The sequence below is a fragment of the Oculina patagonica genome, chromosome 14 (assembly GCF_052425735.1).
Source record: "Oculina patagonica isolate OP01 chromosome 14, crgOcupat, whole genome shotgun sequence".
NCBI classification, from domain to species: domain Eukaryota; kingdom Metazoa; phylum Cnidaria; class Anthozoa; order Scleractinia; family Oculinidae; genus Oculina; species Oculina patagonica.
The window spans coordinates 20,474,611-20,545,627 of NC_135771.1; the positions used below are offsets into that span (position 1 = coordinate 20,474,611).

The window sequence follows — 71,017 nt, forward strand, 5'->3', positions numbered from 1 at the left end:
TTTTTGGGTGGGGGTGTGCCGCTAGGACTTTGAAACCATTTATAACCTATACCAGACCATGCTTAACTGATTGTACAACCCTATACTAGACTAGACACCAAAAATCCCTACCTTAGTTTTCCGGCAAATTTATACCCTATTCTAGACCAAAAGTCCTTGATTTTTATACCCGATCCAAGACTAAACTGCTTGAAAACCATACGCATATCTATAAAGCTCATATGTGGAAGTGTCCCCCCGGGTACTCATTTTACATTTTTTTCATTTTCAAAAGAACTGGCTGGCGTGTTCTTCTTAGCTTTTTGGGGCTGTTACTTCCATGTGTGAGCACAATTGTTTAACTTTCTTTCAGTCAACGCATCCAGATGTTAATTTGAAAAGAAATAAGTACCCTGTGCTTAAAGTAAGAGCCCTCGTTTAAGCTCTAAAAATAAATTAAAATAGGCAACCCGGGTGCTCAAATCAAAAACGAGTCATTGTTGCGGTGCAGCGAGGTCAGATGTCGGCAAATTTAAGCGCATTGAATTTTAACTTCGTCAAAATTTCTCACATTCTTGTCAGTATCTTTCTCAAGTAGCTGTTGACAATATAGAGCAGATTAAAAACACATTATAAATAGCTTATTTGTTGGATTAAAGTAACATTTGATCACGTGTAATATCTAGTTGGTTGACTGTCGAGCATTGCACCTTTGTAGCTTTGAGGACTTAATTTATTCCTAAATGCGTTTTTAAAGGGACTATGTCACGGCTAAGTTAATCTTATGTTATTAAATTTTGCCAAATATTCGCTATGAAACTAAATGTTTGCAAAGAAATTAATTCTTTGATACTAAATGACAAAACCATAGCTTCCTTGCAGCTAAATGTGTCTCCCGGGCGTCATAAATTAAAGTTACAAGCAGACATGATTAACTTTGAAAACTGTTCCGCCGGACCATATTTTAAAAGCCCACATCGCAATCCGTTTTAATCTTCGACACTTTTGGCCATCCGTACCTTTTTTTGCATTTGGTGTGTTATTTACATATTCCTTCACTGTTTTAAGAGGTTATTTTATACATTTAAACAAATTTGATGGTCATTTCCTATGCCTAAGTTTGGCTAAAATCCGTGACACGGTCCCTTTAAGAGCAATTTCTCGTTCTAGCAATGAATTCTCGTTTTAGTTTCCTCTCCAATAGCAGTCAATGTTAAGCAATGTTCGTCCTCACCTTGACTGACCGATCTTTCCTCTTCAAGCCAAGTGGCTCATAACGCCTATACACTCTAAGCAATGTTCAAATTGATAGTAAATAGCAAGATAAAGATCTACAAGTTCAAGCAAAAAATTGAATCGATGATCGTCGCACTTCCAAGTGGTGCCAATAAAATAGGCTTCCGAAATATTATGACGTTCTAAACTGCGCGCCGTATAAACGTTAACTTTTAGTTTAGGTCTCAACTGCGTTCCTGCAATCGCGTAATTTCATTTCAGTAGAAAAAACAATTAGAAGGCCTTACCTTTGTCTTATCCAGAGATAGACTCCTAAGAGTTAGCAGCGTTCAGATCAATAGACGCTTCCTTTACATAAAATCAAGGACGCAGGCTATTTATAAAGCCGGCAAGCGGCGAACCGTGTATCCTGCGCCAAGGCCGCGTTCGCTCTAAGCTGCAGGGAGCGATGAGAGGCGTCTAGCACAGTTTTCGCAGGCTTTGAAGCGTGACTCGTACGTGAATATCTCAAGCAAATTTTGTAGGCTGCGTGATGACGTCTGGTATTTCCTTGGTTATTTGAAACAATACACCGCCAGGCACGTATGGCGCTTAAAATGGACACGCGATCAAAACAAACACGAGCGCCTGTTTTCACGTGATAAAGTTTCAGATTTTTAATGCGCGCGTCTAAATGGCGCGCGTACGGGACCTTTATATACCTTTATGTTATGTTAGTGTAGACTTATCAGTTACGTTTGAAAAAGAGGAACTACGATTTTCATCAAGCAGATGGCAGAGAACGTATCAATAACTGTTTTCTTTATACATGAAATCAAGAGCGTATTTATTCGTGATAATGTCTAACACTAGCCAGCGGTAAACCGTGATACGTAGGCGAGTATTAAAACTCACGCAAATTTGGTATTAAGCCCCCGCAAACGAGGTGCAACATTGCTGCGGAAACTGATTGTTTTTCTAATTGTTCTCCGTTGCGCACACACCCAGTATTTATCGCGGAAGGAATTTACCTTTGTTTCCAACGAGTTGCGTGAGCAAACTTTGTTTACAAGAAGCAAAAAACAGGTTCTGAATTTTTCCACGTAGGCGCGCTAAGAAAACAATTTTGAGAAACATGTTTCCACGGCAGTGTTTTCGCCCAGGAAACAATTTTGGGATTGACGATACAATGTTACCACGACAATCCTGCCTCGTTTGTGGGGGCCTTTAAACAAGGGCAAAGACGTTAGCAATCTTGAAGTCACGAAAGTTATAGTTGTTTTTTTTTTTGCGTGTGGCAGTCAGTTTCCGATTTTTCTCAGAGTGAAAGTCCCTATGAAAGTGCAGTTTATGCAACAAATAATAGTAATATTAACATACGCACAAGTCACGCATGTAAATACATAGCATTTAAAGACTTTTCGTTAAATATTCGTCATGCTTTAACTTACTCATTTTCTCACTCAGAGAGTCAGTGTAAACTTAACTACAAAAACAAATAAATAAATAACATTTGTTTACCCTCGGTATTTAATTTAGCACAAGTGCTAGTGGGGCTGAACATTCAAACATTAGAAACAAATATTACAAATTAAACGTAACAAGGATAAAAATCCCAACTAGCTAGTTAGAAGGCGAACCATGGCCAGTTCGCTATTTCAAGTGTGGCCGAGGAGTTGGACTCGGGTCTACCCCGAAACAACACTAGCTAGTGTTCAGAAAGGGTCTTGAACTAAGAGTGTCTGTACCCCAATTCGGTAACTTGTATAGTAGGTTTATTGTCGACAAATACTGAACATCAAGCCACTCATTTTGATCGACATATTTACTCCGCCGTTATTTCGTTTAAAATTCGCTTTAATCGAAGATCCGCAATTTGTTGCGTGGCACATTTTAGACTTTTGCAATTACGATTTGAAGAAATAAGAATTCAGAGAATTTTTTCTGCGATATCAGATACAATGTCATGTTGGATGCTTTTAGTGCTGTGCAGTTCATCGATATGCATATAATCTGTGAAAAGCTGAATGTCTAAACATCGGTTTGACAACGCCTGCTGTGTAATGCAACTTAGCGAGAAGCGTTAATTCAAGGCGCGAATGTAACTAAAATCGGTACTTAAAATTAACATTTTTAAAGGTTCGAGTTGTCGGAGGTCAACTTTTCCCATGGAAGCCGAGAATGGGTTAAAAATAAATGAAGGAAAAACTTTTATTAAAGCGTCAAAGGTGATTCGCTTTGTAAAAACAAATATCAGGGAAACTTGAAATTAAAGCAATATCAAACAAGTTAAAACTACTTGTTTAAAAATGTTAAATATTTAAAACGACTAAAATTTTACAGGTTATACTAAGTTAACAAATAAGAATTAATTATCTATTTATTTCTATACTCAGTTAAAAGTACAAATTTACAAACGTAAAAACTATCTAAAAACCGTGTTTGCGGAGGGTTCGACAGTTCGAGTTATTGAGGATAAAACTATTTTAGTCTGCGATCGAGTCTAAAGCAGATCCAGGGAAACGACTTGTGCTTCGAGTTTCAAGCGGTTGAAGAATCAAGATCGCACTGTAATTTGTTAAAGTAAAAGGCGGCTTTAACCGTGATGACGGTACGTGATGTGCTTTAGCCGTGATGTGTACGCTGGCAAAACAAACATGAGCGCCTGTATTCACGTAATCACTCTAGGACCTCTGGAATAATGCGCCCGTTTTATAAACGTTAACTTGTTGCCGCCTGATATTAAGCTGCGCACAACAACGTACAAACAGTAGTGCGATTTTTAGTCATTAAAATTAGGAGCCCTCTTACCTGTCCTATGTGGGTATAGACTTGTCAGTACGCTGGAAGAAAAGGAATACAATTTTACACTTGACAGATGACAAAGATCAGATCAGATCAGTACATTATTTTTAGTCTTTTTAAGCCTCCTACCCTCGTCAGCGCAGGAGGTTAAGGTTTGTTTATTCGTGGTAATTCACAAAGCTAGCATGCAAGCGTTGAACCATGTCGTGCGTGAGTAAATTACTCACGCAACTTTAGCGCCAATATCGGAAAAACAAGCACCCGTCTGCTTTTTACGTAGTAGAGTCCCGATATAACTGTACCAAGTGCCTCGTTACTAGGAAAGTTTTCTCGTTGTAACGGGGGTTCGTTATATCGTGATTTACTCCATACATTTTGCTATACTGAAAAGTTAATTTGGCCGAACTGAAGTCCGGGACTTCGTTCTGAGGGGCTCCGTCAGTATCGGGGTTACGTTCCACTGTATAACTCCTAGAGTCGCGCGTTCCTTTTGAGACGTTAACTATCTTTAGTATAACGTACGTTTTTAAATTTTGTAAAAATAGGAGTTCCCGTCTTACCTGTGTCCTATGTAGGTTGGACTCCCCAGTTACACTTAAAGACAGCAAATGCGATTTACATCTGATGGATCCGGTAGCATTCAGTAGTCCTGAATTAGACACGAACGATCCTTTATACATGAGCGATCATGAAATTAAAGGCGTGTTTGTTTGTGGTACTTGAAAAGCCGGCAAAATACTAAATCGTGATGTGTACGTGAGAAGTCACGCACGTAAACTTGAGGCCAAAGACGGAAACGCTAGTTAAAAGACAAGCGGCTGGCGTTTCAATATTGAGTAAACTGTTTTTCACAAAAATTTCAAAAGCGATGAACCGTGAATAAATACGTGAGCGACTCACGCAAGTCTGGCATCACAAACAGGAAACGATAAACGCTTGTTTTCAACAATTTTAAACTGTTCAAATAAAATTTTACAAAAGTTTCAAATTGCTGCCATTTTAAGTCCTTAGATTCTTGATAAACCTTGCTTTAACAGTTTTAGGGTGGATATTGGCAATAATTATTCATAGCTAATAACAAATTTTTATTTGTTAATTTAGTGAGGGATTAATTGCGGCTTACTTGTGGTGCATGTTTTAGGGTCACGCATGGCTAATAGTCGTGTAATATGCTGCCGTTGTTTATATAGTTTCAAGTGTTTTTGAGTATAAAATAAGCAAACGTCTATCATGTTGCTCCTTAAGGGATTTAGTGTTAAGCTGCCTTAGAAATATCTGATTTATTTCAAGCCCATCACATTCCGACTATTACAGAGTCGATTAGATCAATTCTCGTGCCGAATGCCGAATTTCATGTTCTAATTTTGTGAAGTTCAAGGACATGTCGCCGGAAGCAGACTAATTTTAATTCATACATAAGTACTATCACCAAGAACTCTTGTTAAGACTCTAATCCCGAAGAATTGGTTTCTAATTTGAGAGGTCTGTTGACAGAAGGCTTCCGGCGACGACACTAGCGCGGCCCGCCTTGGGTCGTTTCGCGCCAATTTTATGTTCGACAAATCTACTGCTGCCTTAGAGTTCATTTTAATTTTATTCCACATTTTTTTTCGTCAATCGAACCATTCAACCGTTTCATATGTCCACAAAATTTACTTTTCGTGATCTGTCAAAATCCTTCTGATCTCTTCAAAGGAGCAATGTCACGATATTTTAAGTCATTTTTTGATTACTTTCAAATGGAACAATGATGGAAGGAAACCTCCAGATAATAGCTTTCTAACATAGAAAAACAACGAAGGAGTAATCAAGTTGCCAAAATAAACGAGGATGGTTTTGACTGACGACGATTACGACGGATTACGAACGACAAACTTGAAAAAGCTTGACAATTTTTTCAAGATGCACTGTCCGTGACATAGCTCCTTTAACTCAAGAGCTGTTGGCAGCTTTGAGCCGTCAACTACCTTTGAGGATTCGTCTTGCTTTACTAAATGCTTCGGCATTTTAGCGTATTTAGCACTTTCTGACGCTTTCAAAATTTATTTAGGGTCCGAAATTCTAAATGATGTTCAATTTGTTTCGTGTAGGATTACCACATAACCCATATTTCTTGATTTGGCACTGGTGGGTTCAGTGTTCGTATTTCGCTTTCCCACTTTTCCGGCTGGGTATTGCAAGCCCTATAAGTAGGGCTTTCCGAGTTGATCGGCAACTTTTCATATTTCGAGCAACTTGTCCCCTTTAAGGAACTTTTTTCCTTACGTCAATTCGAGCAACTTGTTGCATTTTGAGCAGTTTCTAGACCTATAAAGGTCTCCTAAGATTGTCCAAGTTTTGACCGAACGCCATACGAACGTTTCCGAAGATTTGCGAAGTTTGCCGAAGATTTTCATGGAAGATCCGAAAACGTTTCGACTTTCGACTCATTCCCCATTTAATAAAACATCACAAAACTAGTCAGCAAACATGACGTCATCGATATCACTTACTAAGTTAAAACTTCAGTATAAAAGTCCAAAAGATCGGAGACTTACACCAAATCATCAGCAATCAATAAACATGGATGGTTTTATGCCGAATGATTGAGATAAACAGACAAATTACATAATTGTTACTTACCAAAAATTCCTCGATTTGTTTTGTGGTCTTTGCAAGCTGGAGCTAAAACAAGATGTTACACGAGTCCATACCAAGTTTCAGCGTGTTTCCTTGGTACGACGTGAAACATTTAGGAGAGACACTCAATTGCAAGTACTTTTGCTTCCAAGGTTCCGTCGCTGTTCACAGTGCATAAATTATCAGTGGAGCAGAGAAGCCAACAAATCAAGATTAATCAGTGACATTGTCCGTGCAACGGCTCCGAGAGCGTTCTCGTGCATTCACACTGCATAAATTATGAGCGGAGCATTGAAGACAACAAAACATGCATAATCAGTGAGATTATCGGGTGCTGAACGGAGATTAAACTTGGGAAAAAAACACGTTCAAAAATGAGATTCACTGTTCACAGCTTCTGTATTATTTTACGCAAAAGCACGCGAGAGAAACAATAAGCGAAGCACGAGGGAGTAAGGATGAGCGAGAGTAAAAATGTTTTCTCGCACCCCACCCCCCCCCCCCCCCCATCGCCCCCATTTTTCGCCGGCGTCCATTTCTCTTGCGATTCTTTTCCGGCGTTCAACTATCCAAGAAAACACGAAAACAAAATGGGGGGGGGGGGGTGTGGTGTGAACAATCTAAAATTTGAAGGAAGGAACTAAGTGTGTTTTTCAACAATGCAGAATAATTAAAAATACCACGAGGGGTTTCCAAATTGCATAAAATTAAGTGCCCTGAACGAAAGGCAAATCGAGTTTTGAACAAGCAATTGAAAAAAAGAATTACGGAGCTCCGCTTTTAGTCTTGGCTTAATCTTTTTAATATCTTTATACTGTTTATACTCTGGTATAAGGGTAAAATTTTCACTCCCTGGCCGATATGGCGCAGATAGAAACCGAGCCCCAGGGGTCGATCAGTTATTCATGCAAGGGAGGAGATTGAACTTGCTATGATCATTGCCGGTTAGATAACAAAGACATAGATACGGAGTTTGCTACAGCAGAAAATGCAAAGATGCGAAAATTAGTCGACACGTACCTTGGCGTTCTCTGCTCAAGGCAGTCTGGGCTCCATCGTGAGCGGTGACGTCACCGAAAAACACCGATCCAGGAATTGCGCGGTCACCAAACAAATGAGAGAATGCCTAGAGGCTAGGCTGGTACCTAACGTCATATTTATTCTTTTTGCTTTGACATAGAAGATCCTTCCTATAAGAAAGAAATCCGGGAGAACGTCAGCTATTTTAAAATTTCTAATAAACACGGCCCGGCTTAAAAATTAATTCTGTGGAACGGCTGACCAAGGCCAATAAAACGACACCGGGAGAACGTCAGCTATTTTTAAATTTCTAATATTTACCCTAAAAATTTAAAACGATATTTGAAGCTTTTGACGTATATGCATTTCTGTGAACACAGCTATAATGGTATTCACTGTTGAAAACAGTCATTAATTTTTTTTGGAGAACGTTTCAGTTTTTGGCGCCAAACTTGCGTGAGTTATGTGTCACGCATCACGGTTCATAGCTTCCAGCTTTATAAATTATCGCGCATACGTTATCACGCAAATTTGCAATTATGTCCAAACGATAAAGGTAAGTTCTAAGTTTTTCGCTCGATTTTCTTTAAAAGTTGATAAAGTTAGTGTTCAGAAAGCCGCGCGCAATAATCTGAAGTGTTATAACATGTTAATGATGTTTTTGTTAAGTTTAATAACTTGTCGATACACAAAAATCAAACTAATGTTTTAAAAGGCGCTTAATAGATCTTCATCATTATCGACAATACATCCAACTTTACATCGATCAGATATATGATCAGTCATTCTGAAGGGTGAAAATGACAAATAGAATTCGTTGTTTTAACGAGACATTGTTTTAATAAAAAACAGTATAGGAATAAGGTAATGCTTTATCGATACAGTCTTCGATAGCCTATCGACTAGACATTACATAATGTTTCTCTGTAATCAAGTCGTAATTTAACTAACACTTCAGACTATTAACAATTCTTTTTAATCTTCTTGTTCTTATTGACACTTTCTTGAATAATCTATCGAAATCTATGAGAATGTAAGAAAGCTTTAGAAAGTTAATTCATGAAGCTTTGCCGATTACACTGGAGTCAATTTGTTCAACTGAAGCACGATTAAAACCGATTAACAAGTTATAGCTACAGTGGGGCCCTTATTGAATAATCTGCCCCACAAATTGAGCAATGCTGACTTTACTATACAGTTTAAACTAAAGAACAACTAAATCTAATTTTGCTTTCGAACAAATTAACAGGGTCATCGCCTACGAATTGGACATGCTCTTGTAAGGTATTATAAGAAACCCATTAACTCGTGACATTCCTACCATTAGTTTATGCAAATTTTGCATGTTTAAGTTTAGCTATGTTTCGCTCCATTTCCATCGGACTTATAACAAAATCGAGTGTGCTCAAATTGACCACTCGGGGTGTCTAATTATCCTTTAAACAATAGTCGAGATGATGCCTGGGTTATGGTTAAAGATCATGATCTATTACTTGACAGTTGCATAGATGACGTAACTGCGTAATGTGACTCGCGCACGTGATCAGTTCATAGTCCAAGTCATATCTTACCGTAATTTATTTTTTCAAAACTTGAGACCAAAATTTTTTTATCTCAGGTACAAATTGTTAATAAGAAACAAGCCACAAAAGTCGTTCACCTTGAGAGAGGGTCTCAATGGGGTTAACCGTTAGCTATAGCCGTAAAATGGCCAAAACTTTAGCCGTTAGGCGTAAAAAATGGAAAATTTTAACCGTTAGCCGTAAAATGTGTTAACCGTAAAAATCGGTCAGTGATTATAAATAACCCAAACTAGTTCACTTCATCGTCCCAAAAATGGTCCAAAGACCTAAAATACGTTTTTCAATAATGTAAATTGATTTTTAACTATTAAAAACAATGAAAATTAACTTTTAACTTCTGTTAACCGTAATGGAAATAAATTAACCGTTAGCCGTAAAAAGGCCAAAATTTTAACCGTTAACTGTAAAAGCCCCCACCCCATTGAGACCCTCTTGATGAGGGTTAAACAAGCCTGAAATAGCGACTGATTTGACGACACCGCGGGCTGATCCACAAAATGGTGGCTGAACGCTCGGCTTAAGGTTAATTGAGGGTAGTCCGGGCTGACTTGGTTACTGGGACGAATTTTGTCATCTATTCATATGGGAAATTTCAACCCAGTCGACCTTGATGAAATTCAACAAACAAAATTAAACCGAAATGGCATTATATAAAGTTGTGTCGTTCGCGACTATCGTAGCTTTGTCGACTCTTGTAGCCTGCTCTTGCAATTAAAAGCTAATTCGTATACTACTCAACCCCCCTCCGCCATGTTAGATTTTCTGACCTGTAATGTCCTGTAATGGTTGGAAGCAGAGCCTCCGTAAATCTGGAATTAAGGCATTTTCGAGCAATGTAACGTAAACTTGTCATAAGAGTGGAGGTTCCCTTTAAAAAACGTTTCTCTACTAAACAGTTGAACGCTTTATCCAGGTGACTCCTTCAAATCCTTTGCCTGATTTGTTTGAAATTTAGCAGCCATTAGACTACAATGGACACGAACATGAACGGCCCATTGTCTCCTGAGACACGTGATCATGATGATGATGACGAAATGCCTTTGGTTCCTTTAAGTCCTGACCTGCATCGGCGCCAGCGAGCCAAAGCATTGAGTCAGCTGTCTCTCCAATCACAAGCCAGCGACTACAATGCCGCAACAGATGGCGAGGATGACGATGAACCGGTAGGCATGGCAACAGTGTTTGATAAGTAAATAATCTCTCTCCATTTTCTTTGCAATGCCTTTGAATTTTAATTGTCCTAAAACAAATTGCCGAAAGAGTAAGATTGAACTCAACCTTTACACGCGTTTTAATCATGGGCTATCTGATCGTACATTTCGTACACTTCCCCATCTTATAAAAAGTTGCCTTTAATTTGCTTTTCCTTACGTTGGTATCTGGTAATTTATAAACATAAAATTTCATAGTAAGACACAAAATTATCTTTGTTATATGGCACAATAATCTTTTCAGAGAACAACTTGCTTACAAAAGTTCCTTCCTTCCTCTTTTCTATTCTTTTAGTAATTTGGTCGCTACATTTCTGTGATTCAAATTCTGATCATGTGCTGGTGAGCATGTACGAGCACTGTATGTATTTCGTATTCTTTTGTCCATAGGAAGAAAAACCAGGCAAATTGCATCAGGCGTGTTTGACTGGAAATGAGTTTGAAGTTAGGAACATATTGAGCAGAGAGCCTGGTAATGAGTTATCACTGTCTATTTAAAAAAAAAGAGTTTTGCTGCGTAGCACTCAATTGTTACAATAAGTGTTCAATAAAGTGTTCTTGGAGTGCAAAATAGTTTTTTTAAAAACAGACGTTTCGGGGAAACCCCTTCATCAGTGTAATTGTGATGTACGTACGTTAAATGTCTTGCGTGCGCGTCGTTTAAAAATAAACAGAGCGCGAGATTTAACGTACGATCAAGCGTTTCTTTTTAAGACATCACAATTACACTGATGAAGGGGTTTCCCCGAAACGTCTGTTTTTAAAAAAAAAACATTTTGCACTCCAAGAACACTTTATTGAACAATCACTGTCTATTTGCTTATTTTGGGAAAGGGGTGATGGTGGTGGTGGTGGAGAGGGGCAGACGGACCATCTGTGTAGTCCATTTTCTGCTGAACTCCCCATCCCATTTTTTACGAGGGCTAAATGTGGGTGTCACCCCAGGGGGGGATACTTGCAGTATACATGACGGGAAGTCTGTTTGATTGAATAGTCAGTATCGAGGTGCTAGGTCTTGTGCTTTTTGGGATAGAAAATTTTGATGCCAGGTATTTTTGGGGGTGTAAAATTTCAGGCTCATGTATTTTTTTGGGTTCGCAATGTGAAGCTCCGTCGGACCCCCCCCCCCCCCGTCATGTATATTGCAAGTACCCCCCTGGGGGTGTCACTCAATCAATAATTTATTTAATGCCCTTTAATATTGTGTTGAAGAGGTGGGTTGTATAATTTGTAGAATATGGTAATTGGCCATGGCAGATTTGCCACTTTCTTGTAATTTCGTGTTTGATTTAATGCGTCAGTTCGAGTACAAATAAAGTTAATGTATGTATGTACAAAGGTACGTACGTCCACTATTTTTGTTGCTGTTCTGATTTATTTTCGTTGATTTGTATGGAAAGGTGCTGGCATAGAATTCCATAACAATTAATATTTATTACTAACAATGTTTTTTGCTCAGATGTGGATCTCCTGGATAAGTCAGGAAGAACTCCAATCCACAATGCCATATTAGGGCGTCACGTGAAAATAATGGAAATGCTCTTGGAGACTGGGGCCGACACAACTCGACTTGATGAGAGCCAAGATGCGCCACTCCAAACCGCAGTTCGGACTGGGGACGAGAACCTTGTTAGAGTAGGTGTCATGACCCAGAAACAGTAAATACCCGATTCCCTCTATAGCGCGCGCCTGCAGGGAATCACGGTAGTTGTATTCATCAAACCATGCGCGAGACTCAGCAACGATGCACGTTGCCGAGTCTCGCGCATGGTTTGATGAATACAACTACCGTGATTCCCTGCAGGCGCGCGCTATAGAGGGAATCGGGTATTGAACTGTTAAACTTAAATTAAACAGTTAATATAACTGTATTTTTGTATGTTTCTATGCGACCGAAGGAGAAATACAGCTTGTTGTTGTTGTTGTTTACTTTTTTAAGTACAGTCGAACCATGCGGAAAAGCTCTTAATACGGACACCTCATTACTACGGAGAGTGTTATAATATCCGTAGTTTTTTACTGACGGCAGTTGCAGTATTGTAGTTTTGTCCTGTGACAGGGAAACTGATGGAATACAATTTTGTTTATTGTTAATTCACCATATTGTTTTTAATTCACTACAAGCTCTAAGTTTAAATAATCTTTAACATTTCAGAGTTTACTTGGGCGTGCTACAAGTGATGTAAACATCAGAGGACATAGTTCGCGGACCGCTCTTCACATCGCTGCCGATATGGACAAAGTATCCATCTGCAAATTATTGGTTAGTAACTCAAATTTATGTCAAAGGTAACAGCTTCTGTGTGTTATAAATTTTTGCATGGGCCTTGAAGAAACTGTGGTATAACTACAAAAAAGTAAATTAAAACAGTTCTTTACCTCATATGTGAAAATCTGATAAGAGAGTTTATAAAAATTGCTGTGAGTTAACACCAATGACCACATTTCCCCGGATGATGAGTCCCTTCTCTACTCTAAAAGCCCTTGTGACGCAAAAGCTATCAACATAGAGTTGGATTATTATTTAGGTCAGTCCGTAATACTAGACAATAGACACTTAATAACTGTAGCCAAGGGAAACAGTTCACTTTGATTCCCGAGAATCTCAATGTTTGAGATTCGAGAGGAACAAAATTAACTGATTTCCGGAGGGGATCAGTCCTTAAGTGTTCTGTTATATAGCAGGATGAACACTAAGAAAAATGGCGGTCGTCGGTTAACATTCGCGGCAACATTGCACTGTTAGCCGGCCTCTAGCGTCGAAGATTTTGCAATGTTGCCCGCTCAGAGACTTTTGGCGGGAAACAGTTTTTATTGTTAGATGTCATGTGACCACGAATTAGCCAATAAGAGCGCGCGCTGTTAAGAAAAAATGTCTTGCTATATAACAAATACTATTGTTCATACTGCAGTTGGATATGTACTTTTTTGTGTCAGATTGAACATGGAGCCTCTCCAGACTGCCGTGATGCCGAGAAAATGACTCCGTTGACGCGAGCTGTGGAAAAAGGAGCTAAGAACGCCGCGGTGTTCTTCTTCAAAGATGGTCAGCGGCTTGTAGTGTGATTTGAATTGTTTTGCATATGGCAGATATTCAGAAGACGCAATTAATAAATGTTTTCCGATATGTTTTGTCACTATACCAAGCAATTTTATGACAAAGTTTTAAACAAAGTTAACACAACATTAAGAAAGAGATAAAATTGGTCATTATAACTTCGAGGTACGGTAAATATCTTCCCGCCCGGTCCAACTACCCATTAAATATGCGACTGATGACACGATATTGTTTTTATTGGTAGTAATATCAAAGCAGAAAAATATGAAAGGCATACTTTATGATGTGGATTCCGAGTGCAGCACTCTGCTACATTTGGCGGTCGAAAGTGGTAGCTCTGAGGTAAGAAATCTTTCAAGATAATTAAATTTATAAATTCTCTATCGTAACTTTGAGAACCAGACTTGGTGCTTTCAATTTTTTTTTAGGTAGTACAACTTTGTCTGGACAATGGAGCTATTATTCGACACCCAAAGGTAACCAGGGCAATACTTACAAAATAATTTTGACATTTAACATAAATTTATAAATAGATAGTTTGATAATATAAATGATGTCATTGGACCACTGTCTGACTGACAGAAAACAGACAGACAGACAGACAGACAGACAGATAGACAGACTGACTGACTGACTGACTGACTGACTGACGGACGGACGGACGGACGGACGGACGGAGGGACGGACGGACGGACGGACGGACGGACTGACAGAATGGAAGACTGACAGAGAGACTGGCAGACAGATTGACTGGCCTTTTCAATGACAGATCGACGGCCGAGTGAGTTACTGACTCCCATGTGACTGACCGAGTCGTTAGCTGACTAACGGTCTGAAATTGGCGGGCGGGTAGACCGACGGACCGTGCGACAGACCGAGTTATTCATATGTACAGATTTCTCACTTCACTATATTTTCAATTGATTGTTTCAGGGAAGTGACAGAAGTACTGCATTCCATGCGGCGTGCACTCAAGGTTCTCTGGAAATAGTTCAACTCTTAGCTTCCAAAGATCCACACATTTGTCGAATTACTTTGATTGACAGGCAAGGTTCGACTCCTCTACACATGGCTGCATTTAACGATCATGCAGTTATTGTACGATATCTTTTGGAACAGGTAATACTGAAGACATAAAATTCCATTATAGGCCTACCGGTTGCTAATTATAACCAAGCAATATTCCGACCCTCATGCAACTTTTTCACGTTAACTGAAAAATGTCTCACAGAAAATTGAACTTCAAATAGAAATAGGCAATGAGTAAGGGCGCTTTCCATTAGTCAGAACTGCCGGCCGGTCCTGTGGTTTCAACTGTGAAATGGGCCTTTTCCACGAGATTTTTCCACAAATCCACCACAACAGTTTATAATATTTATACATTGATTGATTTGACAGGTCAAGTCTGATTAACAACGGAATTCTGTTCTCGAATATACTGGTCTGGCCCGCCAGTTCCGACTAATGGAAAGCGCCATAAATCTGAGGGTGGAGGAAAGATCAAGACAGTTAAATTTTAGTGTTAAGGCTGTTTCTTGCTCAGCTCATATCCAATCAGCTTTTTGCCGCTTATAAACCACTCTGGATATAAGCCCACCCTCCGCCACGGGATATAAGCTTCACTGGTTGAAAGAAAACTCCTGTCATCTTATTTGTTAAAGAATTCCTGATTGCTAAACCGAACACCGTATAACCTGGGCTTGTGAGTCCCACGAGATGAAACATCCAATAAAAGGGCTAACAATCTATCGCAAATTACATTAACTTAATCCATTCTGGATTTGTGTAATTTTTAGGGTGCCTCAGTTGACCCCCGTGACAAACTTCTCCGCACCCCTCTCTTCTTGGCAGCTGGGGAGGGTGCAACAGACTCTGTTCAGATGTTGATTGACGGCGGTGCTGACGTCACAATCAAAGATGTGGATTTGCGATCTTGCGTGCGAGTGGCCGTGGGACATACAGCCACTATGGAGGCGTTACTACAGGTACGAAACATGATTATTATTGTTAATTATTTAGACTGAAAATACCTGTCAAAATAATTTTACGCACCTATGTAATATCTGAAATGTCGACACTAGGCTAGCAGGTCGTCAGTCTTCTCTTTTGAACAATAGTTAGGCGCGGGGTATGATGGGAAGAAGGGACCTCGCCTTTTTTAAATTTTCACACGAGAAGAGGACTTGTGGCGAGTCAGATACTCGAAAGTCCTCGTGAAGCTAATTATGATAATTATGATAATCGTGTTTTTCTTTTCAGCAACGCGCAGCCTTCCGATTGATAACTGAAAAAGACATCACAGGGTTTGCCCCAGTCCACTATGCGGCCAAATATGGTCATCTTCAGGTAAGGGGTCTTATTTGAGAAAAATTCAAATTCAAGATTATGTTGTCGAAGAATAAACAGTCATTTACACTCTGTTAATATATGTTTATATGTTGGCATGTTTTAAACCAACAGAATATTTTAATGTTTATGGAAAGAAACAAAGCAGCCACCACTGTGACGTCACATGGTCTAGACACGGCTCTTCACGGCGCTGCCAGGTAACTCAAAAATAATTCAAAATGGCGTCCACACAAAACAGCCTGGGAAGAGTTACTTGACAATGTAACTTGTTAACGCCTTAACTTCATATATTCTACTCGCCCCAGTATATTTTTCCATGCGCTAAACTCAGTAATGCATTACAAACACTACCTTATAAAAAACACGTTGTTATTGCAAAGAATGTTTTAAGTTCCCGTAAGCTGAAAGCCCATGCATTTTCCGGCCTTATAATTGGGAAGTGGAGAGGATGAGGGAGGAGGAGGGGGGGGGGGGGGGGCACAGGCAAGAACCCGGAAATAAAGGGAACGGGAAGTCTACGGGACGCGGGAAAAGAGAGGGTGGGAAGTGGGATTTCCAAGATGGCGGGACCGGGAAACGAGATAAATTGAATAAGCATCATTGCTGCATAATATTATAATATAGATAAACGGGGAATAAACGATATGAGAAGAGGGAAGCTTAGAAAATAGACACTTTCTATCGTTCCTAGGGTATTAATGTTGGAACACATCGTTCATTCTTATTTCTGATCATAGAGAAACCTACTCACTCACAAGCAAGCTAACACATGGCTTTTAAATCGAAGTAATAACTTTGTAGTAAGCGCTGTAAAATCATTAAATTTAAATCACATGGAACCAAAGACAAACCGAGAAAAATTTGATGGCTTTGTTTTTTTTTCCTTCTTCAGATATGGCTGGCATGAAGTAGTTGAAGCGCTGTTGTCCGGTCGTAGTTCTATAAACCTGAAAGACAGTCAAGGAAAGACCGCCTTACACTTCGCATGCGTAAAAGGACATGACAGAGTCGTGGAACTTTTGCTCAACCTTGGTGCAACGGTGGAAAAGTAAGCTTAGAGATATACTAAGAACCCCACACTTTAAGATTCATGTATTTAATTGTGTACCGGAGGGATCCTTGTTCATACCCCCACCTCTAAGGGCTGGTTCTCATATAATCGCCCCGATCGTCTCTGTCGCCTCTGTCGCTTCAAAAAGTTTGCTTGCTCCAATCGCCTCAGACTTTGCAAACGACAGAAGCGACAGAGACGATCGGGGCGATCATATCAGAACTGGCCTTAAGGGACGAAATAAGACTAATTTGATAACTCGTGACTTGCTTACAGCTCTAAGCAAACTGGCGCTTCAAAAGTTTGTAAACTTGCCACTTATTTAGCTGCAAAGGCGATGCAAAATTTACTTGGTTCTTCATTGCTTACGCAGGCTCGAATTTTGGGTTTCTTACAAGGTTAGATTAAAATAAAATGCTTTCAAGTACAAAGAAAGAGGGTTGAATAGGCAAAGAGATATAACTATACTTGGGCAGGATAAAAGGAAAACTAAGGGACGGACCATTATTTTCTTGGAGGGGGGGGGATGAAAAATTTTCCTCTGCTAACTTTTTTTTTTAGTTTATGCACCTCTGCAAACATTTTTTTCGAAATTCTTACTATTTTTTGTTATACATATCGTGTTTGCAAACAATTTATTTTGTCTTTCCAGGCCCTGCAAACAATTTTTTTCAATATTTTTCATCCCCCCCCCTCCAAAAAAATAATGGTCCGTCCCTAAGAGGGTTTCAAGAAAGTTTCTCGCACTTTCAGCGATTTATGGATCAGTGCGTTACAAAAGACGGAAACCCTGATAGTGAAGATTACAGAGTAAGTTGATTTTTACCATACGTACATAGCAATTACTACAGTTTTGAGCTAAAGGTAAAGCATACGGCATCGTTCCTGAAAAGCAGGAGTTTTTTGTTATTTGTTTATTTATTTATTTGATTATTTATTTATTTACTTATTTATTCAAAATTGTGTTCGTAGCAAGTGTAAAATTAGGGCCTATATTTTTGATAAAATTACCCCCCCTCCCCCCGCCCCACTAAGCTAGACGACTAGCATCCCCAGCCATCCTGTCCCTTTCAAATGGTAGTCCCCCTCCCCCCTGGGCAAGTATGCAACAGACGCTTTTTAACAGTTTGACTGTTTTTTTCAGGTGATATACGATTTCACGATGATCCAAGGAGCTCAGAAACCTTCCCAGGATCCTTTGATGGTACTTAAGGTACTAGCATGCGAAAATGAGTTCCTACTGGTCAGCAGGAAGAATAGCAACCTCTGTCTGGTTCCGCTGTTTGATTGTCAGCCAACCAGATTTAAATGAAATTAAGTAACTCGCAGACATCGAAACTGGTACCAGTAAAAGGTCGTTATTATAAGAGTTAAGTTTTTATGAGTCAAATGAGTCATGAGTCAATTGGTGAAATCTTAAATGAAGTTATCAATTTGAAAATAGTGCTGCCCTTGAACAAATAAAAGCTAACAGCAAGCAAACCAGAGTGGAACTAAACGCTAGCAAACTAGAGTCGAACGTGGTTTAAAAGATATTACCTATTTAGTTTAAAAATCACCTGGACTCATTGATTCGTAACTCATGACTCATATAGACTCATTTGACTCATAAAACAGGGAACCTTCGTTATCATCAGGCGTATTTTCAAAAATGATCAAGCCTCTGTTGAAAGTGATACTAATCGTGAATGTTTTTATCTACTCTTATTACAGACCATGTTAAAGCATCGTCGAATTAACTGTTTGACTCATCCAGTATGCTTCGCCATCATGAACAAAAAATGGTAAGAGTAGTGTAGTGTAGGAATTTTGTGTTCTGGTCACGTGACTTACCAAATACGGTCATAACTATCAAAACTGAAGGCAACCTTCAACAGAACAAACATGGCCAAAAACTAAACCTAATATACTTACAGAGCACAAGATATGACGGTAAGAAGTCATCCATAGTAACCACTATGTAGTTAAGGGTATCTCCATCAAAAGACATTTTTACAAAAAAACTAATCATGAGATTTTACCTAAGGTTTACTGATACGGTTCTTTTAAAGTTCGAAATTCGTTTTCTTAGGCTCTGATAAGAAATTATTGTTGGTTTTACCACCAATAATAACTTTTAGTAGAAACTCAGCCGTGTTCTATTGAAAATCCGTGAATCTGATTGGTTCTCCCACTGTTTTCTATTCGCCGATAGAAAACAGTCGCGCGCACGTAGCTCTTTAAGCGGTAAATTTTCTTGATTTTTGTCTTCAAAGTGCACACTATTGTAGGCTTTGGACTATCCTTAAGAGTTTCTACTAAAACAATTAGACTACTCGCCCAGCGCACTTGTTTTTTATGAGCGAAAACTCGGGCTCCTAGTCTTATTGTTAAATATCTTAAGCTTTTAAAAAGAATAGAAAATAACGCAATAGGATTTATATGATTCTTGTACTTGACTTTTGTCCAACTAAAATTAATATTACTTGATTTTCTGATGGATTCCGTTTTAAATTGTTTTCCGTCCCTTCCCTCCCTCAGGCAGACTTTTGGATGGAAATCTTTGGTAGGCAACCTCGTTATGTATCTTTTCTTTATTTTGCCGCTGACTGGTCTTGCCATCTATACGCGGGCTGATGAGAGGTATCTTTGCGGTGTGAATGAAACCATACCCAGAAAGGTAACCAGTTATTGGTAATGGCTTAAAGTCTTATAATATTTCGATTCTCTAGTCTATCATCTTTGAACTAATTAACTTTCTAAAATGAAATAACATAACAAGTGGGTATTAAGGTATTAATGCAATATTTTGATTTTTTTTCTATTCGGAAACTTAAGGTATAGCTAGCATTCCTAAGATTCCCTAAGAAGGGCAAATTAGTCTCATAAAACTAGTCAACACCATCGTCACGCAAATTGGCCATAGTAATAGGGGGGGGGGGGGGGGTGGGGGTTGGGAGTCCCAAAGTCATTATAAAGAAAATGAGCAGTAATTGAATTTCTGGGATTTTGGTTGGAAATTGTGGACTGTTCCTTCACCTCACTTGCTACGAATCATTGGAAAATTTGGTTCCATTTGATTTGTAAATTTTTTTAGAACTGACAACTCTTTGGGATGGTTGTGAATTTGGGACGACTTTAAGAAATAGTCGTTCAAATTGTAGTAAGCACCTCTGTGAAAATTGAATGTCACGTTTTGTTTCCATTATTGGATAACAAAGTTAAAAAACTTGCTCACTCACAAGTTGGCATTTTTAAGAGTGAGCAAGTTTTTTAACGTTGTTATCCAATAATAAAAACAAAACTAAAGCTTAGCTAAACAGTATTAAAATACTGTTTAGCTAAGCTTTAGATGTAACTTTTCTTTAACATCATTCTTATTTATTTATAGGAATACATTTTCTTTGACGTTCCGTGCAAATTGAATTATGTGGTAAGATAACTTATGTCAGCAGTTTTAATTATGATAATTATGAGGAAAGCTGATAAATTATAAACAGGCTAAGTCGGATCTGCCTTAAGAACGCAACGATTTAAGGATACTTGATTTAGAAACTGGCCTTACCAATCTACTAATTATTGTGTATTTTTTGGCAGCCATCTCAGATTGTTCAATTTGCAGTTGGAATAATCACCCTATCTCACATGATAAAAGAATTGCTTCAGTTCAAAAAACAGGTTGGTTTTTACTCATTTGTAAACCATTTTTTTTTTCAAGTGAATATAACGATCATTACCCATGGCCAGGAAAATAACCTCTCCTTAAGAAGCTACACTGGCTATCTATCCCTTATTGTATAATTTATAATGTATAAAATTATTTTACTGGTCTACAAAGCTCTCCTTAAGCTTGAAGCAGCACCTTGTTACATCAGTCTTACTTAATTATCACCTACACCTCTCAATGAAGAACGTGTAAACGCAAGACGAATATCAGGGCCTGTTTACAAGCAGGTACGGTAACCCTAGTGCTAGGGTTACCCTAGCGCTCCCACATTTCTTCTTTTTTTCATCAACGTGTTTACAAGTCAGTTAGGGTTACCTAGCACTAGGGTAACCCTAGCTGAGCGCTAGGGTTACCCTAGCGCCTTGTAAACGCTCTGCTAGGGATAACTCGCCAACCTGGGACAACTTTATTTTGGCTCCACTGGAACGGAATTAGTTTCGAATAACAGCTTCTTACGACAAAATTGTACAAGGTTAACTGAAACGTAACCGGTGTAAGTTGACCCGGGGTAGTAGGGTTACACTACCTGCGAATTTTTGCTTGTAAACCCGGGCTATCTTCTAACCCTCTTGCTAGGGTAACCCTAGCACTAGGGTTACCCTGCCTGCTTGTAAACAGGCCCTGCAAATTGGTTCCGTTCAAATGCAAGCAAAACTGTTTATTGCTGTTGCAGGGAGTGAAATACCTTCGTTCTGTGTCCAACTATCTTGAGTTGGTTAGTTATTCATTGGCCCTCTTCTACATTGTTCCGCCATGTGACTGTAAGTTGGGTTTAAAGCAGGAACTTGGAGCTTTGGCCTTGTTTTGTGGATGGTTGAACCTTATTCTTTTCCTAAGAAGGTAAATAGATGTTTAAGGAAACGCTTTGCAGACTCATTAATCTCAACCGCGAAGGAGGTTTGAATACCCCGCTTATAATGAGCATAGATTTTACGATTTTATTCCTTCGTTTACTCACAGTTTTTGTATCGATTGCATGAGAAGATATATCAAACACTCGAGACAGTGTGTCATCGGGAATTTTGTCAAAAATAATCCGCTGCGCGTCGTATTTTCAACTCCCTTACCTTACGGTGTTTGGATATCCTGAAGAAACACTTCCTCTCCTGTTTAATGTATTGTAACGGCTGTGTTTGTCCACAATTACTTTTATTACGTACTTTAGCACTTCGAATAACAACTGTACTCTGAGTCTTACTCACACATACTTCACAACAGAAAAGCGTAAGTCCTTTTTACCCTTCGCACACGACTTCACTACGCGTACTCTTCGCGAAATAACGATCTTTACAAGCTCGTGCACTAAAAACCGCTCGTGCACTAAACGCCGTTTCGTTACAATATTGCATTAACTAAGTGAGACAAGTAAACTTTTCCCTCAAAAGTTACTGACGGATTTTACTTTAAACGTCTGTGTAGTACCACAAGAGTTTACAAGTGAATACAGGGAGGAACTTTCTCTTGAACATTATTTTTTCGTTCACAGGTTTTCATCGTATGGTCAATATATCATTATGCTAACCACAATGCTAGCCACCTTATTTAAGGTATGTACCGTGTAAATGTTTCCAAATTAAAAAATGTTTGTTGTGTCCCTCTTTCTCTTCAATCGCGCGAAAAATGAATAACATAACCTTTTGTCTCCAGGTCCTGCTGCTGTTCTTCTTGTTTGTCATGGCATTTAGCAGCACGTTTTATCTTCTCTTAGATGAAGAAACGGTGAGACTATATTTGTAATCGTTTTTGTGCTGATTCGATACAGTGATTACCGTGCAAGTTTTTAAGTTAAAGTATTAAAAAATGGCAAGGGAAACTTTTAATTAAAGAGCCTTTACATATTCAGCAAGGGGCTTTTCAAATGAAAAGTTAACAAAATAAATGCAGTATCCCTGCTGTAGATATGTGAAAGGAGTATATCTGTCGATGCATATGGTATATGAAAGGGTTTCCTTTTATGTGAAAAATGGTACATGAAAGGGTAAGGGTTTGGAACTCGGGAATTGGAAGCTGCGTTTCTGAGTAAATCTCCCCTCCCCCAGGCGTAAAAATATCGTGGTTTTTGAAACATGAAGTGACCAGGGGTACTGTTACTACCCTGGTGGGGTGCTAGCATATGTTTCGTTACCCTCTCCCCCCTTATTTGCTCTTATAGAATGTTGGTGCGCATTTATACCCCTTGGTTGGGAGAGGCACTATACTTAATTACGAACCCAGGCTTCACGATGCAGAGTTAAGAATCCTAAGCATTAGAAAACTTCGTCTTTCACATCACAAAAGGCCAATTAGTTACATGTTGCTGTTTTTGTACTGTCAGGAGTCGTACGCCACTTTTCCTTATTCCATGATGACCATATTTGTTATGACACTCGGTGAACTCAACTACGCTGACATCTTTATGCCGTGGGACAAACTGGAATACGCTACGCTGACGAACATACTGTTCATTTTGTTTGTGCTGGGAATGCCCATCATTCTTATGAATATGTTGGTGAGTAGCACACATCGATATCCGGGACTGTATCACGGCTGAGCTAAGTTTATTTTACAAAGTTTTCCCAAATACTCGCTATGAAACTTTATGTTTGCAAATAAGTTACTTCTATGGATCTAAATGACAAAACCATAGCTTCATTGCAACCAAATGTGTCCCCCGGGCGTTAACATTTAAAGTTACAGGCAAACGAGTTTAACTTTGAAAGCCGTTCAGCACTTCAAAACCCATATTGCAATCCGTTTAAATCTTCTTTACTTTTGGACATCCGTACCTTCTTTTGTATTTGGTGTGCTATTGAAATGTTCCTTCGCTGTTTTAAGAGGTTATTTTTATATTTCAGCGAATTAGATGGTCATATATTTCCCATGCCTAAATTTAGCTAAAATCCGTGAGACAATTCCTTTAAGAGCCCGGAGAAGTAACAGCCCAAACAAAATATCCCACATGATATATAACATCCCCCCTTCCCCTAAAATAAGTTATTTCACTTCTATCACCGAATGGAGAGCCTTAAGGATGTTACAGTCGTGGGATTAATTAATTTTCCACCATTAACACTGATTCTTTCAAAATAGCCCTAATTTCTAATTGCCTTGTTTTCATTTGTGGGAATTTTAGGTCGGTCTCGCAGTTGGAGATATTGAAAAAATTCAAGTCAATGCCTTGATTGACCGTTACGTTTTGCAGGTATAACAACCACTAAGGGAAGGAACATTATTTTTTTGAGGAGAGGTGGTGGGGGGGGGGGGGGGGTTGTTTTGGTAATTGCCCAACCACACCCCCTTCCACAAAAAATAATGGTCCGTCTCTAAGCAATTATAAATACAATAGGCCTGCTTGGAAAGAGAAAATAAGGTTTAAATTATTATTCGTCCTGTCGCAGGTGTAATTAATTTAATTCTTATTCAAAGGAAAATGAACACAAAGGGCACAGTTTATTATAATTAGAATGTGGTTTGCCTTTCGATTCATTTGTGCATTTAAAAAAATTAAAATTCTGTCATTTATGCCATGGTGTATCTATTGCAGTTTAATTTTTTTATTGGTCTTTTTTTTAAAAAAAAAATCTTCTATAAGAGTGGGTGCGTTAATTTATAGGCTGGAAGTGTAAAAAAATGGGACTCCAAAGATTGTCTTTGGGCCAGTTTCTCGTAGAAAATTGAGTATCTTGCTTGCTTCAAAGCAAACTCGATAGTTTAGTGATACGTTAACATTTTCTTTATTCGATTTTCAGATCGAGTTGGTTTTGGAGTTAGAGGAAACAGTTCCTGAATCATTTGCTAAGCGTGCTCGTGTTAAAAAACATGTTGAATATCCAAACAAGGATGAATCCAAGGTATTTTCACTTCGTAACAAGACTTCTCTCTTGTAGTACGTTTTTACCACATTCAACAGCTTTTTTTTTTTCATGACTGCTCTAGTCAAAGTCGTCAAAAATAATTTCCAACAAACTTGGTGTTACTGTTCATAAAGAATGAAAGATACTCCAAGTATGTTCATTGTGTCAAAATATTTAGACAACAAATGATAAAACTAAGTTGGAAACAAGTAATATTTCGGTATGAACTATACTATCAAAACTGCATGTTTGAACGAAAAAGGGGCGAACAAAGTGCAGGTTTTGGCCCAAGGCTCATTCTAATCAGGACAAAATTCCGCGTGTGATAAAAACGATTTAAAAACCCAGTATGGGAGTTACGGGCTCGCGTGTAACTCGACACTTACCCTTGTAACCAACGAGCTACTGAATTATAGTCATTTGTTTCTAACGTGCCGTAACCCTATCATTTCATTCTTTATATTAGTTCTATGAGAAGCTTTTGGGCTTTGGCCGACCAGTAGAAGAAGAAAACGAGGAAGAGAAGACTTCCGAAGAGCTCCCCCCTGGTTTCCATCCACTGTTGGAGAGAATGCAAGAACAAGAGATTAGGTACGAGTGTGTACTATTTAAACAATGGAGTGTTTCTGTCGAGGAACTATCGACTCTGATAGTTGCCCCACGGAAATTTGACGTTCTTAAATAAAACAAATATTAGCCCGCGAAGCGAAGCTTCAAGGGCTAATATGCTAGTTTTAAGAACATCAAATTTCCGAGGGGCAACTATCAGAGCGATAGTTCCGAGACAAAAAGACTCTATTGTTTTTATTGTTCACCACTAAATTTTCTTTCGCCCGCCCATTCAAAAACGAGCATCATGAATTATTCTTTTTTTTTTACTTTTCAGGATAAAAAACTCAATTAAAAGCCGAAATTTACTAACGAACTGGCAAAACCAGACAAGAAACCCACTATGTGTCAATTGGTTGCAATAACTGAAGGTTAAAAACAATAAAGACTTTCTATCATTAACCCTAACGTGGTCGCGGTCGCTACAAGTTAAGGAGTGATCTCTTGCAGAGGTTCCCACTATATCTACCTCACCGGGAAACTTGTAGCATTTTTTGAAAAATGGTCGATCGGTAGAGAGAGGTGAACGCACACAGAGAGGCTTAACTGTTTAATGTTTTTTTCTTCCAATTGCAGAATCAAAAGAATGGACGAGCGCTTAGAAGAGCAATCAAAACTTCTCAAATCGATCAATCAGCAGAAAGTAGCAGAGGAAGACGAATCGAGGCAGAGGCAAAGAAAAATCTCAAGACGAATGATTCCTTTTAAGTTTTAATCATTATCCCATCGAGTAGAAGTGTCTTTTTGGATCGCCTGTTATACTCAATAACTTGTTAGGCGCTATTGTCGTATATTTTGGCTATGTGCGAAGAATTCAACAACAACAACATTATTTGCATGACTACAGCAAAGAGTTGCAGTATTGCAAAAGCTATTTAAGTTTAATTACTTATTATTTAATTGATTAATTAAAATAACTATTAAAAGAAAAATTTAAATAAAATAAAATAAGAATTACAATAATTGCTCGTTTTTAACCATTCAAAGGGGTGGTCATTGTAAATAGTTTGACTTCCAATTTTAGGCATGCCAAGATTAATGAAATTAACTGAATGTTTATAAAATAGTCAATAGAATTCCTATCTCAAATACCCCTAGAAACACTGCTTTTTCTTACACAAACAGTCCAATTTGATATTTACAGACACGGCCGCAGTCCAGCTGGCAGGCTATAACTTTTCCTCGTGTAGGGTTTTTGAGAGCTTGTAGCGGGCTTCCCTCTTCGCTCTTTTCACCTCCGCTGCCAGAGTGATGCGCTGCCACTCCAACTGGACTAACTACGGTGGCTAAACAACAATTTATAAACCGTAAGAATTATTAAGAAATAACTGAAACCTTTGTTTCTGCGAATTATATACTCTCAAATAATAATGGGTAGGACATTTCACGTAGACCAGAAGGGGGAGAGGAGCACTCTCACATGAAAGAGAGGGATGCTCATCGGAAAATTCGAATTAAACCCCCGAACACAGATCGACCAATCTGTGCTTGGCGCAAGCTTTTTTGATCATTTAAAGATACCATTTTTCATGCCTGCTTGTTCAAGACCACCAATACACCCCTACGCGAGACGAAGCGAGCCCCCGTCCCTTTCATGCGATAGTCCCTCAGGCGAAAGGGGGTGGAGGGGGGGGGGGGGGTAGATGAGAAACCGAGATGCAAGCGAGGGCTCTATCAGCCATTCAAGGAAGGGAATTAACGTGGCTATGATTTTTGTTGGATTATAAAGACATAGAAACGGCGGTTTTATTACTCTTATGAAATCGCTAAAAGCTTTATCCATGAGAAAGAAACCTACAAAAATGTCAGCTATTTTCTAATTTCTAGTATTCACCCTAAAATTAATTCTGTCGAACGCTAACCAAGGCCAAATAACGACACCACTTATGAAGGTGATTTAAAGCTGTTGATGTATATGTATTTCTCTGAACCCACCTTTAATAATTAATACTCAATGTTGAAAAAAGTCTCAGTTTTCGCGCCAAACTCGCGTGAGTTATGTGTCACGCATTACTGTTCAAGCATCACAGACGACAAGCACCCCGCACCTTTCATGTGGTAGTCCCCCAGGGGGAGGGGCACGTACCTAAGAACTTTATCAATGAGAAAGAGACCGCAAGAATTTCAGCTATTTTATAATTTCTAGCAAAGCAATTGCTAAAATTAATTTTGTAGAAAGGCTGACCGAGGCTTATTAAACGACACTAGTCATGAAGATGATTTAAAGCTTTTGACATATACGTGTTTCTTAGAACACAGCTTTAATAGTGCTCAATGTTGAAAGTGAACAGTTTCAGTTTTTGGCACCAAACTCGCGTGAGTTATGTGAGTTATGATGCGTGACTCATAACTGTCACGCATCACGGTTCACTGCTTCGTCCCAGCTTTATAAACTATCGAGCATACCTAAACACGCTTTTGATATATTTGTTAAGATAGGAATCTGCCATTTTCCATTATGTCCAAACGACAGAAAAGACAAAGGTAAGGTCTAAGATTCTTTTGCTCGATTGTCTTTAGTTGTTGTTTAAACTTTGATAAAGTTAGTGTTTGTGAGGCGCGCGCAAATATTTCTGTTAAGTTCAATAACTGATAAACGTAAATCAAATTAGTGATTTAAGAGGTGCTCAATAGATCTTCTTTGATCGTTATCGACAGTACGTCTAACTTTAAACTGATCAGATTAATGATCCGTTTGTTCTGAAGGGGGACAATGAAAAATATATTTCATTGTTTAAACGAGAAATTGTTTCGAAAACTTCATAAACACAATCTAGATGCTACATGCTGTCCCTCCATAATCAAGGCGTTATGTGACCAGCACTTTATCTTCTCTTTATTATTGGCAGTTTCTTGAGTAATATAGTCTTATATAAAAGAATATGAGAAAGCTCTTACATTAAGCTTTGCCACTTAACAATGAAGGCAAGTTGTTCAACTGAAACAGGATTAAAACCGATTAACGAAGGTTTAGCTACTGTGGGGACCACTATTAATTCTGTATTAATCCTACATATTGCAGTCTTATGAATAAGACTGCAATATGTAGGAAATTAATTTATAAAGCCTTGCAGATTAACACCTTGGGCTGTTGTTCGAAAAAGCATGATTAACTAAGTTTAGTGACGGTGGAGCCTCTTATGAAACAATCTGCACCAAGAATTGTGAAATGCTGGCTTTACTATACAGTTTAAACAAAAGATCGACTAAATCTCAGACATTTCGGATTCCTATACGGCAATCATGTAAAACAGTATTTTATAAGCATTTTGATTTATTATTATTGTTATCTTTGTTGGTTCAACAATTGATTGTAACTAATCGTGTTTAAGTAAAGATTATGTATGTACTGTTCCGATCGGCTTTCGAACAACGGAGCATTGGTCTCGGAATTTAATAGGGCAGGTTGCTTATAAGAAACCCATTAACTCGCGACATTCCTAGCATGGGTTTGTGCAAATTTTGCATGTTTAAGTTTTTTCTGTTTCGCTCCATTTCCAGTAGACATAATAGAACAAAATCGCGCGTGCTCTAATTGGCCACTTGGGGTGTTTTATTATCCTTAATACAATAGCCAAGACAATGCGCGGGTTTTGGTTAATGAGCATGATCTATTAGCATGAACACAGTGACAGACTATTAGGCAAACTTACAATCTGATTGGTAACTTAAGGGCGGTCTAATTTGCCATAGACCGCCGTGGGTGCGCGCACAATCAAAATTGCCAAAATCACAAACCAATTAAACCTATAAATAAACCATTTTCACTGAATTTTTTGTCGAATAGATCGGTCTCTGGTTTCGTAAACAGTTATTTGATAGTCGACTTGTAGACTGTTCACAGTCCCCCATTTTTCCGTGTGTTTGTCGCGATCGATCGCAATCGCTGAGTTTAGCGTTCCGCCCTCTTGGATTTTCATTCCCGAGTGCAACCTGGGGAGAGAGCAAAATACCCGTCACCACAGGTATTTTGCTATCTCCCCAGGTTGCGCTTGAGAATGTCAAATCAAGATGGCGGAACGCCATACCCAGTGATCGATCGCGACAAACACACAGAAAAATATAGGACTGTACACGGTGTACAAGTCAACTATCAAAAGTCGATAGCAACCCGAGAGCACACTGAAGTGCTTGGGTCATAGTCTCCCAGCGGATTTCTGACTTTGGAGTGTCCATTTAGTCACGCCATAATTTTTGGAATCACGTGAGACATTTGTACGTTATCTCGATATTTGTGTCATTTTGAAATTAAAGCAAGAATTCGGTAGGTAAAATAAGTTAAGTTCTTATCCTTTTTTAATGAATGATAGTCTTTATAAAGGCCCAGGCTTATATGTCAATCAAAACTATTATCGGATGGAAGAAACCTTGCTTAGTCCCTGCACGGCGACTAGACAGCTTATGTCCAGGTGATAAAAATTTGAAACCCTGCGCAGCGTAGGTGCTGAATGTATAAATGTAAAAAAATGTAAATACTACGCTGTAGTCAAAAAAATAATTCCCGACGTTTCGGCAATGCTGCCTTCTTCAGGGGGACAAAACTATTTAACCGTTAAAAAGTTTGTTGTATCACACGCGCATTTAAATAAATGCTCGCGCACGTTTCCGCGCGCGAGAGAGCGCACGATAATACAAAGAAGTCAATTTACGTAAAGCTAAAATCTTGATTAAGTCCACTAGGAGCCAGAGTTCCGTGTTGGAAGATGTATCTCATCTCCTGTTTCTTGCGGTACTGTTGGTTTGTCAGGCCTGCTTTCAGGACAGCGACCTTCATATCCTGCAGGGAGTGATCCGGCTGGTTAAAGTGTGCTGGTACAGGAAGGTCATTCCTGCCGTTGATCACATCCCTGCGGTGTTCCCTGAAACGGTCTGCCATCCTGCGCCCGGTCTCCCCAATGTAGACGGTCGATGGACATCTCTCGCATGATACACAGTATACTACGTTCTCCGTTGTACAGGTGAAGTGGCCTGTGATGTTAACATGCCACCACGTTAACTCGTCTAACACAATTTCAACACCCAAGGGGCATGTTAACATCACAGGCCACTTCACCTGTACAACGGAGAACGTAGTATACTGTGTATCATGCGAGAGATGTCCATCGACCGTCTACATTGGGGAGACCGGGCGCAGGATGGCAGACCGTTTCAGGGAACACCGCAGGGATGTGATCAACGGCAGGAATGACCTTCCTGTACCAGCACACTTTAACCAGCCGGATCACTCCCTGCAGGATATGAAGGTCGCTGTCCTGAAAGCAGGCCTGACAAACCAACAGTACCGCAAGAAACAGGAGATGAGATACATCTTCCAACACGGAACTCTGGCTCCTAGTGGACTTAATCAAGATTTTAGCTTTACGTAAATTGACTTCTTTGTATTATCGTGCGCTCTCGCGCGCGCGGAAACGTGCGCGAGCATTTATTTAAATGCGCGTGTGATACAACAAACTTTTTAACGGTTAAATAGTTTTGTCCCCCTGAAGAAGGCAGCATTGCCGAAACTTCGGGAATTATTTTTTTGACTACAGCGTAGTATTTACATTTTTTTACATTTATACATTTAGCTTATGTCCAGGCCTTGACCACGTGAATTCACACCGCTGACGTCACCGAAATAAACGTCACGTGACACAAAACAAGAAGGCAATATAAGAAACACATTGTCATGCGTTTCTGGCTCGGATATGGAGCCGGCAACCTTATCCTGCGTCATGACGTTAATACATTGATTGATTGATTGATTGATTGATTGATTGATTGATTGATTGATTGATTGATTGATTGATTGATTGATTGATTGATTGGTTGATTGATCTCAAAGATACGATAAAGAACAAGGATGCGTGATTGCCCGGAACATTGAAACGATTACGAACCATTAAATAATGCAACAGGCATTACTTAAAATCGTTCTCTACTAAATCTCTTATTATTTTTCCTTCGAACGCTTTAACCTGGTGCCTTCTTTTATATTTATGCCTGATTTATTTGAACTCAGAAGCCGTAAAATTGCAATGGACGCTAACATGAACGGTCCATCACCTCCTGAGAGACCTAATGACGAGGAGGAATTGCCTTTAGTACCTTTAAGTCCAGACCTGGATCGGATCCAGCGAGCCAAAACATTGAGTCAGCTGTCTCTCCAATCAGTAGGAAGCGAGGCTCCTGACGCAACAGATACTGGGGACGATGATGAAGGTCATGAATCGGTAGGCATGGCAACTGTGATTGATAAGCAAAAAACTCTCCCTCTCTTTTTTCTTTCCAATGTCCTTGAATTAAACTGGAAAATCCAATTCCCGAGAAGACTAATAGAAGGACCCTTACCGTCACGCGAGTTCAAAGCGTAATAATTGTTCACTGAACTTATGAGCGTGCGTACACAACTGAAAGTTTATAATGACAATTCATGATCAGTCCGCGCGCGATTTCGCTAGAGCGCAGAGTTTAATACTAGTCCATGGGAGAAATAATTTGTTGTTTTAGAATTTGGCTAAAACAATTTAATTATTCACTCTACTGGTCTCGTTTTTAGTGGTTCAAACAGTTGCAACTGGTGATGATTGCAATCTCTGTATGTAAGTTCTATTCTTTCGTCCACAGGAAGAGAAACCAGGCAAATTGCATCAGGCGTGTTTGTCTGGAAACGAGGTTGAAGTTAGGAACATATTGAGCAGAGAGCCTGGTAATGAACAATTTAAACTATTTGTTTGTTTGTTTTTTTTAGGGGGAGGCGGTGATGGTGAAGGGGCGGGCGGACCTGCATACGACCCTAGTAGCTCATCAGTCCGGAGCTTATCCCGGTTTCGTATCATTAAGCGACTAGTAGTATTTCTACTCCCCCCTGGATGGGATGCTAGTCCATCGCAGGGCTACCCCCAGCGTTGATTCGCCGATGCCTATTTATACACCTGGGTGGAGAGAGGCACTATGAGAGTAAAGTGTCTTGTCCAAGAACACAAACATAATGACCCCGGCCAGGGCTTGAACGAACGTACCGCTCGATCCGGAATCCAGCGCGCTAACCATTAGGCCACGGTGCTTCCCATACCCTCATATTGATTTGAAGAAGCTCAGGTGCGTATATTTCGCAATGATAAAAGGGAAATTTGTCACTTTCTTAGAGTTTCGTGTATGATGTTGTACATGTCGTTCTGATCTATGCTCGTTGGTTTGTATGGAGAGTTGGTACTATAGAATTCCATAATACAGTGAAACCTTGATTTAACGAAGTGCCAACGGACTGTGGAAATTTGTTCGTTATGTCGAGGGTTTGTTATATCGAAAACCTCGATATAACGAATTTGCGGAAAACAACCAAAATGTTCATTAAATCTAGGTATAGTTAATAAATGTTTTTCACTTTGTTACGTTGCATCAGCCTCCCCCCCCGGGGGCACTCTGTATATTTTTGGGTGGGGGTGTGTCGCTGGGACTCTGAAACCCTTACCCTATACCATACCATGTTCAGCTGATTTTGCAACCGTATACTAGACTAGACACCGAAAATCCCTACCCTTTCCCAGCGGCACATACCTATATAGCTCACGACTGTCAAAATATCATTTGTACCTCAATGTCTAATATGCATATAGATGTGGACATACATGTATGTCTTTGAAGATGTTCTCCTGTTAAAGGATTAAATTATTTTCGTTACTTATTCGTTATATCGGGGTACATTTTATGTTTGGGCTTCCGGATTGTGTTCGTTATAACGAGGATTTCGTTATATCGAGGTTCGTTATATCGAGGTACCGTTCCATACATTTTAGACATCTTACTGTAACTGTCGCCTGGCTGAAGAATATCGTTTGTTATTATTCAACAAATGCGCGCGCTGCCCATATATGGTCAAAATGTTAACGTTATTTGTCATACGCACATGACAGATATCCTGCGATATACGTAGGTTGCGAAAATTCGTCCGAATTCTTGTAAAGTGCTGCATAATTACAGTTTTTCTACCAGCAAAATGTGTTTCGTTGACAATTTGTTGAATAATAAAACAATTATCCGTCTCAATCTTGCGGAATATCGTCTGATTTTAGCCAACTCGGCCCACGGCCTCGTCGGTTAAGTATCAGGCGATATTCCGCACGATTTCGCAGGATAATTGTTAATTATACCACCGAGGACTTCGTAATATAGAGGTCCGTTAAATCGAGGTTCCACTGTAATTAATAATTATTACTGACAATGTTTTTTGCTCAGATGCTCTGAATCTCCTGGATAAGTCAGGAAGGACTCCAGTCCACAATGCCATATTAGGACGTCACGTGACAATCATGGAGATGCTCCTGGAGGCTGGGGCTGACACAACTCGACTTGATGAGAGCCAAGAGGCACCGCTTCAAACCGCGGTTCGGACTGGGGACGAGAATCTTGTTAGAGTAGGTATTTGCGGAACCAGTGGTTAATTGATCATATATTATAGTACAACAACAACAAGCTCTATTTGCATGACTATAAATACATACAGTATTGCAAAAGCATAAACCTTAACGAAAGCGAAATTTATAACAATCATAATCGTGTAATATGAAAAAAAGCAATTACGTATGTGTTACATTCCTTTTATTCCATAGAAGATTATTTCGTATGGATAAGCATCTCAAAATGAACTTCATCAGTTGAATATTTAGATAATAATTATCAGAATTCTTGGTGGCTTGCAAAGGAGGTAATAGTGTAATATTTGGTATTTGATTCTCTATTTTTTGTAAAATTCATCTCTAAAACTACAGTATTTAGTACAATGGAAAAGTAATGAATTTCATCTTTAATTTGGTTCGATCCACAGGTAGGACAGAGTGTATTATCCCTTGGGATTTGATTATATCTGCCAGTTTCGATCAATAATTTATGATTACCTGTTCTGTTACAGAGAGGGATTTTGTCCATAATTTTCGCTCAGAGAAACTAATGGATTTAAGTCTGTCAATTTCGAGGCCTAAACTTCAGACACCATAAATTGTAAGTTTAATCTTTAACATTTCAGAGTTTTCTTCAACGTGCCACTAGCGACGTAGACATCAGAGGACATAGTTCGCGGACCGCTCTTCATATCGCTGCTGATATTGACAAAGTACCTATCTGCAAATTATTGGTTAGTAACTTTGATTATGGGATTTTTAGTAACTTTAATTACGGGATTTTCTTTGTCCCACGCTCGTGTCAGTAGAATATTTCTTCACTATTTATCACCGAGCAAAATCTACCATCTTTATTATTTACTACAAATTTGACGATTCGACATTGCTGATCCTAGCAGTATGCAGGACGCGTGTCACTTATCAGACCCTTATCAACCTAGTAAATGGCCAGCTCACAGCGAGTCTCACGAGCCAGTTGATTAGAGCGCCCAACCGGCTGGGAGGCCATGGGCGATTCCCGTCGGGGAGTCAGATTTTCTTTGTCCCACGCTCGTGTCATGTAGAATAATTTCTTCACTATTTATCACCGACCTTAAAAATCTACCATCTTTATTATTTACTAACTTTAATCTATGTAAAACTTTTAATCATTGGTGAGTTATAAACTCTGTGCATGGGGCTTGTAGTAACTGTGGTATATTTACAGAAAAGTGTTAAGACGGATTCCGCTGAAAGTTCGAGCAATGAGTGCAAAATTAAGTACCAAAAACCTACTCATAGTACGGTAACATTTTATATACTATTTGAAACCTCTCACTGAAATTCATTTGTCTTCGTGACCCCGTGATTAAACTCTAAAGCATTCTAGAGAAAACTAAAGTCAAACCTCGTAAAAATGTTTAAAGCGCGCGCCATTTTGTTTTAAACCGGCGTGAAACGTTCTTTTTAACTGAAATGTAGACAACTTCAAATCCATTTTTCCCTAGCGGGGTCAACTTGAGTGCTAAAGTTTTGGCACGTTTTTGTTAGCTGTACTCAAACTGTTACTAAGCTAGGAGATCTCTGTGGTAACGTTATTTTTGCCTGTATTGCTCGAATGTTCGGCGGAAACCATCTTCAACAGTTAATTGATATGAGAAAATCCGAAGAAAGTTTTAGAAACTGCTGATTTAACGTTCTGTTAGGCAGTCAGGGCCGTACCTAGCGGGGGGGGGGGGGGGGTTGGGGGCAGAGGGGGCAGTTGCCCCCGCCAGGAAAACTAAAAAACTAAGAAAACTAAAGAAAAAAAAAGCTAAACTAAAAAAAGCCCAGTTGCCCCCGCCAGGAAAACTTGCCCCCGCAGACAAAAAATCCTAGGTACGACCCTGGCAGTTTATGTGAATTTTGTGGTATTATGGGATGGAGTTTAAGTGGCCAAAGTAATTTGCATTTGCTTTGGTTTTGCATTCCTACCCTTATTGACTGTTTGAAAAATATCGTGCCACTTTATATATCTCATCAGAGGACATATATCTCATTAGAAGAAAAACCAAAGTCAATTGTGGCTTGTTTGCACACGTTTTCGCGCACGTCGCGCCAGTTAGATGTACTTACTTCGAGTTTTGATTGGTTAACTGGATCGTCTGTCTTTTGTGATTGGCCACAGTGATTATTACTGTCTTCCACAAAATCTTGGATGATGACACAAAAGCTAACAACTGAATTCAGGTCAATCTGTATTACTAAACAACAACTATTTTTCAAACTACTTTAGATGTACATTTTTTGTTAGATTGAGCACGGAGCCTCTCCAGACTGCCGTGATGACGAAAGCATGACCCCTCTGACGCGAGCTGTGGAAAAAGGAGCCAAGAACGCCGCGGTGTTTTTCTTTAAAGATGGTCAGCGGCTTGTACGCCTTGTAGTGTAATTTTGAAATGTTTCTTTATAACGTACTTAAGACTGTTTCCGCACAATTTTCGAGCAATACAGGCAAAAATAAAGTTACCAAAAAGACCTCTTATCATGGCAAAGTTTAAGTACAGCTTACAAAAACCTGCCAAAAATTTAGCACTCAAGCTGACCCCGCGAGAGAAAAATGGATTTGAAGTTGTCTTTATTTCAGTTAAAACGGACGTTTCGCGCCAGTTCAAAACAAAATGGCGCGTGTTTTATAATTTTTTCGAGGTTTAACTTTAATTTTCTCGAGAATGCTTTAGAATTTAATTGCGGGGTCACTAAGACAAATGAATTTCGATGAGACCTTTTAAATAGTGTACAAAATGTTGCCGTGCAATAAGTATATTTTTGGTACTTAATTTTCGCACTCATTGCTCGAACTTTCAGCGGAATCCGTCTTAATTTTTTTTTTTCGCCGGGTTTTGTCAATATATATAAAAAGTTAACATAACAAAGTTAACACAAGTTCAAGAATGAGATAAATTTGGTCAGCATCACCTCGAGGTCAGAAATGATATCTTCCCGCCCGTTCCTACTACCCATTAAATAATTATGATGATGATGGCACTGTATTGTTCTTACATACTGGCAGCTAAATCAAAGCATAGAGATATGAAGGACATACTTTGTGATGTGGATTCTGAGGGCAGCACTCTGCTTCACTTGGCAGTCGAAAGTGATAGTTCTGAGGTAAGAAACCACTTTAAAACAGCCTCTAAATTCCATATCAACTGTTAGACGCAGGCTTAATGCTTACAGACAGTTGTTTCTATTTTAGGTGGTACAACTTTGTCTGGACAATGGAGCAATCATTCGACAGCCAAAGGTAATCAGCGTTACTAAAAAAATAAATAACCTTACTATTTAGCAGATGTTTTAATACTTAATTTAGTTTATTGATGTCATTGACTGACTGACTGACTGACTGATTGACTGACTTCTGAATGACTGACTGACTGACTTCTGAATGACTGACCGACTGTCTTAAGACTGACTATTTGACTGACTGACTGACTGACTAACTGACTGGCCAGCTGGCTGCCTAGCTGAATGACAGACAGACAGACAGACAGACAGAAATACAGACAGACAGATAGACAGACAGCGTGATTGATTGATTAGTTGATGGATTTATTGATTGATTGATTGATTGATTGATTGATTGATTGCGTGAGTGAGTGAGTTACTCTCTGACTGAAAACTAGCCGACTGATCATGACTGCTAAAGCGACAGACCGGCCAACAGACGAATGATACATTCAGTCAAGTATTCTACCTTTCTTTCATTTCTCTAATTATTTTCTTCCCAATTGATTGCGTCAGAGAATTGACAGAAGTACTGCATTCCACGTGGCGTGCACCCACGGCTTCCTGGAAATGGTTCGACTATTAGCTTCGAAGGATCCACACATTTGTCGAATTAATTTGATTGACAGCCAAGGTTCGACTCCCCTGCACATGGCTGCATTTAACGATCATGCAGTTATTGTACGGTATCTCTTGGAACAGGTAAATACTATACTTTTATTATTCAACTATTGCGTGCAAAATATGCTACGTTATTACACAGTAGAACAGGGCAAAAATACGGACTGACAATCTTACGGAAAACGGACCTAACACCGATGTTTGGACATATAATACGAGCGGGCATTTTGCCCATTGGTCGTTTTTTATTTTAAACCAATAATACCAACTGTAGCATTAAGTGTCTTTTCTAACGCAGTTCTGGAGAAACAGATGTGCTTCAAATCATCGATTAAAGGAACTGTGTCTAGCAACAAATTGAGAGAAATATAAACTAATAACCACTCAAAACAGTGAAGGAACATTCTGCAGGCAATCCGAATTATTCCTAGCATTCGTTACCAACCGTTTGCATTCCAGGATCGTGCGTTAAAAAAAAACACAACCCTAGGGAAGTAGAGGGGTAGAGTACAGATGATAAAGGTTTAAAGTATAGTCTTACTGAGGGGTAATTAAACCGTGAACGTCTGATGTATGTCTTGAAAGTTTGGATGTAACCGATCATACAGAACTACTTTGGTTCCCTTTTTTGACATTAAACTTACTGGAATTTAGATATAAATTGCTATTTCGACAAGAGAACCCTTCACCACGTGTGCAAGTAAAGAGAGTCCTGAGGAAGGGGGGGGGGGGGGGGGGGTATAATCCAATTTCCAGGCCAAAATGTTGCTCAAACCACATTTCCCAGCATTTTATTTTCCCAAATTGTTCCAAATTCCAGTTTTAGTTCCATTTTGTGTTTGTGATTCCCAGTCCCAGTCACTCTAATCCCCAGTGGAAATTTGCCCAAATCCCAGTTCCCATTCTACCTAGCTACTTCAGGCCCCTCAGTAAAGAATAGGTTTGAACGATTCTAGGAAAACATAACAAGCCGACGCAATGACTTGACACGATTGATTACTCAAGAGGATTATTTTGATAAGCCTTGGCAATGTACCGAACTTCCGTGTGCCCAAACGCTAAATCAACTAATAAAGGGCTAATTTTCTTGTTGTAAACCATATAAACTATTAAATTGATTCAAAACTTCTATTTTCAAAACTTAGATTTTCCCTCCAACATGTCACACTATCTTTCGTCGAAAAGCAGCTGAGCCAGTTGAAGATCAATAAAGCCATTGGCTTGGATAACATCAGCGCTCGCTTAATTAGAGATGCAGCAGATGTACTTGCTCCTTCTCTGCGATACATCATAAACTTATCTCTGGAAAGTGGTAGATTTCCATCTTCGTGGAAGTGCGCCAAAGTAACCTCTCTCTTTAAGCAAGGTGACAGAACTGATAAAGATAACTATCGTCCGATTTCCATCCTCCCCACCGTTAGCAAAGTAATTGAAAGAGCTGTGCATTCCCAACTTTATGACTACCTTGCTCTAAATAACCTGCTCGCCGTTATTAATCAATTTGGTTTTAGGCGTGGGAAATCTACCAGTCTAGCTCTAACTCAGTTTACGGACGAGGTACTAGGGAACATGGATAATGGATTAGTAAATGGCGTAGTATTTATTGATCTAAAGAAAGCTTTTGACACTGTTGATCATGGCATTATGTTAGTAAAGCTCAAGAACATAGGAGTAACCAGCACTCATCTGGCCTGGTTCGACTCTTACCTTTCTTCTCGATGTCAGAAAACAGTTATTGGTCAGGCCTCGTCTTCTACTAGAAAGGTGTCTGTTGGTGTTCCTCAAGGGTCAATTTTAGGGCCGCTATTGTTTACCATCTACATCAATGATCTACCTACCGTCCTTCGAAACAGTACTGTTACATTATTCGCTGATGATACGGCCCTTCACTGCTCTTCAGAATCAGCTTTAAGTTTGCAGACTATGCTAAATGAAGACCTTGTCATACTAGCACAGTGGCTTCACGAACACAAACTAACATTAAATGTTTCGAAATCAAAATTTATGCTCATCGGTGGTCCGAAGAAGCTTACTTATTTCAGCGAAGTGGCCTTGTCAATCAATGACAGAAGGCTGGATCGAGTTAATTCTTTTAAGTATCTGGGTGTGATTATCAACGAGAACTTGACTTGGACAGATCATATAGAAAACCTCATTAGTAAGGTATAACAAAGGTTGGGCTTACTTCGAAGAATTAAGTGTTCTCTACCAAGAGATATCAGAGAACTTTTCGTTAAATCAACTATAATACCTCTGTTAGACTATGCGGATGTCACATGGGGAGACTGAAAGCCAATTTGACTCTTATGAAGAAAGTCCAAGTTCTGCAAAATTTAGCTGCCAAAATTGTGCTCGATATGCCAAGGCATTCATCTGCTACCGAGGCGCTCCAACAGCTTGGCTGGGATAATTTAATGGAAAGAAGAAGACTTCATAGATTAATTTTGTTTTTTAAGGCATTAAATGGCTTGATTGACTGGGATTTTAATTTTTATAGCCTTAAAGACATTCATAATTATAATACTCGTGGACGAAATGACATTTGTAGGCCCAAGTCATGTCGCTCCTGGGGCCAGAACCGTTTTATTAATCAAGCTGCTCACGAATGGAACATTTTACCCGACAAAGCAAAAAGCGCATTTGACATTTTAACTTTTAAAAGACATGTTAGAAGTATTTGATAAGTTTTTTAATTTCTTATATTCATTTTTTAAAATTTAACTTTTTACATCTTCTATTTTTAATATTCACTTTTTAACCATTTTAATCATATTTGTTATTTATTTTATGCAGGGCCCCACTGAAAACCACCTTTTTGTGACGTGGGCTCCCTGCTAAAATATCTTTATTATTATTATTATTATTATTATTATTATTATTATAACTTTTGTAACTTTTAGGGCGCCCCAGTTGACCCCCGTGACAAACTGTGCCGCACCCCTCTCTTCTTGGCAGCTGGGGAGGGTGCAACAGACTCTGTTCAGGTGTTGATTAAAGGTGGTGCTGACGTCACGATCAAAGATGTGGATTTGCGATCTTGTGTGCGAGTGGCCGTGGGACATACAGCCACTATGGAGGTGCTGCTACAGGTATGACATTTATAGATAATACGCCAGCCTTGACGAAGTAAAGCTTTCATGAGTCTTTGTGGTAACAACTAACGAGTCGGGCACACAAGAGACGAAAGACCACAAAACGCTAATTAATTGTGATACACCTGATTGAAAAAACGTTGACCCATGAAAAACATAAAGCATAAACGATGCGACCCAAATATTTCAGGGAAATCGAAAAAAGTAATAATCCTCGTCTGTGACAGGATGAACATTATAAAAGGGAGGTTGCATAAATTATGCTCTAAAGCTTTCAAAAAAAGAAAATATCCTAATTACTTTTTTTTTTTGTGGCGGGCGGTATTCTACAAATCCTCGTTTTTGTTCGGGGGGGGCGGTATTCTCTCTTCCCCCCCCCTCCGGGGGCGGTTCCTCTTGTTTTCCCGCTTTTTTTCTTTATAAATAAATGAAATATTTCTAAGCAATTGTTCACGGTTTATGGACATTTTTCACAGGATCAACGTTTCTTAATCTTGGTGTATACTAACTATTTTAAGATAGTTTTAAGTACACAGTTTTCTAAAGTCTTTTTTTTTAACTCAGAAACGCGCGTCTTTCCGATTAATAACTGAAAAGGACATCACAGGGTTTGCCCCAATCCACTATGCTGCCAAATATGGTCATCTTCAGGTAAGGGGTCTTATTTGAGAAAAAATCAAATTCATGATTATGGATGATTAAATTTATATGTTTTGATTTTGGCATGTTTTGAACCTAACAGAATATTTTACTGTTCATGGAGCGTAACAAAGCAGCCACCACTGTGACGTCATACGGACTAGACACGGCTCTTCATGGCGCTGCCAGGTAACACGACACTAATTCAAAATGGAGTCCACGTGGAACGGTCTGGGGCGAGTTATTTGAGATTGTAGCTTGTCAATGCCTTGACTTTGTATTCACTACTCGCCCCAAAATATACTACTACATTTATACTACTTACGTAAAATTCTATTACACATTACTCAAACACCGACTTATTCGAACGCCTTGTAATTAGAAGAGGGTGTTTACCATTTACAAAAATTTTGGATTTGGGGGGGTTTTTTTTTTTTTTTTTTTTTTTTTAAAAAATTTTTTTTTTTTTTTTTTTTTTTTTTTTTTTTTTTTTGAAAAGAGTGTTTCAAGTACCCGTAAGCTGAAAGCCCCTGCATCTTCCGTTGTTGTATATTGGGGACGGGGAGGGGGAGAGGGCACAGGCAGGAACCCGGAAGTGAAGGGTACGGGAAGTCTACAGTGCGTGGGAAAAGAGAGGGCGGGAAGAGGGATTGCCACTTAAGTTGATGTGGACAGGGAGAGACGAGATAAACGTTAGCAACATTGCACAATATTTTGCGAAGGAAGGTATGGTAAAATCTCTTTTAGTTCCTTGCCCCTGGGTGGGGGATTGATAGGGCCGAAAGGTATGGTAAACGGGGAATAAAACGTACGAGAGGCGTCAAGTTTGGTAGCTTCAATTGTTGTGAACACATCACTTATACATTTCTTATACATAAACAGACAGAGCATGCTCGACACAGGCAAGTTAACACGTAGCATTAATATGAAAGTATAAATTTTATAGTAAGCGCTTTAAGAGTCACATTAAAACGAAGAAAAAAATAAGGAGAATTTAATCTTTTCTTCCTTCAGATATGGCTGGCATGAAGCAGTTGAAGCGTTGCTGTCCGGTCGTAACATTAGTTCCATAAACCTGAAGGACAGTCAAGGAAAAACAGCTCTACACTTCGCATGCGTAGAAGGACATGACCGAGTCGTGGAAATTTTGCTTAACCTTGGTGCAACTGTGGAAAAGTAGGCTTGGAGATATTGCTCATCTTGCGCGCCAGCACTATGGAACAGTCTCCCTCCTGATGTGCGGAGTGTTCCATCAGTCGAGACTTCTAAAATTATGCTTAAAACGTTTTTGTTTAATAATTAACTTTAGTAGTTCATCATCCTATAAATTGTAATTTATTTTATTTTATCTTCTTTCATCACTATTGCTTTCATTGATATTGTATTCCTTTACATTGCTGTATATTGTAAGAGCATTGAGATTATAATGTATGCGCTACAAATAAACTATTTTACTTATTACATTCTCAGGGATCATAACGACAGAACAGCTCTACATATCGCTGCCATGAGAGGATCCAAGCGATGCGTGGAGTGCATTTTAAAGCATCACCCTAAATGTATAAACCTCTTTGACAAAAATCAGGTGAGTAATACCTAAAGAATAACCTGTGTGCTGCATTGTTTAAATTAAACCACAAAATCTATTAAACCACAAATCCTTTGAACGACTCAAGCGTTGGATCAGTCTCCCAACACCACCCCCCCCCCCCACCTCTCTTTACGAATAAGATAAGATCAGATAAGATAAGATAAGATAACTTTATTTATACACGGTTTTTCCATCAGTCAATTAAGTTACTGGACTATCTACCTATCTAACTAACTACAAAATTTAATAACAACAAATTCAAAAAACAAAAAAAAGCCGGCTTTTCATGGAGGCCGTGTCTAAAATTTACTTAAAATTAAGATATTACTTTGAATAGTTATACGTAAGACTCGTAATTGGCGGTATTCTTTGCTTCGTTGTGATCACGGTAGTTTCTTTTCTCGTGCAGAACACTGCTCTACATCTGGCCGCCATCCACGATTCCCCAGAAGTTATGTCATGCCTGCTGTCTCATCCGGAACAAGAAATTCTCATGAACAAAAAGAATCAAAATGTTTTGGACGCCGCACTGAGCGCTGACAGGAAAAACGTGGCACTTGCTATAGCGAGTCACAAAAGGTTTGTTTAGAAAGCTAAAGCTGCCGGATGACAGTACTGAACAGGGCTAAATGCGTTTTAAACTTAAAAACGTATTTCGATCAACAGTAGTACTGACTCCCGTGGCTCGTTTCGAAACATTTTTTTATTCCGCTTATAAGCCCTCCCGGATATAAGCCCCTCCGCTTATAAGCTCACACAATACCCCTTACGAAGTTGTATAAGCCCACGGCAGGGGGGGGGGGGGAGAAAGTAGGCACTTTTCTTTGAAGACATAGCAGTGCCTGGAAACGGTACGAGTCTATGCCAATCAAGCCGTTGCTAAGAAAAACGTCAAACCAAAGTTTTGTTTTCTCCAAAATATTTAAATATCAATGCCTGCGTGCGTGTGAAAATTATGCGAATAGTGGCGGTGTTTGCGTTTGATGTTTCACGTCGCTGAGATGTTTTTGGCATTTCTCACCTAATGTTTCACGTCACTGAGAATGCTCTGGCGGCGTGGAATAACAAACGAAAAGTTTGCCGCGGTTGAAATTTAACAACCAAAAAGTGGGAAATAATTTCCGAATCATTGGAGTTATTTTTAATTAGTATTATTCGCAAGCCTTACTTTTGCCAGGATGGTCACCGTTATCACTGTTTGTTGTTTTGATGTCCGGCAAGCTTCAAAGGAGCAATCAAAATGCATATAGCTATTGTGTTTTGTGCACGGTCAAGACCAAAATATGCGAACTATAAACAATGAACTTTGTCAAGCTATTCACTACGCCCTTAGCAACCATTTGATAGGTACTGCGCAGTCTCGGTTGCCCGGCATCGCTATGACCACTTTTTGAGTCGTGTAACAAAAGAAGTTTCTTCCCCCCCCCCCCCCCCCCCCCTGGCCCAGGACTTATAACCGGAATTTTACGGTATTGGATAAATGAAACGACCACTGCTAATTTTCTCTTGTCATTATCAAATTCTTATTTCTCGTTGTTTTTTTTACAGATGGCGCGAAGTCCTGACGACATGTGCCCCAGGGCACATGGCAACGATGAAACATCTTGTGATAAAAATGCCAGAAGTTGCTATAGTAGGAAAATTATTTATTTCTGCACATTCATCAAATGACTTGGTCAATATTAAATAATAAATATGTATTTTTCTTCGCTTTTCATTTGACTTCATAAAATTCTGAAATCAAAATTCACTAGGCCTGCTAAATTTTCGTTTTCACTAGGTGCAAGATGAACTAAAAATATATCTTTTTACAAATTTCCAGCTCTGTAGTCCCCTTCGTTTTTAGAACAGAGCATTTTGAATATTTGATTTTCCCGCCGTATGCGACCTCAAGCTGAGTGCCGTGAAAAAGCTGTTTTGTTTGAAATAGGGCCTTTCCTTTCCATTTTCAGAAGATTGAACATTTAAGATATAACAAGTGGTGTTTATGTGAAAGTGTACTAGCTCATGAGCCAAAGATTGTCGCTGTTGACAACAGAATTGAGTTCCAGATGGTTTCTATGGCATCACGGCGGCCATATTTGTGTCCCTCGGAAGGACGCAAATATGGCGTCTCCATACTAAGCTTCATGAGTTTGCGTGAAAAGGTTCGGAAAATAACTCGCAAACGACACAAAGCACAGATCTGAAACTTGGAGAAATTGTTTGTCTATTTATCGTCTATAATATTTGAAATTCATGGCTTCTGTAGTTGAATGGTTTTGAATTTATTTATTTTTTTAATTCCGTGACAGTGAAAACCAGCAATATATCTTTTTTGTTCGAATTTCAGCGATTTATGGATCAGTGCGTTATAAAAGAGGGAAATCCTGACAGCGAAGATTACAAAGAAAGTTTTATTTTCAAGCCCAAGTTTTTGGGAACTTTTTTTTGTAGGAAATTTGCTAACAGTTACCACCCTTTAGGTCTTGAATGTTCAATTAGCATTTTGGCTTGATTTTGTACCAATTCCGTAAATTATTTGTGACTTTAATTTCCAAGAAAATGGTGAAATCGAAGATGGCGGATCCAAGATGGTGGCTGTAACGACGTCATATGACGTCACAGCCTACAAAAATTCTGTAATCTTGTAGAGTAAGCTAAGTAGTAATTGAATGTAGTAGCGCCTTTCAATTGCCTCCTTTACCTTATCATGAGGACAAGGGTGTGTGATGCAAATACACTTTTCAGACTTTTTTTTTGTTACTGTTTTATCAGGTTACGTACGATTTCACGATGATCCAAGGAACTGACGAGAGGCCTGATGAAGATAATCTGATGGTACTTAAGGTAAAGCAGACGAGCATGCGTACTTTGATTCTAGTAAGTAATTAAGTAAGTAGGTAAGTAGAGCAGTTTTCAAGTGAGTAAGTCAGCAAGTAATGTTTGTTTAGTTTTACGTTAAGTAAGTTAGTAAGTGATTAAGTAAGTAAGTAAGTAAGTAAGTAAGTAAGTAAGTAAGTAAGTAAGTAAGTAAGTAAGTAAGTAAGTAAGTAAGTAAGTAAGTAAGTAAGTAAGTAAGTAAGTAGGTAAGTAGGTAGGTAGGTGGGTGGGTAGGTAGGTAAGTAAGTAAGTACACTCTTTATTTTAGGAGTGTAGAACTAAATAGTGAACAACGCTAATAAAGTTGTGGCCCTCTATGTAAAAATAAAAAAACTACAAAGTTAAAACCTATACATAGTACTATTTACAATATTCTAGAAAAAAAAAATTAAAACAAAATATTCAAAATTGAAAACTATGTGAAAATGCCAAAAAATCTTTAAGTTTTTTCAATCAATTATACCTCAGGGCACGTTTAAAAGATTTAATCGAAGCTTGTTTCTTTATATAAGATGGTGAACTGTTCCATGTTCCTGCCCTTGGACTAAAAATGTTTTTCCATCTTCTGTTTCCTAATTATGACGTGAACTTATAATTTTACTGTAGACTGAAGTGAACTTATCATTAATGTTTCTATCTACCTTTAACACAGACCATGTTAAAGCATCGTCGAGTCAATTGTCTGGCTCATCCTATTTGTTATAACGTTATGAACAAAAAATGGTAAGAACAGTGATGATTTAATTTTAGACAAATCTTAAAAAATTATTTCAATATTTTAATGTCATCATGATTTTTATTCAGTCAGGACAACAAATTTCTCTTAATTTATTCGTGATCGTTCCTTCAAGAATTAACTGCAATGTTTGTAAAATAATTATAAGCTGCTAAGTATCAGCACGCGCTCTTTATTAGTGTTAACGTTTAATGCCACATGCTTGTGCCATATTTGGACTGGTTGACAATCAGAAAGCCTTTACGCAGAGTTATCGAACATGCAATTCGTTTCCAAATGTGTTTGTTCAAATAAGTTCAAATTGTTAAACGATTATAGAGTAATTATTTATAAGTTCGGATTTTTAATGATTAATTTTCTCTGTTGCTTCGTCGATTGTTCTTTTATTACGTGTATAATTACGCATTTTTTTTTCTTTAATTTATTTTTTTCTTGTCCCTCCCCTCCCTCAGGCACACGTTTGGGTGGAAATCTTTATTACTCAACCTGCTTCTGTATCTCCTTTTTGTCCTTCCGCTGACCATTCTCGCCCTCTACTCGCGGGCTAATGAGCGACCTCTTTGTGGTTTGAATGAAACCATACCAAGAAAGGTAAGTTTCGAAGTAAGACCAGAAACCCATAAGGGTTGAAACGTGTAACTACCTATGATTCGCATGGTACAAAGCGTTATCATATTTGGAAAATCAGGCGAAAAAATTAACCAATCAAAATTGCAACATTTGGATTAAATTCAGCGCGCGCTAGCTTGCGCTCGATGGCGTATGAACAAGCTTGGTTAAATAAAATTAAATTTGGTCAAATTCTCCTGTTTTATCGTCGTAAATAAGTCTGTAGAACTTCGGTTGGATACACTTAACGAATTTCTTTAGTTCCTGTAAGAATGTACGGCATTTAGGTCGGAATTTAAGTAAGTCACCGAAAACCGAAAATGCTGTTGCGTGTCCCATTACGTGTGTAAAGCACTCGCGTACGAACTCTTCTTGTTTCCAAATATAGTACTTGGAAAAACTGAATATTCAAACGCTGTGAACGCGCGTTACACGTTTCAACCCTTATGGGTTTCTGGTAAGACTTATTAAATAGATTTAGCCAAGCCTAAAATCGGAGCTCCCCGGTATACTTTGCCCTGTAAATCAGAATACGACGAAAAGACAAAAAAAGCACTGAGTCCGCAATCCAAGCAAACCATACTGGTCAGCGGTACCAACAACCATCGACCTCGATGAGTCAATCTGAGCCCGCGAATGGTAGTGAACTGGTCAGGGAACCTGTGACAGCTGTCAATTGACCAAAATGGAGTCAACAGATGTAGCGAGTACCACCGCAGTGACGGGGGCCGCGAACATCGACGTGCAAACAAAAACATGGATCGAAATCCGCCAATCGCAGCCCACTAGCATGACCCTGACCTCGCACATGATGAAACCACAACGGAGAGGTGATTGGCCACAACAGCAGCGAAAGACGATGCGAAAGATGATGCGAAAGATGGAGAGAAAGAAGCATGCACGTAACCGAAAGCGGGGAACCGACCACTGGAGTATGGCCGCCATGTTGTGGCGACGTCGCAGGCGCACGCGCCCGCGAACCATGCTGCTAGCCAAGATGACCATAAAAAAAAAAACAAAAGCATGGTTCACGGGACCCAAACGCTAAGTTATTCTATCAAAAAAAATGTTTACCTGCGTTCCTGTGTAGTTGGGGGGATGAATCAGAGAGTGCGGAGCACGTATCGATCGTCGCAATGTCATACGACGCGCCTCGAGTTCCTGATCAGAAGACCATACTATTCTCCTCGGGGAGTTCTTGTATAGTAAAATAACAGTAAGAAAACTGACACATAATTGAGGGCGTCGACACGAGACCGATACCCGCGCTCTAAACAAATCGCCCCCAAGGGAAAAAGACACAGGAACGAGGAAAAGGAAGGAAACAAAGGGGGGCCCTGGATGGTTCTGTAAATTTTCTATGGGTATAGGGCTCTCCTCTGTGGCCCTTCTGGCCGCTTCGCTAATAATCTAGCAGGAGGTCATATGCACCCAGATAAAATGAGTTCATGAGGAGCTCACCATCCAAGTAAGACAGAATAATCGAGCACGAGGTCAATATGGTAACCTCAGATAAGGTGAGTTCTATAAGGAGCTCACCATCCAAGTAACACAGAATAATCTAGCACGAGATCAATACGCTGCCCTCAGATAACATGAGTTCCATAGGAAACTCACTACCCTTGTAAGACAGAATAATCTGGCACGAGGTCAATATCCTACCCTCAGATAACATGAGTTCCATAAGGAACTCGCCACCCAAGTAAGACTTAATAATCTAGCACGAGGTCAATATGCAACCAGTGAGTCCATAGGGAACTCACTACCCGAAAGAGATTGGCACGAGGCTATCCGCCCCAGATAACATGAGTTCCATAAGGAGCGCACCACCCAAGTAAGACTTAAATTTAATAATCTAGCACGAGGTCAATATGCTAACCTCAGATAACATGAGTTCAATAAGGAGCTCACCACCTAAGTAAGACAGAATAATCTAGCACGAGGTCAATATATACGCTGTCCTCAGATAAATAACATGAGTTCCATAGCCTGAACTCACTACCCTTGTAAGGCAGAATAATCTGGTACGAGGTCAATATCCTGCCCTCAGATAACATGAGTTCCATATTAAAGGAGCTCAGATTCCTATTGGTATTTTTGAGAGCCAAAGTTGAGATAATCCCGCATGCATCTGGGGCTGTTTCAAAGATGCTCGGCAACCTTTGTGTACCTTTTCATCTTTCGAGCACTTTTTGACTTTCGAGCAAATTTTTCAATTTCTAAACCGAAGATTTTTGTCCGAGTGTTGTTCGAAGCCAAACGAAAGTTTCCGAGCATTTTTCAATCTTTTCCGAAGGTAAACGTTTTGCGAGGAAGTTCAGATGCTTCAACGTTTGGATAATTCAGCATTTAAAACTCGTCAGAGAACATGACGACATCAGTACCTTCACGATTTTTCTTAGAAAAATAACTCCTTATAATTCAACACGTTTTGGCCTTAAAATGTTATTTAGATGTTTCTGTTGCAGTTAAATTGCATGACATGCTTAGAAATCTTACCTTTTAAGGGAAATTAGTATATATCTGGAGAGGTTTCTTATTTAAAAGCAACGTTTTGGATTTTTTGGAGCAATTTTTGGGGAAATGTCGCGCATATTTGGGACAGCCCTAATTGCACCATAAAATTGGACAGTTTAAACAGAGATATAATATAATTATTTTGTTTTGGGGTTCATGAAATATTTACTCGTGGTTACCACCCTCTCTAATACTGTTTGGGTAATTTTATTATTATAATCGGTTAATTATTCTCATTTTGAAACAGGAATACATTTTCTTTGACGTCCCGTGTCGATTGAATCGTCCGGTAAGACATATAGTAAGACTTTTTTGACGTAAATGTCTGCGATAATTAGCCCCTTACTGTTCAATATGTACATCGCGTGACTGGACACATGAAAAGAAAATAATTAAAAGTAAAACGATTAGCTATTTGTAGTATATGTGAGTTTTGCTGTAGCTTCTACGCCAAATGGCAATTTAGGCCCGTCTAGATCAGCTTCTGGCCACCATTTTGGTTTTAAGTACCCGAGAAGACCTTGGAGGAGACTTTGTTAGGAATGCCAGGTCACGTCAAAACAAGTTCAAAACTGAGTGAAGTTATGGTTACTTAGCAACTAGCAAGTTGTGACAGTAGTGGAATTCGGTTCTTCAACATTTACAGACTGGTGTCACTAGACACAAAGTAGGATCTGTTCACGTATTTACTGTCTGTTAAATATGTTGTGTTTGTTTTGCAGGGCCTTCAGACAGTTCAATTCTTAGTCTTGATAATCACGACATTTCACGTGATAAAAGAATTACTTCAATTAAAAAAACAGGTTGGATGGTTTCTTTCTCAGTAAATTATTTTTACCAGGCAAAGCTAAGTATTTAGCTGCGAAGATTAAGTCCTTGCAGAGATATGCAGTCTGGGCACAAGGTACCAAAGGGGGGGGGGGGGGTGTGGGTGAACCGTACGCGTGTGTCCAGCCTTCCTGTAACAGTGCACTGCTACCCTATGACGTCACAGGTTTTAGCCCTCTCATGGAAGTTTGCGGGGGGAAAAGTTGTATAATAAAATGTTAGTAGACCATGAACTAGCTAATGAATTTGCAGGCTTTTGCAAATTCATTTATAAGTTTTCTTATTTATATTTCTCCTATTTTATTTATCTTCAATATTCTTATATATAATTGTCTTTTCATTTTGCTCACTGTAATGTTGTGTGTCGTTGTGTGTTTTCTACCGACCGTAATTTGTATTTACATAATTGTAACCCTGGCTGCCTGCCCTTTTTAACTCTACGGTTATTTCAGGCAGCCAGACCCCTAATTATTTATTTATACTTTATTTATATTATCATTTTGTAAATGTTTAGGGCAAATAAAGTTTGTTGTTGTTGTTGGACAGAAGAGCTACAAACTAACAACATTTTTTTTTTTGCTGTTTCAGAGACTGAAGTACTTTCTTTCGTTCACTAACCTTCTGGACTGGGCAGGGTTTGGCATGGCACTATTCTACATTCTCCCGCCATGTGACTGCAAACTGGGATAAAAGCAGGAAATTGGAGCATTGGCCTTGTTTTTTGGATGGGTGAACCTTACTCTGTTTCTGAGAAGGTAAATTCAGATTTTTTTAAAGCGCTTGTCAAAGACAAGAGGTTAGCACAAATTTTCATGAGTTTTTTCTCCTTTTCTTCGTAATTTTAGTTTTGATTGAAAAGATATCTTATCTTAAACGCAGTTTTGGTTATTTCCATCATCTCTTTGCGATACGGGGTTAAATTCTCGTTGACGTAAATTCCCTTTGGGCGAGCCGTTGTTTCTCGCACCAAGGAGACGGAGGAACTAGGGAAGGGACTTTGAACAGTTACACCTTTTAGATTTGTGCGGGCTTTAATTTGTATATCTTCGATTTAACCTTGTGACTGACGAATTTCGCCAGGACTGGTCTCTCCCCTCTCTTCCGTCCAATTCTGTTCGAGATTTCTATGTCCTCCTCCTGAATCTCCACACCGGTAGCTTGGGAAATTTTACAGACGACTTCGACTGTTGACATATTGACTTCGTCGGGATTGTCGTGGAACTCCAAGGAGTTTTTCCTAGAGTATTGTTCTAAATTATCGAGGTTTTCTTGAATGTTTAGCAGCTCGTCAGCATGATCCTTGACATGCCTGCTCGTTTTGATATATTACAGGAACAAGATGCACAAGTATGCAGACGCTGCTCTCAAAGAATATACTGTCCTCTAATTTTAGAAACTTCGAGAACAGAACGAACGGAATAATTTTACCTGTACCTGAAACCTTCTTATCCTTCTTTCTAAATTTCAGGTTTTCATCGTACGGTCAATATATTATTATGTTGACAACAATGTTTGCTACCCTGTTTAAGGTACGCACTTTTAAATTTGTTTTTATTTTTAAAGAAAGTTGATGTTTTTTGCCTCCTCTTTCTGTACAAATGTGCGAAATTGAACGAAGTTTATTCTTTTAAGGTCCTGTTGCTGTTTTTCATGTTCGTCATGGCATTTAGCAGCACATTTTATCTGCTCTTAGATGAAGAAACGGTAAGACTTAGTACTCATTCTTGTCAATGATTGGATCCTGTTTTTACAGTAGCGCCCATGTATTTTGAAGCTTATGAAGTTGATAGCTTAACATTTCATTGCCTAAGAAGCGACTTGGCCATAAGCATCTGTGGGAAAGGTCCGCTAAGTACAAGGCAGACAAGTTCGAATAAAAAGTTATCAACACGAAACAAGCCATAGGTCATTAACTTTGTCGCAGGTTTTTTAGTCAAGAAATTAAATAATACCATTTACGATTTACATTACCATATGTAAGTGTAATAAGCAATGGTAATAATCAGCACCATCAACCCGACGTTAAATAAATGTTATAATTAATGTTATTATTATTAAAGAAAGATCCGTCGTTCACTGTACTTTGCTCAGTTTCTGTAACATAAAGGACTAGGAGTACCGTTACTACCCTGGAGGGATGCTAGTCCATCTTACCCCCCCCCCCCCCCAAGCATTTTGTAACGTTGCTCTAACAGTACTTCGATACCTATTTACACTCCTGGGTGAAGAGAGGCACTGTGAGAGTTAAGTGGCTTGATCAAGAACAGAACACAATGACTCCAGCAAGAGCTCGAACTCGCGATCGGACTGTTCGATCCAGAGTCAAGCGTGCTTACCATTAGGTCACCGCGTCCTTCATATCACATAAGGCCATTCAGTTACACATCGCTGTTGTTTTACCGTCAGGAGCCGTACGCCACTTTTCCTTACTCCATGATGACCGTATTTGTGATGACACTGGGTGAACTCAACTACGCCGACACATTAATGCCGTGGGACAAACTGGAATACGCTGCACTGACGAACATACTGTTCTTTTTGTTTGTGCTGGGAATGCCCATCATTCTAATGAACATGCTGGTGAGTAATAATAGGCTGCGTAGCTGGCGGGATTCGCGACCGAGTGCGAGTGCTTTTATGGCGAACGGCAGAAAGACCGAACCGCGGAGCCGCGAGGGAATTGGAGAGGAGTCTAGTTGAGATCTCACTCGCGACTGCTTGTAATTATGACGTTGCCATTGCAACGTCAAATCAAATATGATAAAAACATGATTGACATATTAAATTATTTTGCAAGGGATGAATGAACGAAGGTTAAACATAGGCGACAAACTGGCAGTTTTCGGTAAATCTGGCTGCCTCCACATGTGCACAAGTTAATCACAGTTGCAGAACTGTTTTAACTTCAAATAGAAACCCCAATACAGTTCTTACATTTCTGCCACTTAATGCCACATGCCTTGGGAGATTTAACGATATTATTATCAGTATACTCAATATTGTATGACAAAAAAGTGAAACTATAGAAAAAATCCACTCGATCCCCACAAAGCGTGGTGTTCAATCAATTTAAATTGAAAATGAGTAATGAGAGTTCGTTGTTTCGTTCGTTGAAAACAAGTGCTTACCATAAAAACAGCCGTGTTCCCGCCGTTGAGTATTTTCACGTCCAAGATGGCGGCATAGACGAGCACATGTGAAAATGTGATTAGGTCCCATTCCTCCTGGCAAAAATCAAACCGTGGGGCCCAGACTCTTAGTCAAATTCTCAAGGGTCGGAAAGGGAATAAAGGTTAAATGCTCCATATACGTCCGGGGTCCTCTCCCCCCTCTCGGGATAAACATAGATAGGTTTATAATGCAGGAATATGATTCATTACAATTCCGCCATTAACACTGATGATTTCAAACAACTTCAAATTTCTAATCGTGCTTTCTTTTTATTCAGGTCGGTCTCGCAGTTGGAGATATTGAAAAGATTCAAGTTAATGCCGTTATTGGCCGTTACGTTATGCAGGTATAAGCAACCATGAACGCAATAGGCCCGGGGAACTGATCAAAAAATATTTTATACGGGGAGGCTCCGAGGTTCAAACCCTTCCCCTAGTACCCCTATCAAATTAGAACCTACCTTATTATAGGAAATTAACACGTCATGAAATTAACGGGAATTTCAACTTTCACGTTAATTTAAGTCGCGTTAATTTTTGTTAACGTTAATTTCCGCGCCGTAAATTAAATGGAGCGTTAATTTCCATGACGGTAATTTCCATTATTTTGGCTTCAATATTTTGTTACAGTCCAGAAGTTCTTGACTCCAAGGAAAAAGCATAATTTTATCTGGCTATCATTGATACTGTGAAGAACGCTCAAAGTGGGAAAAGTACCACGAACATTGTTTTCGTTTAAGATAACACGCCTACAAGTGTTGAAATAAACTTGTTCCTCTTGTGTACGTCGCGTTAATTTCTTTCATTTTGAAATGTTACCCCCTCTTTCGCGTTAATTTCCTTTATTGGGAAGTAATTTTCCCTTATTAATTCGCGTTAATTTAAGTCGCGTTAATTTCAAATACCTTAATTAACACAAGCGCTAATTTCCTATGATAAGGTAAGTCTAAAATCCCACTAAATACCATTTCTATAAGAACCTATTTAGGCTAAGTTGGAAAAATCTAGGTTCTTATACGCGGGCTTTTAGTGTATTCGTTTTTCTTGCTTGCTCCAAAGCAAATTACAATAGTTATAACAACTATATATACGTTGATTTTTCTATTCGTTTTTCAGGTCGAGTTGGTTTTGGAGTTGGAGGAATCAGTTCCTAAATCATTTGCCAAGCGTGCTCATGTTAAAAAACATGTCGAATATCCAAACAAGGAAGAATCTAAGGTATTTTCCTTTCCTAATTACTTATCCTGAGAAGGGTTTTACAAGAATACTTCTTTTTTAATTTTCATTAATACTCTCAAAATGTCAGAGTGGCAGCTTAAAACAATTGCTACCTGATTAAAAACAATTTGTACAGGCAGTTACGGGAACCCAGGAAAACTCGACTCGTTCACGTACCTTTGTAAGCAGAGAGACAGAATTAAAGGCCTTTTTTATAGCGTGCCGCACCGTCCAATTTCTTATTATTTCATTCTTTAAAAAGTTCTATGAGAAGCTTTTGGGCTTTGGCCGACCAGTAGAAGACGAGGAAGAGAAGACTTCCGCAGAGCTCCCCCCTGGTTTCCATCCACTGTTGGACAGAATGCAAGAGCAGGAGAATAGGTACTAGCGTGTACTATGGGTTGCGTAGAACTAACCATTCTCGTCCCCATAGCCCTTTTGTTTCTCTTTGTCGGCTGGGCCTTGGCACGAGAAAAAAAAAGGGCTCGAATTTTTTTGATTGGCTGTTTGGAACAAAGAATTAATAAAAAGAAGTCAAAAACGTAACGACTCTCTCATACATTCTTTGAAACATCATGACTGCATACATGAAGACCGGAAAGCCCTAGAATCTAGGACTGGAAATCCTGTGTCCCCAGAGCCCTTCGTTTTCTCGTGTCAAGGCCCAGCCGGCTAAGATAAACGAAAGGGCTATGGGGACGAGAACGGGAACTAACTAGTGACAGCGTTGCTATTGCTTTCTCTACTTATTCTGAGAAAGAAGTAATTTGACCCCCGTTGCCGTTTGTTAGTCGTTTTCACTTTCAGCACAGAGCTCTTCTTTCAGCTTGATAACTGTAAAAATTTAGCCAGGCAGCCGTTTTCTTGTCAGGTCCTAAACATTTGATTTCATTTGACAGGATAAGGGAGCTTACCGAAAATATTTCGTCTAATCACATTGTCCAGAAAATTATTAAAAACTAGAAAAAGGCCACAGCTCCATATACGATATTTTTGTAGTACTTCAATATTGGACATCCAATGTTTTCACTGTTGAGAACTGGTATCTTTCCCCGCATATCTATACACCATTTAACAACAGCGTTGTTACCTTTATGATAAACAAAACAAGTGATATACAAGGAAAATTAGCATAAATAAAATTATTATAACCTATAAGCTAATATTGTGTAGTTAATTAAAAGCAAAACAAGAAAAGTGGTTGGTAATGAGGCTTAGGAAGAAATATACATGTATCCTAACACAACCATAGTTAGTAGAGGGGACTGGTTATGAAAGCCGGCGAACTTCAAAGGGCTAAACAATAGCGCGGACTCCGATGTTGAACAGACCCATCACGTGACCCTGACAGTGCACAAGTTCATTGAAGATGGCGGACGGTGCACCCGAACTGTTTGTTCGAGAAGACGATTTAGAGGCAATTTTTGACATGATTTTGGAAGGCGACGGAGTATTAGAGGAGCATTTTCGGTCGCAGTTAGTAATTTAAGAGTGATCAAGAGGACAGGCACAGCCCACCCCCCGAGGAGGACACACCCGCCATCCCCGAGCCGATGGCCCGGGAGCACGCCAGACCCCCGCCGGACCGAGACGCGCGGCGGACCCGGAGGGGGCAGACGGCCGCCGGCCGAGGGGGGCGGCGCGGGGGGGGGGGGGGGGGGGGGGGGGGGGGGGGGGGGGGGGGGGGGGGGGGGGGGGGGGGGGGGGGGGGGGGGCCCCTCACGGGCACACTCTTAAGCATTACAGGTTGCAATTTTGAGTCGTAATTTCAAACTAATGAGCTTAAATTTTCTCTAACCCTAACCCTAATGGAATCCAACAAACGCTCACCTTAAAACTAAAAGCTTATATATTGCCTATCTGTCGGTAGTTATTTCCTCTTTATAGGTTCCTGCGAATCACGAAATACCTATATTAAACCTTTGACAAAGATCTGGGATATGGTGATCTGTTTATATTGTTTTGAGTGCTAGACCGTATAGTAGATAATTTCAATTTGTGCTCTTCTCTACTAACTATGACACAACTAAATAGAAAAAAAAAACACTCCAGAAACTGGTGTTGTGGCATTATTGAAAAGTGGTCGGTCAGTTAGGAGTTGTGGTCGCGCACAGAAATGTTCGACTGTAATATTTTTTGTTTTTCTCTAATTGCAGGATCAAAAGAATGGACGAGCGCTTAGAAGAGCAATCAAAACTTCTCAAATCGATTAATCAGCAGAAGGAAGCAGAGGAGGACGAATCGCGGCAGCGGCAAAGAGAAATCTCAAGAAAAATTTCAAGGCGACCGATTCCATTTAAGTTTTAACCACTTTCCCATCTTAAAAGTGTCTTCTTGGATCTCCTGTCACTGATCACTACAGTAAATACATCATTTAACTTGTAATAAGGCGCTATTATTGTATCACTTGGTTATGTGCGTTGAGAACATCATTAATCTAAGCGCCGTTTTCATTGGAGATATTTTAGAATGTTTTTCCTCCTTAGCTAAGAGTTAGATAGCTATTTTAACATATTGTTTCAGTTCGTTGTATTTTTAAGTACGTTCATTTTTTTCATATTATTTTTTCTTATTATTTTTTTATGTTCTTGTTATTTACTGTTTTTGCTGTATTGGCGCTGAAATATTCCAATTGAAGATAAAGTCAATAAAGTTTGTTTACTGTTTTCGTATTAAACTGTCTTTCTACCTGAGATACTTCACATTTGATCGGCGCCGGTTTGCCAGAAATAATCTCCTGCTGGCAATCACAAATTTCCCTTTTAACTTGTATACACATTCTTTAATTTGTTTGTTTTCTCCTTCAGTGTGATAAGTGTGACTTTTGGGGCGTATATAATGAGCAAGAGAGACTAACTATTGTCTGTCAAAAAAGGAAGGTTGCGTTACCGTATAAGAAAATATTAACACTGTTTCGTGTGAAAATTCAGCATTAAGAAACAAGTTTTACTGAATATGGAGAGAGGGTGGCCCCACTTTTTCTGTGCTATGATGGGGTTTCCAAGAAAGAAAGAGTGGATTGAGCGCATCTTCAAATTAAATTGCCATTGATGCGAAAGCAAATTATGCAAATAATTTTGATGACAAAAAGACTCCTAAAATATCGTGTTAGATTAAAGTAATGCATGCAGATTATGGTAATATATAGTCCAAAAATTGGTTTAAATTTTTGGATGGAAAGTAAAAAAAGCAAGGCAAGATGTACTCTAAGCGGGAAAGATCAATTTATTGATTTTGAGATTCTCAATGTCCGATCTTCTGTGTTCGGTGGTTGAGAATTCTTTAGGAATATTTCTTTCTATTTCGAATTTTAGAAAGGTGTTTTTTTTTTTAATAAAAAGGCGATAGTGTTACGATCTAGTTAATTTACAAGCGAGCCGTGATAGTCGCCGTTCTGTTTATATTTGGTCATTTAATGCATAAATTTTAAAATAACGACATGGACACAGTCAGTGGCAATTAGCTTTTTTTTTCCTGCTCATCACTAACGCACGTTTCTTGTTTTCGCAAGTCACGGGTTAAAAATAATTCTTAAGTTTTATTCTTTTTGGAAAATGAAAAATCTGAAACGCGATGTAACTAGAAAATTTCATTTTCTAAGGAATAGACCATTACCTTTTTGAGCGTGAGGGGGTAGGGGGTTGAGCAATTTTTTCTGAGCAATAATTTTCCAGCTTCGAGTTAGAAATGTATTGGTTTTGTTCGATATATTACTTTTTTACTGTCTCGCTTTGCACGAATTGGTTCCTTTGGTTTTCTTCTTTTTTTCTCTGTTATTTTGGTAATTTCCTTACCCCTCCCTCAAAACTGTAAAGGCATGTCCCTTTATTGGAATTTCCCGGAGGAAGGTACATATCCATAGTTTTACTTTCTGAAGCTAACAGTGTATAGTTTGAATTAGCCTGACAGTAAAGCTCATTCTGTATACAAGCCGAGGAATACTTGATGGTCTTTATCAGTCATTTATTTCATCTGACACTTGCATGGTGAGTAAAACTTGCCTTGTATTGTATGTTGTACTGAAATCTCTTTTTTAGACAAGAGATATATACATAAAACTACATGTTGTGAGTTACAAGTGAAATGTGTACGTAGTTTACACGAAGCTCTTGGTAATAGTTCATTCAGATATGCCGGATCAGTGAATGTTCACTCACTCCAGCGTGAAAAGGAACTACGTTACCATATTTTAAGACATTTTAAGTCATTTTACTGATGTACAAATTTCCTTTCAAATTTGAAAAACACCATAATAATGCCCGTTTTTATACTACAGACGAGTTACCCGTCTGGACGAGCTTCGGCAAAAATTCTGTTGCTCGTCTGGTTATGCGTCTCTAGTATAAAGACGGGCACAAGACGAGTTACCCGTCAAGACGAGCTACTTTTCGAAATGCGTCTTGAAAGACGGACAACGAAAGGAAGCTCGTCTAGACGGGTAACGCGTCTTGTGCCCGTCTTTATACTAGAGACGCATAACCAGACGAGCAACAGAATTTTTGCCGAAGCTCGTCCAGACGGGTAACTCGTCTGTAGTATAAAAACGGCCAATATATATATCGAAAGCAAACAACAAAGCTTACGACTGAGCAAGATTTTAATAATATTTTCTAAGGTAGACAAACACCATAATAATATATCGAAAGTAAACAATGAAGGTTACGACTGTGAAAGATTTTAATTTTAAAAGATGCATTACGAACGACAGACTTGTGAAAATTGGCTATTTGTTCCGATTTCAATAAAAGGTTTCGTATAGGTAAAGTTAATTTGTTCATTCCAACACTGAGCGATAATGAAATGTCGTGTAAAAATTGAAAAATCAACTCGTTCGTTCATAATGAATTCATTGCTTTTAAATTTTTATTGCACAAAGAACCAAACACTTTTCCTGCCTACAAACTCTATCTTGCGGGCGTATTATCAAGGTATTATTATCATTCAGGGGGTGGGGTACTCCCTAACATAAGCTATACATGTATGTGCGGCGCCAAAGGGTATGCTTCGTTTTGTTTGGTCAGCATTAAGGTGTGAATAATTCTTAGAAGGAACTATTTTATCATTGCTATTACATTCATCTCGCAAAAAGTGTCATTAGCTTGACACGTGGAATTTGAAGCCCTCCTCAAATGTTTACGTAAACCGATGCAGTTCCTAGGGAGTCTGATCTGAAATTGGGTATCGAATTTTGGGTCATGATCAGTTCTTGAATAGGGCAGGTAAATTAAAATCACCTGTAAATGGTTACATTTAGGTCCCTCACGCTACCTCCCCGCAAAAAGATTTAGATAAAAAGAGAGGATCTAATCAACTGATTTCGTATGCCGCATCTGAACTCGTTTTTTTGGTCGTACCGACCATGAGTGCCAGAAAAAAAAAGCACATTGCTTTCGATTTCAACAGGATTCGTCAGAGATCGTCCCATTTACTTCGTTAGTTCATAACTTACCTGAATGACACCCACATGCAAAGGTCCCACTTTTTTTTTTCGAGGCTGTTTTAAGAGTTTAAAATTAAGCTAGCATTTTACTAGCATAAATTTCAGATCTCTTTCTCTGGTCGCTTACTCCGGAGAAGAGACGTCTGAATGAAATAGACACCAATGCCTCGAAATGCCGTCCGGTGACGTCACTGCACTTTGCTTTAAGTAATATATCAAACACGAGAGGCAGTGTTTCATCGGGATATCCAAACACCGAGAAGAGAGTTGAAAATACGACGCGCAGCGGAGTATTTTTGACGAAATTCGAGGTGTTTGGATAGCCGATGAAACACTGTCTCGAGTGTTTGATATATCTTCTCAATCGAAACAAAAACTACGGAGTAAACGGAGAAATAAAATCGTAAAAATCTATGCTAATTACTGTAATTAAGATCGGGTTTCCAAACCACCGTCACGGTTATAATTTTCTTTGTTTTAACTTGATGAATTATTAATGAGTTTGAGAATTCATGCGGAAAAGTTTCTGTCGAGGCCATCACTTTGAGGAAGAAAAATCGCTTCAATAAAGGATAACGGGTAAAAAAGTTATTGTTTCAATAGTAAACTGACATGAAATGCATATTCAGTTTTTTTACGGCACTGATTTAATCTGATCTGATTTGCTCAAACATACTGGCGATCAAAATAACATAAACGGTTAAGTTTACGCCGCGGTCAAATACACTCTTGAGTACTTGATTCGCTTTAATTTGAATGAATCCATTAGACGGTTACAGAGGCAGCAAAAAAAGGAATTCAGTACAACAATATCCTACTTAACCGTGGACACTGAGTTTAGAAATATTTGCTGGAGTAAGCGTCGAGCAGCTTGTTGGCAAAATAAGTATTTCATCTGGAAAATCACTGCACTGATGTCGAAGCGACGAACGCCGCTAACTTAAAACCTAGCGGCTTTCTATATTGATTCTGCATCCGTACAGCTGTCCGTAGGTTAATTGAAACAGCTGTAGATTCAAAGTAAATAACTAAATGACTGAATGAAATAATATTTCTCAGCGCAAATGATTATTTATATTAATTTACGGTTATCTTCTTCTTAACATAAAGTATTTTCAAGAACACTGTAACGTGTGCCAAAGAGCCCTGGTATTTACAGGAAAACTCCCTTCTACAGTGCGTTCTGAAGGGCTTACCGGCTTACCATTTGTATCCGTTATTGCACAAGAAGAGAAGAGATGATGCGCACATTTGGAATGCCAATATGCAAAACCTTGCTTTGTCTCTGCGCCGGCGCTTCTGAGTATTGTTTTAAAAGCATAACGTTCCACAATTCTACTCTGTGGGGGAGTAAATAGATTCACACTGAGATCGACTGATTTTTCCTTAGGGTGTGCACGAGTTGCGGACTTTAACGATAAATTGAGCGAATTTGCAAATTTCCAACAAACGGAGGATCGCGGATAGGTCGTGAATTTTGACCCGGATGCAATGTTGCTGTCTTAATAAGTTCGGGTCGTGGATACCAAACCAAGTTCGAAACACGGACCTGTGGTCGGCCTTTGTCGGTTTGTTGACCTTTTGCCCATTTTGTTTTCGGAATAGATGCATAAACAAGGTAGACAAAAACAATAATCACGATGCTCAACTTCTTGAAAACCTGGGTTAGACAGCAACAGGCACCGTCCACTGGAGTGAAATTGTACCTCAGGAAAGTTTCGAATAATGCAGAAAAGCGACGCCGATTTGGTAAAAAAAAATGGCACGTATCAGCGGATTTGCGTACCCCTATTTATCCGGGCCCCTCCTCTGTTTATTTTTTTAGTTACACTGACACTTAGAGATTGAAGAAGACGACATGAACAACATAGAAGAAATCAAAGCGGAAGCCATCTGTATAGCCTTGGTTGTTGCCACTTTCCTTCTCAACACTGGTCGTGCCCTAAAAGCTATCGAGTTATGCAAGGAAACTTTGGTTTTCCAAAATGAAACAGCGCTGAGTATACAGCAGCAATTTTGGAAATTAATTTACGGAGGAATCTATAAAACCATGTTCGAAGCGTATCGTCTTATGCACGACAACGCAAGTGCTATAACATATGGCAAAAAACTTCTTGTCATTTGCTGCGAGTTTAGCGAATTAGACCAAGAAGGATGGCTTAGCATACAACTGGCACAAATATATGAAGGTCAAAATAAGTTTGTTGAGGCCAAAGGACTTTATCAGAGAGCAATTACTATTATGAAAGAAAATGGGGACAAAAACTTAGAAGCAATCGCATATGGGAACCTTGGAACCGTGTATCGATCTCTCGGTGAATGTGACAAAGCTAAAGATTATCTCGAGAAAGCACTTGCGATCAGCGTAAGGATTGGTGACAGGGCAGGACAAGCAGCAAATTGTGGAAGCCTAGGAGCTGTGTTTTTATCTCTCGGTGAATATGTCAAGGCTGAGGAATACCTCGAGAAAGCACTTGCGATCACAGTGGAAATTGGTGACAGAAAAGGAGAAGCAACAAATTATGAAAACCTAGGAGTTGTGTTTGAATCTCTCGGTGGATACGTCAAGGCTAAAGAATATCTCGAGAAATCACTTGCGATCACAATGGAAATTGGTGACAGAGCTGGAGAAGCAAGAAATTATGGCATTCTAGGAGCTGTGCTTAAATCTCTCCGTGAATATGTCAAGGCTAAAGAATATTTCGAGAAAGCACTTGCGATCACAATGGAAATTGGCGACAGAGCAGGAGAAGCAGCACATTACGGAAACCTAGGAGCTGTGTTTCAATCTCTCGGTGAACATGTCAAAGCTAAAGAATATCTCGAGAAATCACTTGCGATCAACATGGAAATTGGTGACAGAGGAGGAATAGCAGCAAATTACGGAAGCCTAGGAGCTGTGTTTCAATCTCTCGGTGAATATGTCAAGGCTAAAGAATATATCGAGAAATCACTTGCGATCACAATGGAAATTGGTGACAGAGCAGGAATAGCAACAAATTACGGAAACCTAGGAACTGTGTTTCAATCTCTTCGTGAAAATGTCAAGGCTAAAGAATATATCGAGAAATCACTTGCGATCACAACGGAAATTGGTGACAGAGAAGGAGAAGCATTAAATTATGGAAACCTAGGAGCTGTGTTTGAGTCTCTCGGTGAATATGTCAAGGCTAACGAATATCACGAGAAATCACTTGCGATCACAATGGAAATTGGCGACGGAGCAGGAGAAGCATTAAATTATGGAAACCTGGGAGCTGTGTTTGAATCTCTAGGTGGATATGTCAAGGCTAAAGAATATCTCGAGAAATCACTTGTGATCACAAAGGAAATTGGTGACAGAAAAGGAGAAGCAAGAAATTACGCCAACCTTGGAAACGCGTTTGCAAGTCTCGGTGAACATGTCAAGGCTAAAGAATGTTATAAGAAAGCACTAGCGATCACAACGGAAACTGGCGACAGAATGGAAACAGCAGCACTTTACGGATGCCTTGGATGTCTATTTAATTTTCTCCGTGACTATGGTAAAGCTGTAGTATACCTGGAAAAAGCACTCGCGATCACAATGGAAATTGGTGACAAAGCAGGAATAGCAGCACATTACGGAAACCTGGGAAATGTGTATCAATCTCTTGGTGATAATTTCAAGGCTAAAGAATATCACGAGAAAGCACTTGCAATCTCAATTGAAATTGGCGACATCGCGAGAGAAGCGACCAGTTACCTAAGACTGGGAATTGTGTTTCTATCTCAACGTGAATTTGTCATGGCCGACGAATATATTGAGAAGGCTCTTTCAATATGTAAAGATAGAGGACGAGTTGAAACTGAGATTGCGTGCTATTGTATTCGTACATTCACGAAGTTATCACAAGAAAAGTTCCAAGAAGCCTTTCTCTATTTATTTCGAAGTATTGAAAAATGCGAAGATTTGCGAGGTTTTAATGCAGACAACGATCAAATTAAGATATCCTTTGCAGACATGCATCTTTTTCCCTACCAGTTGCTTAGTAGATTGTTTTGTGACGCTGGAATTCCTAACATTGCTCTTTATGTTGTAGAGCTGGGAAGGGCTAGAGCCCTGGCAGACTTGATGGCAACTCAGTACTCCGCTGAAAAACACCCAGCAGCTAACCCGCAATCACAGTTTGGCATTGAAAATATCATGACGAAAGAAAGCAACTGCACTTGTCTGTACATTTTTTATCATGCCCAAACATTGTTTTTGTGGATTCTCGGGTCAAGTGGAGTCATTTCTTTTCGAAAAATGACAGTGGATGAAAAGACTCTTTACAAAAGACTAGAAAAGCCAGCTGAAAATTTGAATGAATTTTTTGATATCATGGCTAAAAGTTTCCGCAGCTTTGGTATTTTTCCCGAGGAGGTTTGTGAAGATCGATCTTTAAATGACATTGGGCCGGCTGAATCTGATTCTTCTCAGAAAGACAGCATCGCAGCTTGGCGACAGGCAAAGGATAAGAAAGATCCCGAACAAAGTAAACAGAGTTTATCTTTGTTCCACGAAATGCTCATCAATCCTGTGTCCGACTTACTTCAAGAGCCTGAAATCATCATTGTTCCTGATCGCAACTTGTACCGTGTTCCATTTGCAGCTTTACTCGATGAAAGTGGGAAGTATTTATCAGAGACTTTCAGGATCCGCATCATTCCTTCATTGACGACTCTCAAGCTCATTCAAGATAGTCCTGCAGACTATCACAGTCAGACTGGTGCTCTAATAGTGGGTGATCCTAATGTTTGTGATGTGATTTACAACGGACGTCGTTTAAAATCATTGCCTGGTGCAAGAAAGGAAGCAGAGATGATTGGGCGACTGCTGGGCGTTCAACCTTTGTTAGGGGAGCACGCAACGAAGCAGGCGGTACTTCAAAGAATAGATTCAGTGAGTCTGATACATTTTGCTGCACATGGTAATGCTGAAAGAGGAGAAATTGCGCTTGCCCCTACAAGTGCTACTTCTGGGATTCCACAAGAAGATGACTATCTTTTGAAAATGTCTGACATTTCAAAAGTTCAACTGCGAGCTAAACTTGTGGTACTAAGCTGTTGTCACAGTGGCCGTGGACAAATTAGAGCCGAGGGAGTTGTGGGAATTGCTCGTGCGTTCTTAGGATCTGGTGCACGCTCAGTGTTGGTGGCACTGTGGGCTCTTGAAGACAGTGCAACAGAGCAGTTTATGAGATGTTTCTACGAGCATCTTGTTGGTGGAGAAAGCGCCAGTGAATCTCTTCATGAGGCCATGAAGTGGATGAGAGACAACGGCTTTACCAAGGTTTCTGAGTGGGCACCGTTTATGCTGATTGGAGATAACGTGACATTTGACTTTGGAAAATAAAAGTAAGTTTATAATAGCGAAGCAAAACATCATGATTTTGGTTAGTTGGTTGCCTGTGCGAGTTAAATCAAAATTAAAGCCATCTTTCGTTTCGTTACAAGTAGACGAGGTTAGGACCAAAAACTTACCGTGCCACTTTAAATTTCTATTGTTGGAATTATGTTTGTTAAACAAAAACAATTTTTTGTGAGGTGATCTATGAGATGATGTGGTTGGTTATTCTTGTGTTTTGCGTACAAATTAAAGTGGTTTCTTTCCAATGATTCGAAAGCTCCCTATCTATTTAAGGAATTTCAAAAGACAAAAGTGGTCTTTTTAAGCTAAGTAGTCCAGTTCAGTCCTCTCTGGGCTATCTGATATTTAATCTTTTTTTTTGTGCTGGAAGTACAAATGTGAAGAAGTGTGTCGGCCGGACTTCACTACTAACTGGGACGACATACTGGAGCTTGCACTGCTTTGACTTTATAAAAAGACTAAAGAAAAAAATTCTTACACGATTTTCCCTTAACTTCTGGTTTTTCTTTTTTGGTGTTGTAGGAAGAAAAGACCTTATCAGTGGAGAATGACATGCAGACAAAATAAAGCAATGAGCCAAGGAACTTTTAATTCTGTGATAGCAGTGTACAGTAACTAAACAGCGTTGATTTTTTTTGTTCTTTTGAATTAATTTGAAAGGTTTTCTTTCCTTAGAATCTGAATCGAAAATATCTTGTAAGAATCGAAAGCTTGAGATCCGTGAAGCTCTAAGTTGTAATGTTAGGCAGTTTAACTTAACCAGGAAGGGGCCGGGGGGACGGTTCCAAAACTGGACCTCCTTTCTTGGATCAATGATTTTATAGTTTGTAAACATTGTTTTTAAGCGTATGAAAGCTCCCCCGCCCCTTCCCCACCGCAAAGCACATCGTTCGAAAATTGTGAGTTTGTCACTCTTTGAGTTAATATGAGTCACTTTCAACAAAGCTTATTGTCAAGCTATTACCACCGAATATTGTTTTCTTGTAACCATGGTAACCTACGTATAACGCCGCATATCTGTTACGTACGGATGGCGAATAATTTTGTCGTTTGACCATATTTGGGTATCGTGACACTGGTTATAACTCGATGCTTTCCCTGGCCTTTAGAGTCCCCCGTTTGGGGTTCGGTTTCAAAATACCCGATCCCGTGCGTTTTCCCAAGGGAACCCGGTGGGTTCCCTCGTACATTTTCCTACATCCAATGTGGTCACCCCCCCCCCCCCCCCAAGCATTTGGTCATCCATTATTACTTATCCCTTACAACGTGTGTTCCCAATGCGTTCCATGGTACCCGCGCGCCGGTCCCTCGATCATGCGTTCCCTCCATTGTTCCCAGTGAATACCCCTCGCGTTGCCGCTTGTGCTTCCCCTGCGTTCTTCCATGCGTTGCACTGGTCGTTGCGTTATACGCTACCCTGAGAGTTTATTATATCAATATTTGAAATAAAGAAATACATTTTGTTATGATTATTTGATTCTCATGTTGTGTATAGCGGAGATAAGACAAACTTAAGTTTCGCAGAGTGACTGTTTTACCAAAAATTTTGGTAACAGAACGCTCCTACAACTGTGATGTTTATCTGAAATAATAATACAGGTTTTGTTAAAAACCTTGAAACATTTTGTCTTCTTAAGTGATTAAGGGTGCAACCAATAGTGACTTCCTTGTCCTCCCCTTCCTCCCCTCCCCTTGTCTTGCGGCAAAAATGCGGCTGCCAGATTTGACTTACTATAAGGAAGTCTGGAACGGAAATGAGCGCAAGAGCGCCTTTGGTCTTTGGCCGATTTGCCTCGAAATCGTAAAGCTCTGACCATAGGCGCTTGCGATTATGGTCAGAGCTCTGAGCTTTTTGTCTTATTTTATTTCTTGTTGTTGCTCGAAGGAACTTAGAAAATTTTTCGTTCAACGCTTAAGCGTGACATGGCGCGTGCAGATTTGAGGCGTTTTCAGCATCTAATGTGACTTTTTTACATATTTGACAAAAATTTAAGAACATGCAACGATATTCTCAAAATATGTGATGTTCCTCTTGTGCTTATGTGCATTTTTTTCGATCTTTTGTTAAGGTTTGTATGTAAGTGGTTCACGCCTCACAGGTTCCCTTGTGTCTGTCGGTGCGTGTTTAGCAAGTTCTGCTTTGTGTTTCTCACGTATTCGATGATACGTTTTAGAGAAATTATGATAAAACTTTTCCACAGATTCTGTGATATCCTTCTTCATGATGCCGCATCGGCATGTTCCTGAAATAAAAGATATTGTTCAGTAAAGGTTTTGGACGCCAGCCGGCCGGCCAGCAAGACACCTAAATTAATTAGCCTTCACGTACAATGTATTAAGTATCTACATAGCTGATAACCAATCCAACATACCTTCGTCACCAGTTTCCCCACAAAGCTGTTTGAAACAGAAGGCCTGGTAAAACAGACCACATGCGACGGCAATAAACAAGAGAGCAGCACTGATGACTATGGTGTTGAGAAAGTAAGGACTAGTTGGTTCAAAGAACACTGCTGAATTCGAGTCAACCTGGAGCATAAGAGTAAAAAATAATGTGAGAGAATAAAGAGAAGAGAGCATGTTTTACTTGAGGAGTCCAATTCGAGCTCTATCATTATTCTGCTTTAGAGTTTAGCTAGTGACGGATCCTTGTTGAGACGATTTTCCCCATTAAATAAATTCCAATTTAAGTTGGTTTCCGCCTAGCAATCGAGCAATAAAGGTAAAAATAAAGTTACCAAAGAGACCTCATTGCATGGTAGCAGTTTAAGTACAGCTAACAAAAGCCAGCCAAAACTTTAGCTCTCAAGCTGACCCCGCGCGAAAAAAAAAAAGAATTTTAAATTATCTATATTTCGGTCGGACGTTTCACGCCAGAATTTAATTACGGGGTCTCTAAGACAAACGAATTTCAGTAAGATCTTTTAAATAGAATATAAAATGTTGCCGTGCTATGAGCAGATTTTTGGTACTTTATTTATGCAGTCATTGCTCGAACTGTGGAATCCGTTTTTAACTTGATAAACATGGTAATTGATAACAGGCGTGACACTTAGTAACTGTTTCAAATTCTAGTCACCAGTTTTCTTAACAGTAACTTAATACTTGTAGAGAGAAGTTTTATCTCACCTCAGACTGCTCCATGCCGTCGTTCTCTTGTAGTAAATATTCTGTCTGAACGTTTTTCTTCACAATCAAGTTCCTCATCTCGTTCGCTAATTTAGACACACTTTTACCTTCGAGTAAAACTCCATGAGTAATTTCTGCTTCGAGAAAATCCGTGACTTCAAACCAGGAGCCATTGAACAGGTCTTTTCTTTTGACGGGAACATACATCTCCAGCAACACTGAAGTTATGTTACCGTCTTGTAGAGCTTTTATCATTGAGTTTAAATCCGGGAACGTGGATCCTGCATGAATGAAAGTAAAGTCACGTGATATGGCGATAGAATGCGCACTGCGTTGAAACAGTTTCTTTCTTGAAACAGTTCTTTTCGGTAACTGTAAGAATTCTCGCTTATCAATAAATTATCAAAGAATTCTCGTTTATCAATGAGAATATGACAAATCCTTCACTCACCGATTTCTATCTTGTTTCGGAATTTTTTAACCGCCATCTGGTGTTCGGAAGAGTTAGCGACCACTGCAATCTATAAGGAAAGTAAACTAATCATATTCTGCTCAACAAAACTGTCTCGTAACTAGTTTTTTTTATAAAAATCGGGGGTTTCAAAATGTTTTGAAGTAGACGTCAGCAACTAGAAGAGTGGGCGGCTGTGACAATGCCGAGCTTGTTTGTCACAAGGCAAGCTGATTACTATGAAAGAGTAACAGGGTACATATAATCAATAAGCCAGCTGAACTGCGGCAGTTGCCGACTTGTTTTGAAAACCAAAGTTTCACTGTTGGGTGACATGACATGACATTTAAGGGAGGCAGCGTGGCCGAGTGGTTTAGGGCGCTGGTGTTGTAACCCGGAGGTCCAGGTTTAAAACCTCCACCCTGGCACTAGCTGGATTTGTTTTCGTTCGTCCTGAGTTCAAATCCTCGGTCACGCTTTGTATAGCCAACTCGTCTGCCTCCTGCCAGTTGGAATTTTTTATCATGTTATGTCCATTTAGAATATTTGTTTCCTCTCTTTCAGTGGCATGCCTGCAAACAAGCTATCTCGAAGCTAAGTGCATGACCACTAAAAACAACATTTACATTTTACATTTACATTAGCTCTGGTATGCATGTTTTTCTCAGACAAGCTACTTTCACCTCGAAGCCTAGCTTTGAAAGTGCAGTTTGAGAATTTTGTCATGAACTATTTTCAAGAGCAGCAAAGATAAAAAGAATGCGAACGTAAAAAACAGTATGAATATGCGAGAGGTTTGAGGATGAATTTGAGCCACTGACGTAATCATGCATAATGCCCATAATACCTTGCTGTCAGCAGCACCTGTGGGACTCACACCATTTGAATTCATTGAAATGACTGTAACAGTGAGCACTGATGCCAATGATCCCATGAAGATAGCGAAAATAACGAGTCCAATAAGAAACCAGGCCATTGCAAATATCTTGGCTGGCATGGATTTTGGACAGCGATCACCGTACCTGTGTAAAAAAATAAATTCCTTTTTCCCATAATGTTTAACAATTGCTGATTGCTGATACAGTTTGCAACATGTAAGAGCTGATAACTTTTTAGAAGCAGCGAACTCCCATTGTAATGATCAACGAGTCAATTTTCTAACATATTTTTGTCCCAGTTTGTAGGTTTTCTTAAAGTAAGCGACTTTGAACGGCTAAAAACAGACTCAAAACAGACGTGTATTCATTGTGCATGGCCGTTCAGCTCCATTATCTGAGAATTACTGGTGTCAGGTTTCATCGACTCTCCATATAAAGGCGGACACCTCTCTAAGACGGACAGTTAGGGCTGGTCCCGAAAGTGTCCGTCTTAGAGAGAGTTGACTATATTAACAAATATAGTGAGGCTGCCAACACATATAGTTACGCTCTTCAGGAAGTCACTTTTTTTTTGTCATCAGTACATAACATATATATCCTGCGATGTATGCAGTATGCCATATGTGGAAGTGTGCTTACTAAAGACTTGTCCTACAACGCTGCACAACAACAACGAAATGTGATTTTTTTGGTTTACAATTTGCTAAATACTAAAACAATAATCCTGCTTAATCTTGCAGAGTATCTTCTGATTTGAGCGAACTCGGTATACGGCCTCGTCAGCTAGGGTTAGCTAGGTATCAGGCGATATTCTGCTCGATTTTGCAGGATGTTTGTCACAAGAAGGCAACAAAACCCGAGCCAACTACCAGAAACTGAGAACGAACAGTATGAAGAAGACATTTGGGACCGTCCAAGGGCACTCGCTTAAAAGATGTAGATTATTTCGTTTATTACTGCAAGGAGGTGGTAATTCTGGTTCCGTTCTGTAATTTTAACTCACCCCACTGTGGAAAAGGTAATAACAGACCACCAGAGGCCTTCACCAACTCCCTTGAAAAACGTTCGGGGGAAATGTTCCTGATTGGTTCTGGAGTCCTGCGAGGCAAAAAAAAAAACTTCAGTTATGCACCGACAATAAGCCAATAGAGTAATACAGTCCATTGAATTTGATCGCCCACATGGGTCACTTTCACTACTCAA

General features: G+C 39.3%; 5 protein-coding genes and 1 pseudogene across 6 annotated transcripts in view; 4 read left to right on the forward strand and 2 right to left on the reverse strand.

Moving 5' to 3' along the window:
* LOC144638803 (transient receptor potential cation channel subfamily A member 1-like) overlaps nucleotides 1-1,619 on the reverse strand; it is a 34,080-nt gene extending 32,461 nt beyond the window's left edge. The window contains exon 1 of the mRNA XM_078498064.1: nucleotides 1,503-1,619. The gene's annotated coding sequence lies outside the window, so the exon portion shown is untranslated. The remainder of the gene's footprint in view (nucleotides 1-1,502) is intronic.
* Nucleotides 1,620-10,142: 8,523 nt separating this feature from the next.
* Nucleotides 10,143-57,224, forward strand: LOC144638804 (transient receptor potential cation channel subfamily A member 1-like; annotated as a pseudogene). The gene is made up of 29 exons (XR_013568012.1): nucleotides 10,143-10,384; nucleotides 10,823-10,904; nucleotides 11,892-12,067; nucleotides 12,588-12,695; nucleotides 13,370-13,478; nucleotides 13,735-13,832; nucleotides 13,919-13,966; nucleotides 14,424-14,609; nucleotides 15,287-15,475; nucleotides 15,750-15,836; nucleotides 15,951-16,036; nucleotides 16,732-16,887; nucleotides 42,485-42,599; nucleotides 43,015-43,184; nucleotides 44,154-44,238; nucleotides 44,938-44,994; nucleotides 45,363-45,434; nucleotides 46,120-46,190; nucleotides 46,656-46,794; nucleotides 49,577-49,618; nucleotides 50,052-50,132; nucleotides 50,746-50,912; nucleotides 51,626-51,686; nucleotides 51,790-51,861; nucleotides 52,564-52,737; nucleotides 53,606-53,674; nucleotides 54,444-54,545; nucleotides 54,808-54,926; nucleotides 56,702-57,224. The product of XR_013568012.1 is annotated as a transient receptor potential cation channel subfamily A member 1-like (transcript).
* On the forward strand, nucleotides 17,634-25,970 carry LOC144638839 (transient receptor potential cation channel subfamily A member 1-like). The gene is made up of 14 exons (XM_078498125.1): nucleotides 17,634-17,700; nucleotides 18,035-18,103; nucleotides 18,604-18,674; nucleotides 19,411-19,549; nucleotides 20,261-20,302; nucleotides 20,467-20,547; nucleotides 21,270-21,436; nucleotides 22,083-22,143; nucleotides 22,244-22,315; nucleotides 22,911-23,084; nucleotides 23,709-23,777; nucleotides 24,325-24,426; nucleotides 24,896-25,020; nucleotides 25,615-25,970. Exons 1-14 carry the CDS (start codon nucleotides 17,650-17,652, stop codon nucleotides 25,751-25,753), a joined length of 1,362 nt encoding a protein of 453 aa, XP_078354251.1. The 5' UTR covers nucleotides 17,634-17,649; the 3' UTR covers nucleotides 25,754-25,970.
* LOC144638835 (transient receptor potential cation channel subfamily A member 1-like) lies at nucleotides 27,418-42,470 on the forward strand. The gene is made up of 13 exons (XM_078498118.1): nucleotides 27,418-27,522; nucleotides 31,040-31,250; nucleotides 31,645-31,726; nucleotides 33,256-33,434; nucleotides 34,043-34,150; nucleotides 35,689-35,797; nucleotides 36,448-36,545; nucleotides 36,634-36,681; nucleotides 37,179-37,364; nucleotides 40,184-40,372; nucleotides 40,940-41,026; nucleotides 41,118-41,203; nucleotides 42,029-42,470. Exons 1-13 carry the CDS (start codon nucleotides 27,497-27,499, stop codon nucleotides 42,192-42,194), a joined length of 1,575 nt encoding a protein of 524 aa, XP_078354244.1. The 5' UTR covers nucleotides 27,418-27,496; the 3' UTR covers nucleotides 42,195-42,470.
* A 6,554-nt stretch (nucleotides 57,225-63,778) lies between the features above and the next one.
* Nucleotides 63,779-66,471, forward strand: LOC144638417 (tetratricopeptide repeat protein 28-like). The gene is made up of 2 exons (XM_078497614.1): nucleotides 63,779-65,343; nucleotides 65,879-66,471. The coding sequence occupies exon 1, from the start codon at nucleotides 63,968-63,970 to the stop codon at nucleotides 65,339-65,341; it is 1,374 nt and encodes a 457-aa protein (XP_078353740.1). The 5' UTR covers nucleotides 63,779-63,967; the 3' UTR covers nucleotides 65,342-65,343; nucleotides 65,879-66,471.
* Nucleotides 66,472-67,266: 795 nt separating this feature from the next.
* LOC144637600 (uncharacterized) overlaps nucleotides 67,267-71,017 on the reverse strand; it is a 30,280-nt gene continuing 26,529 nt past the window's right edge. The window contains exons 21-26 of the mRNA XM_078496663.1: nucleotides 70,818-70,912; nucleotides 69,784-69,958; nucleotides 68,937-69,006; nucleotides 68,486-68,766; nucleotides 67,729-67,885; nucleotides 67,267-67,599 (exon numbers count right to left, since the gene is read on the reverse strand). Of these exons, the coding sequence (XP_078352789.1) occupies nucleotides 67,421-67,599; nucleotides 67,729-67,885; nucleotides 68,486-68,766; nucleotides 68,937-69,006; nucleotides 69,784-69,958; nucleotides 70,818-70,912 (957 nt within the window). The 3' untranslated portion in view covers nucleotides 67,267-67,420. The remainder of the gene's footprint in view (nucleotides 67,600-67,728; nucleotides 67,886-68,485; nucleotides 68,767-68,936; nucleotides 69,007-69,783; nucleotides 69,959-70,817; nucleotides 70,913-71,017) is intronic.

What these genes read in the sequence shown, in the direction of transcription:
- LOC144638839 (XM_078498125.1), top strand. Translation starts at nt 17,650, where the DNA reads ATGGATCAGTGCGTTACAAAAGACGGAAACCCTGATAGTGAAGATTAC. An exon ending in GCCATCATGAACAAAAAATG is followed by an intron (nt 18,675 to 19,410) that starts GTAAGAGTAGTG and finishes TCCCTCCCTCAG; the next exon opens with GCAGACTTTTGGATGGAAAT. An exon ending in ATGCAAGAACAAGAGATTAG is followed by an intron (nt 25,021 to 25,614) that starts GTACGAGTGTGT and finishes TTCCAATTGCAG; the next exon opens with AATCAAAAGAATGGACGAGC.
- LOC144638835 (XM_078498118.1), top strand. Translation starts at nt 27,497, where the DNA reads ATGTCCAAACGACAGAAAAGACAAAG. An exon ending in GGGACGAGAATCTTGTTAGA is followed by an intron (nt 33,435 to 34,042) that starts GTAGGTATTTGC and finishes TTAACATTTCAG; the next exon opens with AGTTTTCTTCAACGTGCCAC. An exon ending in CTATGGAGGTGCTGCTACAG is followed by an intron (nt 40,373 to 40,939) that starts GTATGACATTTA and finishes TTTTTAACTCAG; the next exon opens with AAACGCGCGTCTTTCCGATT.
- LOC144638417 (XM_078497614.1), top strand. Translation starts at nt 63,968, where the DNA reads ATGCATCTTTTTCCCTACCAGTTGCTTAGTAGATTGTTTTGTGACGCT.